This window comes from Arvicanthis niloticus, chromosome 6, assembly GCF_011762505.2.
Source record: "Arvicanthis niloticus isolate mArvNil1 chromosome 6, mArvNil1.pat.X, whole genome shotgun sequence".
NCBI classification, from domain to species: domain Eukaryota; kingdom Metazoa; phylum Chordata; class Mammalia; order Rodentia; family Muridae; genus Arvicanthis; species Arvicanthis niloticus.
Window position 1 is genome coordinate 49,173,163 of NC_047663.1, and position 71,890 is coordinate 49,245,052.

General features: G+C 45.7%; 1 protein-coding gene across 2 annotated transcripts; it reads left to right on the forward strand.

The window, feature by feature from the left end:
• The first annotated feature begins 32,193 nt into the window (after positions 1-32,193).
• Positions 32,194-55,274, forward strand: Slc13a5 (solute carrier family 13 member 5). Of its 2 annotated transcripts, XM_076936390.1 has the most exons (13): positions 32,194-32,396; positions 32,756-32,876; positions 37,360-37,488; positions 37,758-37,894; positions 39,160-39,347; positions 40,418-40,586; positions 42,054-42,176; positions 45,923-46,141; positions 46,970-47,070; positions 47,176-47,294; positions 49,355-49,516; positions 52,023-52,160; positions 53,665-55,272. In XM_076936390.1, exons 1-13 carry the CDS (start codon positions 32,302-32,304, stop codon positions 53,794-53,796), a joined length of 1,833 nt encoding a protein of 610 aa, XP_076792505.1. In that variant the 5' UTR covers positions 32,194-32,301; the 3' UTR covers positions 53,797-55,272. The 2 variants fall into 2 exon arrangements, with proteins under 2 accessions (XP_076792505.1, XP_034361958.1); XM_034506067.2 differs by lacking the exon at positions 32,194-32,396 and having other exon boundaries at positions 32,647-32,876; positions 53,665-55,274.
• Positions 55,275-71,890: the final 16,616 nt, after the last annotated feature.

The following is a 71,890-nucleotide window of genomic DNA, read 5'->3' on the forward strand; positions in this document are numbered from 1 at the left end:
AAAACAAACAAAACAAACAAACAAACAGTAATGTAAACCTCAGGTGACAGGCACCAGGAAGAGGTCTTACTATCCTATCCTCAGCTGGTAAAACAGAGGCACCAAGGGGCTGAATAACCTGCTCAAGTTCCCAGGCAATGTGGCCCAAGGTGTGACTCTTCTGCCACCGTGCTGGAGGAGCTGCACTCAGATCCAGACAAAATAACTCGGGGCTTGAGTCACCGCAGCCTTCTGGACACTGTCTCCTGGCTGACTGGGTTACACTGGGGCTCTCAGGTGACTTTAAGGTCCAGGTGCTCCTAGAAATTGCATGCAAAATTGCTGTTGTGTCAGTATATGTTTGTCCCAAGGAGGTGACACAGCCCCAGAAAGTTGCCCAACAAGACTAGGTGACCTCATGTCTTCTTATCTTTGCGGTTCAAAGAAAAGAAAAATTCTGTTAAAGGCAGCCCATGTCCAAAACGATCACAGTGCATGACGGAAGTCAGTGGACATAGAACAGTGATGGAAGTCAGTGGACATAGAACAATCTGCTGGTTTCCTCTGCTCATTTTCTTATTTTTCTCCACAGAAAGAAGCAGTGTGTCATTAGATGAATGAAGATGACCAAAGGGTTTTGGAGTATAGGTAGTGGTGTGGCACTTGCCTATTATGCATAAGGCAACCAGAGTGGAGTGGGTTGGTCACACACACACACACACACACACACACACACACACTATCACAAAGTATATCCTGGTGACAACTAATACATTCACAAATACAGCTGTACACTGAATAATGATGTTTCTGTCAACAGTGGAACTGTCCATAAAACAGTAGCCACATAAAAAATCGTAATACTTTCCATTGACAATCCTGAAAGAAGAATTGGTTTGTTCTGAGCCAATTTGAATGACTGAGCCCCAGAAGTATAAACAAACATCTTGTTCCCCAATAACATGGTCCTTCAAGGATACATGTCACCATTTCAATGTGAAATTTCCTGTCTGAATACTTGTCCCCTAACTGACTATGCTATTTTAGGAGCCTGTGAAACTTTTAGGGAGTGGGGCCTCCTGGAGGAAACAAGTTAATGAGGGGTGTGCCTTGGGGGTTTATAGGCTAGCCCTGCTTCAGGTCTGATCACTTTCTGCTCTCTGTGCCAACTAACATCAGCTGTTGCATGCCCACTGCCATGCCTCCCCACCATGACAGAGTAGTGTCCCTTTGTATGACTTACTTTCTTTTTTGTGGCAAAATACCCTCAACTTAGAGAAAAGGATGACTTGGGCTCACAATTTGAGGGTACAGTCCATCATGGTGGGGCATGGTGGTTGGAGCATGAGGCCTTGGTGATGCTGAGTCGGAGTCAGGAGGAAGACAAGTGTTGGTGCTCAGCTTTCTTTATCAGCTCAGCACATCCTTTAGGATGCTGCCGCCTCCACTCTGGTTGCTCTTTCGGCCTCAGTCAAACCTCTCTGGAAACAAATCCTGAAGTTTGTCTCCTTAGTGACTCAAAATCCAATCACAACAACAAGCTAACTATCCTCCCCTTCAAACTGGGGGCCAAAAGGAGGCCTTCCTTCCTTACGTTACAGGTGTATGTTTTACAGGTATATGTTGCACCAAGAAAAAGTGTCTAGTTCTATGTGGTCCTATTCAGAACAGATTACACAAACCTGTCATAGTCCCAAAGAAAGCCGGCGTAGTCACCAAACAGGTGAGCTACATAAAAGTGGGCAAACCTTATACAGATCCAGATGTTGCTTAAATCAGGCAAGATGTCCCCAAAAGGCCTGGGGTACTATCTTATCCCCAGCCTTAAGGTTTAATGTAGTCCAGAGGTCTGTCAACCCGCCGTACATTATAAGATTTTGCTCAGTAACCATAAAAAGTGTAACAGAAGTTAATGATAAATGGCCACCAAAGGGGCCAGAAACAGAACAGCCCAGCCTGGCATAGGCTTCATGACTCATAGCGTTTCATGTGTCAAGGTCACAGTGTGACCGTGCTCCTGTGCTGAAAGATGTTACAAAGAGACACTGTGACCCTCACTTCAGCCATGAGACTGTCATCTTCCCCCCCCCCCCTCCAACTTACAAAATCAGTGTATTTAACAGGCATACAGGAGTCTTGAACTTGAAGCTGACCACCAAAAAAAGATGGGAAAGGTTGAACATATACCTATTAAAGGAAGGGACCTAGGGACAAAGACTCTAGGTAGTGTTTCCATCCCAGGAAATATTCAGACTACTTCTTTTTTAAAAATGGAGGCATCTTTAAGGGTCCATTTTTCTTGGCTCAGACTTGAATCCATGTCCTCTTCCTCCTGGGGGGAAAAAAAAACCCAATTAGCCAATATTGTACTTAAATTTACATCTGTTTTAACCTTTTTTTTTCTCATGGTTTTGTATAGATTATAAGATGACCTCAGACATGGAGAAGGGTTAGATTAATAAGTTCTCATTGGCCAAACTATAAATAAATCCAGATTCTTCTATTGATTTTTTTTCAGTCAGGGTCTCTTATAGCTCAGGCTAACATCAACATGATCTCAGTTTGAGGGTGGCCTTGAACTCCTGATCCTTTTACCCCTACCTCCTGAGTGTGGAGATTAACAAGTGTACATCATCATGTGTGGCTCCTAACAAGGAAACTGTGTATCAGTTGTTGAGGTTTGATCTGTGTAATGCTAAATTCTCTACCTCAAGGTCTAGGCCTATGAGTGAATTCTCAAATTTACCAACTTTTTTTTTTTTTTTATACAAACCTTGTTCCTTAATTTAAAACTATTGGTTAAATAAGATGGCTACAGCCAATTATTGGAGGGATTAGAGGCAGGAGGGGTTTTGAGTTACCTGTTGAGTAGGGTGGAAAGGAGAGAAGGAAGAGGAGAAAGAAGAAAGCACCACGAGAGGTATAGTGGGCTTGGCCTAAGGCTGCTTGTATTCTAATGCTAAGTGTTGGCCTCCAAGATTTGGAGGCAGCATATAGCCTTTTGGACCCCATCCCCAAGTTAATTTTTTTGTTTTGTTTTGTTTTGTTTTTGTTTTTTGAGACAGGGTTTCTCTGTGTAGCCCTGACTGTCCTGGAACTCACTCTGTAGACCAGGCTGGCCTCGAACTCAGAAATCCACCTGCCTCTGCCTCCCAAGTGCTGGGATTAAAGGCGTGTACCACCACTGCCCAGCCCAAGTTAATTTTGATTGGTGAATAAAGATGCCAGCAAACAATAGTTGAAAAGAAGAGAGATTAGTTGGGGTTTAGGTTTTCCAGGATAGAGACCAAAAGGAAGGAGCAGGAAGGAGGAGAACTACTATGGAAGAAAAAGAATGTGCAGGAGGAAGAAGGAGAGTCACCAAATGAAAAGGCCAAGAGAACATGGCCCCGACGATTGCTCAATTGGGTCAAGAGCAGTCAAGATAGAACATAGAAACTAGTAAGTAGTAACTCGGAGTTATCGGGTAGGAAAGTGGATTTTCACAACATGGAGGTTTAGGCAGTTACCCAGCTAGTGTGCTGCTTAAGGCATATTAAAATATAAGGCTGTGACAGTCTTTCATTTGGGAACATAAATGGTCTAAGGCAGGAAGGAACCCTGCAATGGGATTTATTAAAATATTCATACTACAGAGAAGACCGGTATCATGAGCATGTGGCCAGGAGAAACAACAGGTATTTGAGGTACACCATTGGGATGGTAGCCAGGCTAGCAGTTAGAAAAGTAGATTAGGGGTTCCCCCCCACTAGTAATTGTCAAAGCCAAATAAAATAACCATAGTCTGAGCCTTATTTATTTTTAAGGTAGTTGGCAATAAACTTAAACGGGTTGTTCTACATTTTGGTGCTCAACATGAGACTTGGTGTCCCACCTAGACGCTGGAACAGGGGAAGGTGAGCATGGGCCAGTGGGGCTCAAGCTCAAGAGGCTCACTGTGCCAGTAAGAAACGTTGGAAATCCAGCGACTGTGTTTAGGGCAGCACATAGTTGTACCTTGTACTGGGAAGAAGCCTCCCGGAAGCTCTCGGTAGCATGGATTCCACGCTCTGGGGCCATGGAGCCTTTCTGAGTGTGACACCTTCCTGGGTGGTACAGTTAGTTGGTCCCAAGCAGTGTCTGGTTTTAGTTCTGTGACAGCTTCAAAGCTGCATTGTTGGTGGAGGGCTTTGCCTCCCTGCCTGCTAACTTGTCTCAGGTAGTTTTGGTTCTATGCCCAACGTAAGGTGCATCAAAATGTAGTACAACCAATTTAAGCTTATCCCTCACTAGTTTAAAGATAAATGCGAACATATAGCATTATCTTGTAACAAGACTACAAAAGGGCAGTCTGCTTCAAATAAAAAACTAAAATGATTTTCCCAGCTTTGATAAAGGAATTGGAGGGAGATGAAGAAAATCCATAGGGTTACCAAGAATTTGAATGGCAACCTATAAAGGCACAGGATTTTAAAAGGTTTAAGGAAGCAATAACAAGCCATGGCTTACATTCACCATATGTCAAACAGATACTTAATAACTGGGGCACATGGAATCATATAATTCCAAAAGATTGAAGAGATTTGATGATAGCCATCCTAGAGCCTGGTTCTCAGTTACAAGGGCTGACATGGTGGAAAGATGAGGCTTCGATTATGGAGACATAAGGTTTGGAATAGAGGCATTGCAATTGTCAAAGATCAGCTTCTAGGTGAAGGCCTGTATTCTGAATTAGGAGTATAGATTGTCCTTGAGGATGCTGCCCTAGAACAATGTCGCACAATAGCCTTCAATACCTGGGACAAGGTTGACCAACAGGGACAAATTGAATCATTACAAAGATAACTCAGGGTTCAAATGAACCTTTCATAGATTTTTTTTTTTTTTTTTTTACAAAGACTACCCACAGTTCTAAAGAGAGCAATATCAAATCCAAATGGTAGAGAAATTTTAATAGAATCTGTAGCTTTGAAAATGCTAACGAATGTAAAAGAACATTGAGAGCATTCAGAGCAAGGTCTGCACCTCTTTATGAATGGATTAAAACTACTATGGACTTAGAAGCAAATGCCCACAATCTAGTTGTGGTTGGACAAACAATTACAGGAGATAAAGAAAAACAAGATACCCATTGCTGTGGCTACAGAAGATCAAGTTATTCTCTAAGTGGTGGTAACCAAACATTTCCCAAGGAAAAACCCTATGATAGTAATAATTCTGGGAGGAATTTTTCTGTGAAATGTAGAAGATGTGGGAGAAATGGGTATATGGTTCATGAATGTAGGTCATTCAAAGATATACGGGACAATTTTTTAATTTCAGAAAACTAAGGGACTTCATTCACTCAAGGCCCAACAAAAACATGAGCCATTCATTTCCTGTCTGCTAAGGAAAGATATTTCTGAAAAATGATTAAAAATGTCAAAGTCTAGTAGGACAAATAAAACAAGAGATTCTAAGGATACTGGAAAAACAGATATTGTGGCAGACTACTATAAATGCTAAGAGACAAAAGTTAAAATTACAGTTGGATGGACTTGAGATTGAAGGATTAGTGGATACTGGGGCAGATGTAACCTTAACATCCCAAGATCCCTGAAATCCAGCTTGGCAGCTTCAGAGAGTATCTACAAAGCTCCTAGGGATTGGGACATTGTCTCAGGTACAACAAAGCCTTAAGTGGATTAAATGTGTAGGACCACAAGGTCAAATAAGAAAGTTAAGGCCATATGAGACATATAAAACCTATGGGGAAGAGATCTGTTGTTGAAATTTTTAACCCCAGCCCACAGTTCCTACCTTGTTTTTGATTATTTAGTTCCACAATAAAAGATACACACAACCTTTATATTTATAGAAAGCCTTAAACAGCATAAAAGCTGGGCAGATTTTTTTTATGTTATTAGAATTTATTTTTTTTATTGATAACCCCGAGTTATTACTGTTTTATCTGGGCTGTTCTTAACTCCAATTAGCCAGCCCTCAGGGCCATGTTTTCATGACTCATCACCCATGGCGTCTTTCTCCTCCTCCCCCTTCACCTTGTGGTTCTCTTCTAATCCTTAGCCTGGGATTCCTAAACCCCACCCATGTCTCTTTTGTCCAGCTATTGACTGTTGGCATCTTTATTTACCAATCAGAAATAACTTGGGGCAGGGTCACATAGTCATTTGCAGTCTACGTGTAGACTCCAGGTCTTGGGAGCCCGCACTTAGTGTTACAATAGACAGCAAGACCAAACCTCAGCAGAGATCTATTGCAACAGTGGGAAATACAGATCAGCATTATTCCAACTTTAGAGACAGGCCATAAGGAAGGAGGTATTTCTGATTAAAAAAAAAAAAAAAAAAAAACAAACCAACAACCAAAAAGATGTTATTGGGGGACAGTTGCAGACTGTCCAGGATATCCATAGACACTATATAGCAGAGACTAATTCTTCAACCTTGGTTGAGGGAGCCACTACTGATAAAACACCAACAGCCTTACCACTAAAGTAGTTGACTGACCAACTTGTTTGGATTGAGCAGTGGCCTATGACAAAGGAAAAGTTATAGGCACTAGAAGAGCTGGTCCAAGACCAGCTGGAGGCTCACCACATAGAAGAGTCCATCAGTTCTTGGAACTCTCTATTTATCATTAAAAAAAAATCTGGCAAATGGAAGATGTTGACAGATCTGAGAGCAATCAATAAAGTCATTCAGCCAATGGGTTCTTTTTAGCCTGGAATCCCATTGCTATCCTTGTTACCCAAGGAATGGCCCATCATAGGCATTGATCTAAAGGATTGCTTTTTCACAATCCCTTTACAAGAACAAGATAGAGATTTGCCTTCATGGTGCCCACAATTAACCACAATGCCACACCCTCTATTGAAACAACTCTGAAACTGACTGGGACGTGTGTGTGTGTGTGTGTGTGTGTGTGTGTGTGTGTGTGTGTGTGTGTGTGTGTATGTATGCCTGTATGTATTCCCCAGAACTTCAGCTTGCATGGCAATATACAAAATTCTCATACTTATTACATACCATCCTTTCATATGGCATGAATGGAGATTTATATTGCAGTGTGAATATATGATCAAACTAACTTCTGAAGAAAGACAGTTGTCTTTTACCTGCTCAAACAAAGAGCAGGAAATCATCCTTAATTAATCTGTGCACCCTGCACATTCTATACAAATGTCTTTATAGAACTATATATTTCTTGTAAGGTTTGTATATTGCAGAATGGAAGGCCAGGAGGCAGCCCTTGGGGATGCTGAGATGCTGAGACTTGCTGTTCCAGCTCCCTGCCTGATCCTACCTCAACTGCATGGAAGCTGTTTCCTCTAAAGACCTATTTCTGGGACAATTTCAGGGCAGCTAGCCCACTTGGTCCAGACTTTCAGACTGTTCAAGTTGAGACTTCATCTAAGCGTGCTTTTTCTCAGCATATAGAGATTGGACAACAAATATTATAGCTAGCTTTTTAAAGACTAGCCATTTTTCTAATTTTCTTGGGCCTCCCAAAGGATATTTTGCTCCAGTTCAGCAGAAAGCAATTATAAGAAGACCATCATCCCAGCCCCTTAAGTTGGGATAGATAGTTTTGGCCATTTTACGAGTTACAGATATGTTGTCATTTTAAGGGATGCTTACAGATTAAGTATGGTCTTAGGGAGGAAACTAAATAAAAAGGTTAGATTCAGGTATTTCTTTTCTCTTTCCTTTCCTTTTCCCTATTTATCTTCCTTAGGTAAGGGAAACAGAGGTGAAAAGCAAAAGGGGGATATAGAAATTATAAGAAAGAAACTAGACAAATAGGGGTAGATTATTGAAACTACTCTTAAACAAATAAATTATAGCCATAATCTTACATGGGTAGAGGTCTTTATATTTTGATGTAAAATTGAGGTTATATTTTGTTAATCAATACAGAATTTTGTGTATTGATAAAGGTTTAAGGTTTTCATTGGTATAAATCTTTGTATATTGATACAAAATTTAAGATTAATTTTGTTACAACGTTATGTATGTATGTTTGAACTCTTGTGTAGGTATTATGCCTATGCAACTCATTTAAAAACACAAGATTTCGTTCCAGCCCTTTTAATAGCTGCTATTACAAACTGTTTAGGATAATTAAGTAGTTCAAGTTAACAGTCAATCAAACTTATGGTCATATTAGATACTGATCTGGATTACCACAGAAATATACATCCTGGGTTGTACAGAAAATAGGTAGCTAGAAACAGGCAACATTTGCTTGTTCAGATATGTTATGAACAGATAGATGGTCTTCAAAAACCTCCATATGGAGTTGCTTCAATTGTGGCAAGCTAGCCACTGGGCACAGAAAATGCCCGTGTTTCAAGTACAGACAAATTTGTCCAGAAAGGACAGATGGACACAGAGGAGTCAATTGTCAAGTTCTGCCAGGGCAGGTAAGTCCTTCATAATTTCTGCTTCACAAAAGGTCTGTCCGATAATCTGGACCAAAAGGCTGAAGATACGTGCTCCAACATAGCGAGTATTGGAGACTGTCCACTCAATTAGATGTCTCTGTCATTACCATAATTGTCAGAAGCTCTGTCTCTGTGCTTCCTGCATACTTAGGTAATATTTATTTCTTCTCAGGTCTCTGATGGGGTTGAAGACTAGATAATCATAGTCTTACTATAAGCTTAAATTGTTTAGGATTTAAGAAGATATTCTAAGTCTAAGAAGATGTTTTTAGGATGGTAATAAAAAGTAGGATAGGAATTTATTTAAATACAGAACTCTGAACTTACCAGGATAGGATAGATAATAGAATACTTTCTCCTGCCAGGCAGTGGTGGCACACACCTTTAATCCCAGCACTTGGGAGGCAGAGGCAGGTAGATTTCTGATTTCGAGGCCAGCCTAGTCTACAGAGTGAGTTCCAGGACAGCCAGGACTAAACAGAGAAACCCTGTCTCGAAAAACACCCCCCAAAAAAAAGAAAAAAAAAGAATACTTTTATACTTTCTCCTGAGTTGCTAAATATGAACAGACTGGACTTTTTAAATGTAACTTTGTAACTTTTACCTAATAATTTTCATAACTGTTTCATAATTGTTTGTACTATATGTTGTTTATTATTATAAAAGAAAAAGTTCTTTTATTTAGACCAAAAAGGGGAATTGTTGAGATTTGGTCTATTGCTATGTAGTGTAAGGCTAAATTCTGTACCCAGTGGTCTAGGCCTACAAGTGAGTTCTCACGTTTACTAGCTTTTGTTGTGCAAACCTTGATCCTTAACTTGAAACTACTGGTTAAGTAAAAATGGCTACAGCCCATTACTGGAGGGATTAGAGGTAGACAGGTTTTTGAGTTACCTGGTTGAGTCTGGTGGAAAGAGGAGAGAGCAGAAAGTGCCATGAGGGGACAGCTACCATGAGCATGTGGCCAGGATAAACAGCAAGTATTTGGGGTACAACACTGGGGTGGTAGCCAGGCCAGCAGTTAAAAAAGTAGATTAGGGGTTACCCCCAGTAATTGTCAAAGCCGAATAAAATAACCACAGTCTGAGCCTCATTTATTTTTAAGCTAGTCCAAGATAAGCTTTAATTGGTTGTACTACAATCAGTTGCTTGTTTCACTGTTGCAACAAAATATCTGACAAAAGGAACTTGAGGGAGGATTGGTTTAGTTGGCTCAGGAGTCCACAGACCATCATGGCGGGACAGTATGGAAACAGGTGCAGAAGGTGTCTGCTCAGCAGTTCACACATTGTGTCCACAGTCAGGAAGCAGAGATCAGAGGGTGACAAATTAAAGACTTGTGCATAATTGGCTTTCATTTAAAAAAAAAAATTGGTACAGTCTACCCCACCCTCCACCCCAGATGTACCTACCATCTCGCATGCCAACTTAATCTAGACATGCCCAGAGATTTGTTTCAATGCTGCTTCTAAATCCTGCCAGGTTAATCCAGCAGAATTTATGGAGCTGAGTGTGTCTGGTAACAAGAATGCTCCAGTTGGTGACATTTAAACCTACTGGAAGCTCATGAATATGCAGGGGATCTCTCCGGAGATGCTTCCCCTCACACCACAAAGAGGTTACTTGGGAGCAGCCACTCACTTCTGTTTTCTACTGTGTCTCTTGATTGTATGAAGAGTCCATTGAGTTATTGACCTCCATCTGATACTGTTAAACACACTCTGATAGTTACAAAATCCCATAAAGACCCCTTCCTCAAGATACTTTCCTGTCCTTAGGGGCAGATGACTGCAATTGTCACTCCATTTGAAACATAGTTGACTGAGCTGTGTTGCTGTAAAGAGGAGAGCCAGGGTCAGCATGAAGGTATCCTAGAAGCCCCTGCAATGCTTCTGGACCAAGTTGTTTGGGTGGGAGAGGAGCTGGCCTCAGGAGCCAGGCATGGAAGCACTGGGATGAAGCAAACCTCCAGTCTGAAGGAATGTTCCAGTGGGTGAACTCTGTAGAGCATCAGACAAACGTACATTGAGTTGGTTCAGGGCAGTGCCTGGGAAGAGACATGGGGGTGGCCAGCAGGGCTGGGATGCCATATGGATATAAGAAAAAGATCTGGGAGTTATCCATCACCAGCATGCCCCTTCTCTCACTCCCCACCCCTTATTCTCCAGTGTCTGCCCCACAACTGTCAGCTCAAGGAACCTATTCTAATGTGTATTCCTGATCTTCATCCTCAGGTTTCTAAACTGAAGTGTTTTTTGTTTTGCTTTTTGGTATGTGTGTTATGGGGCGGGAGGCTACACCTGTGTTAAGAGATTTTCTGAGACCCAATGACTGACAAGGTATTTGTGAGTGTAGAAAGAATGCTGCCTGCCTATCCAGAGCCCAATTACCTTGGGCTATTATTAGTCCCTTCAATAGCTACTTATTACCCACCCCTCTGCCTGACCTCATATCCTTTTGACTAGCAGGTCAATATATTCTTAGCAAACTAGATTCCACCCATTCAAAAGCCAAAAATGTCATCTGGCAGCATATGAGGCCTATAGCAGAGGTGCCCCCACTTTGTTGTAACTCACCCACCTGTGGCCCCATTTGGTACCCGTGGTCCCACTTGGTGTATTTGGTTAATAACTTGATTTATGACCTACTTTGTTCCGAAATGAACAAGTGCTCATGTGATTGTTTCCACACTGGAACATATTGTTCCAGGCTACCCGAATCTGTGCTCCTGGGTTATGGGCACTTAGGTTTGGCTCTGAGAGCCTGTGTTTTGCATTGACTACTTCTTAGAATCTTCCCAGGAGACAGAAAGAGCTGCCCTAACAGAGGGCTTCACATTGCTATCCAGAGGCGTGATGAGCAGACCCTGAGAATTACTGTGGAGTCTAAACATGGGGCAGGAGTATTTCTCTGAGAAAGAAACAGGATTGGACAGCCCACCCTGGGCCCTCGTCTCCAGGCAGACTCCACAACTCAGGTACCAAGGGAGAGAGACGGTGCATGGGAGTAATAGTGACCAGTTCTAGGATTTTAGGGAAGGACCGCATCAGTGGCTCTGTGTCCCAGGCACTAGACAGGACATCTCACAGTCATTGCCCCCATTTTAATCTGTGCAGCAGCTGTAGTGTGAATATCATCACTCCTCATTGCAGTAATAGAGAAGGAGACCCAGGGAGGTTAAGTTTCTCAAGATCATGGACCTAAAGCAGCAGGTAGCAGAATTGGGATTGAAACTGGGTTGATCTGACTTGGGTGACCCTGTTTGACAATGGTGTGTGGGCAGGGGCTAGGGAGTGATCTTGGCAGGAGAGAGGATATTCTAAAGAGAGACATTTGTGTTCCTTTGTGTGGCCGGTGGACCATGTCACCAGACAGAAGAACTGGTAAGAGTGAAGCAGGTTCAAAACCCCAGTAAATCTAGTAATTGAGAATGGTAGGCATTAGAATCAGCCCCTAGAGCACGTGACCATGACACCCCACTAAGAGGACCATGACAGCCAGTTATATAGCATGAAAACCTAGGGTTCTCCATGCTGATGAGTAGCTAGACAGGCCCCTAGTGTTCAGCCAATGAATTTCCCTTCCTGGGCATCCCTTCCTTCAAATGTATGTAATCCCTGGTTTACCCTGAGTAAGACACATGCATTCACATCTGCCATGAATAAAGCAGTTTGGACAAGCAAGGACTGTCTTCTTCATCAAGGGTCACCAGGGTCGGGGAGTCTTCCTTGTAAAGAGCTGTTTCTAAATCTCCTGTAGTCGGCTTCTCTTCTGAAGCCAAGTGGGATTCTGTTTTGTCCTGGGCTCAGCATGGGCCTTGGACACCCCCCCACCCCCCCACCATGTGTGTGTGTGTGTGTGTGTGTTGCTAATTTTTTTTTCTTTCTTTCTTTTTTTTTTTTTTTTTTTTTGGCTTTTTGAGACATGGTTTCTCTGTGTAGTCCTGGCTGTCCTGGAACTCACTCTGTAGACCAGGCTGGCCTTGAACTCAGAAATTCGCCTGCCTCTGCCTCCCAAGTGCTGGGATTAAAGGCATGTGCTACCACTGCCCGGCACTTTTTTTTTTTTTTTTTAAATTATTATTCTTTAATCTTTTTTTTTTTTTTTTACAGTCCAGTTGTTATCCCCCTCCCGGTCCACCCTCTGAGTGTTCCTCATTCCATACCTTCCTCCCTCACCCCACCCCCATCTCCAAGAGAATGTCCCCATCCTCCAACCCCCACCTCCACCCCACTGGATTACTCCACTCCCTGGGGCCTCAAGTCTCTTGAGGGCTAGGTGAATCTTCTCTCACTAAGGCCAAACCAGGCAGTCCTCTACTGTGCATGAGTCCGGGACCTCATATCCACTGGTATATGCTGCCTGGATGGTGGTTCAGTGTCTGAGAGATCTGGGGATCCAGGTTAGTTGAGATTGCTGGTCTTCCTATGGGTTTGTTCTCTTCCTCAGCTTCTTCTAGCTTTTCTCTAATTCAATCACAAGGGTCCCCCAGACCTCTGTTCTTAACCCCTCATGGTTGCCATCGTAGTCTGGGTACACCAGAGTTTGAGAACCACAGCATCCACCCCAGTCACCGCTGTTTCTCACCCAGGAAAACACTGGCTAGGACACCTCTTTTTTATTTTTAAAGATTTATTTTACTCATATGAGTACATTGTAGCTGTCTTCAGACATATCAGAAGAGGGCATCGGATCCCATTACAGATGGTTGTGAGCCACCATATGTTTGCTTGGAATTGAACTCAGGACCTCTGGAAGAGCAGTCAGTGCTCTTAACCACTGAGCCATCTCACCAGCCTGGGACCCCCTTTCTTAGGCTGCATTCTGCCTTCCCTGAGCAGCATTCTGGGAGGCATCCTGCATTCCAGTGGGGAGGCAGAAATGCAGACCGACACTCCTTCCTTTGGCTATCAGACTATTCACAGTGGACCGCAAAGAATTACAAATTCCCCAGTAACCCCAGGCTGGGAAAGAAAGGGAAAGACAGAGATGCTGGTGCCAGCAAGAGGAAGAACTTGTCTTCCAGGAAGAGATGACACATAGTTCTGATAATTCACTGGACAACCGTGCAGGAGAGACTGGGCAGAGACAAAGATGGTCGAAGAGACACGACCACACCTTGATTGTCTGTTTCGATATGTGCTCTTTACTGGTACTCATCTGCTTAGCTGGAATACTGGGACAGTGGCTGAGCGTAGCTTGTTGGGACTGTCAGAGCCTAGGATTTCACCCTAGAATTTATTTTACCAGGAAAATTAGATCAGAATTCAGAAAGGCCAAGACTGGTATCTTGAGCCCCTTCCTCAGTTGGACAAGTTCCTTAGTTCTGTGACTTTTGCTGCCCACTCTTGTCATTTTTCAGATGTCTATGACTTCCAAGAGCAGTAAAAAAAAAAAAAAAAAAAAAAAAAAAAAAAAAAAAAAACACCCGAGGAACTCCTCTGAACTGTGACCTGCCAGAATGCCTCCAGAGAGGCTGGGATGGGAGAGACAGAGGATAAGAGGGACATCCATGAGGACCTGGGTCTCAAGAGTGAGTTCTCAGCTGTACCTCGTATGGGATCCACTTCTTCTTCTTTTTTTTTTTTTTTTTTTTTTTTCTTTCTACTTTTGGTCCAGCTATCTCATTTTGTCCCCAATCAACTACCAGTGTAGGTGACTTGAAAGTAAATTTGTTCCAATTTGAGATCTGAATGTCTCCCAAAGGGCCTATGTTTGAAGGCTTTGTTCCTAGCTCAGGGCACTGAGAGAAAGTAGAACCTTTAGGCTATAAGGATTAATAGAGGAAGTTGGGTCATTTGGAGTGTGCCCTTAAACGGGGAATTGGAACCCTGGCTCCTCGTCTCCCTCTTTGCAACCTGGTATCATGAAATGAACAGTCCTCCTCAGCCATGTGCTACCACAGCCTAAGCAAAGGTACCAAATGACTATTTCAGGGGACTGAAACCCCTGAAAACCTGACCAGAACGAACCTTTGCTGCTTAAATGTTGTTAACCTCAGGTGTTTTATCACAACAGGAAGCTGACTAACACCAAGCCCTTCTGGTCCATCACCTGCATCTCTGAAAGGACCCATGTGTCTCAGGCTTGGAAGGGAGGGACTTACTGTGGTTTGCAATAGTGGCAGTCACATGCTGGCTGACCTGAATGGATGTGGATGGTTGTGTGTTTGAGATAATTAAATAGTATGCTAGGAATCTCCTCCACCCATACAACAGCCTAGAACATAAGGTTTCTCAAAGCAGCAACAAAAGCCATTTTCTTTTGATTTGTTTTAAAAGAAAACTTATAATTATGAAAGTATGCATGACTACATGTTCTTTTTTAAGAACAGGGAATGTTACAGATAAAACAAAATTTCTTTCTGCCCACCATGCCTGCTTCTGAACCATTACTATTTTTAGCTAGCATGTGGATGCAGGCATAATATGGTCAGCACAAAACCCTGTACCCATTTCTACTCGCTGCAACTTGAAGCCTGGCTGGGGGCTTGTCTGACTACATTGTTCTGCCATCCATCTCTGGCCAGTCACCAACCCTCTCCAATCCAGTCCCATAAAAACGCTGTAGAATCACTCTGTTGTGGATTTATAATTCCTTTCTAGGACACTGTGGCTACCCACTCAACAGCTTGGCAGTCATCTGGAGTTCCCCACAGTTGTTTTGAGTTAGGGCTGTGGGTCGGGGAAGCGAGTGGGGCTTGTGAAGGTTTGCACAGGGAACCAACCCCTGAGATGTGATTTGGACAGGCCGTTATGTGGTATCTTTCCCTGGGATCCAGAACTCTGAGTTGGTATGAGGGAATAATAATATATACTTTGACACATTGATTTGACAATAAAGAGAGAGATCTTGTGTGTGTGAAAGCTGAGATCATAAAGGGCAGGAGAGCACATTTAAAGAATATTACTGTGGCTGGCCTTGAGGAAAGTCTTGTTAAGGCCTAATCCTTTCAAGGACTTGCTAGGCTAAGGAAAATCGTGCAACGATAGAGGAGCTCCACTTCCCAGACAAAAATTACACGTTGGAATTGCACACACTCCTGTCGGCTGTGTGGAAGGGTCATGTGGTCAGAACGGGCCCGTGTTCTGGGAGACATGATCATAGAGGTTGCCGTCTCCCTGAGCACAGCGTGTTTGAGTGGGAGTTTGTTTTTCAAACCACATGCAATTGCATCAAATGACTAGTCTCTCAGTAGAATCCAAGCCTGGGGATATCTGTGATGGTGTTTGGAGCAGGCTTCAGAACCTGGCTGGTTCTTGAAGTCAGAGAATGTTCTGGCAGCTCTTGCATTAGCCCCATGGGGCAGAGCTAGACACAGAAAGTCCAGGCATCCAGTGCTTTTCCATCCACTTCTGTGGAAAGTTGACTTTTGTACATTCCCAGTCCTTTTCCTAGTTAAAACACATTGTCACTCATCTCTACCAATTTCAGGCGATGTGCAATCCCAACCCAATGTCAAGGACATTTCAAGGTCATGGGGAAGACCCTTCTACCTCTCCATATAAGGTTGTTATTTTGTTCTGATTATGTACTCATCTATCTGTTCATTTTTTGTCCAGGGCCTTGCACACACTGGTCACTGATGGAGTGCTCTAACACTGAGCTGCATCCTCAGCCCAGGTGATGGATGTTTCAGAGCTCCTTTACTGAGGCCATCTTGGCTGCTGTCAGATCTGTACTCTAATCCTGGCAGTGCTATTAACTAGGAGCTTGAGATGCTTCAGCCTTTCCAGGCTCCTGTGTTTCCTTATTTATTGACTGTTACGAGGGCCCTGGGGCACTTTAGGGGTCTAGGTGTATAATGTCTCATCTTGTCAGTCTGTGCCTGTTCTTGAGGAAGCACCCATAGCCCCATGTGTTTAGGAATGACTTAAATTAGTTAACTTAAGTCTTTGAATCTTTGAGACTAAAAGAAACCAGGTTCCAATAAAGGCAACACATGCCCAGAATTAATAAAAAGGCTTAACGGAATCAAGAGAATAGAGGATGGTTGTGGCTTCTTTGTGTTTGCTCTTTTAACAGGAAGAAGCAGATTGTGGTTAGCTAGGTGAATAAAAATGACAAAAGGGGGTTAGGGTATAGGTCATTGGTATGGTACCTACCTAGCATACACTAAGCTCTGAGTCAATTCCTAGCCTTGCATCTAACTGGAAAAAAAAACATGACACAATATGGTCAAGATGGTGACACATGTCTTTAATCCCAAGCACTCAGGAAGCAGAGGAAGAGGAAGAAGAGGAAGAAGTATGTCTGTGAGTTCAAGGCCAACCTGCTCTATATAGTAAGACCCTGTTTCCAAAAAAAAAAAAAAAAAAAGGGGGGGGGGGGGTGGGAGCAAAAATCCTGTAGACGACATTTCCAAACACAGATATACATGGCATAGTGACGTTTAGTCAGCTGTGGATTGGTTGTACATAATAAGATAGTGGTCCTATAAGATCACAACAGAGCTAAAATTGGAGTGAAAACATGGTTATTCAAGATAATTTCTCAGAACTAAAAGAACGACACATTGAATAAGCCTGCAGACCTCAGCATGAATGGAACAAAATCCAAAGTCCAACATTAAGGTACTAATTATTCCAAACCAACTTTTTTTTAATGGCCTCAAAGCTTCCTGGGAATAAAATCAGGACTTAGCAGCAGTCAGAACAACACCAGAACAATAGAAGAATGAGCTCTCTGAAAAATGCAAGTGGACATATTATGTTTGGATCTCAAATGTCACTCAAAGGCTTGTGTATGAGGGTGTGGTCCTCATCTGACATCACCACTGAGACGTGATGTAGGAGCTGGGGTCTAACGGGAGGAAGAGAGGCTGCTTGTGGGGGAGCATGCTCTTGAAAGGCTATTGAGACCCTGGCTCTTCCTTTCTCTGTTTTTGCGTCTTGGCTAGTCTATGCTGAGCAACTTTGCCCTGCCACATGCTCCCTGTCGTCATGAGCTAACATCCAGAAGCCACAGAGCTAACTGACCATGAATTGAAGTCTCTGAAAGTGTGAGCCAGTTTCCCTTTAAGTTGAATGTCATGGGTACTGAGTCTCCATCTAGCAGCCTATAGCTACCCAAACTGAGTCAGGGCATTCACACCTCACAAGCTAGCCTGGGAAACCACTGCTGCTTACATCACAATTAGATGAGCAAATAAACCAGGAAGGATTATGGCAGGGTCAGGAAATAGGAAACCCCACAGAGGGGAGGCAAAGTAGGTCTAGAGGACAGGTGGTTCAAGGACTTATTTACTTTTGGTTCCAAAAAGACAGTGATAGATTATCTTACGTTAGACCACACGGGAACCATAGTAAGAGGCTGTTTGAGATTCAGGGAAGAGTAGAAATAAGCAATAAGCACTTTAGAAAGCTCGGTGAGTAGAATGCAGATACTATCCCTAAGGAAAAATGTAAAAGGCTGGCTAAGTACTCAACATTACAGTGCTTGACTCAACAGGTCATTGTTCTAATGATGTGGGCACTGAGTTAACCAAAATGCTGATAAGATATATTCAGTCGGGGCAGGGGAAGGAAGGAGAAATGCAGGACCAAACATTCGTCTTTTATGAGAGGAAGTCGGCAAATAGTTTCTAAACTTGAGAAGTTACAAAAATCGTTTATTTTGTTTTGAAACATGTAAGCTCCGGGCAGTGGTGGCGCACGCTTTTAATCCCAGCACTTGGGAGGCAGAGGCAGGCGGATTTCTGAGTTCGAGGCCAGCCTGGTCTACAGACTGAGTTCCAGGACAGCCAGGGCTACACAGAGAAACCCTGTCTCGAAAAACAAACCAAACCAAACCAAAACAAACCAAAACAAAACAAAGCCAGAAACATGTAGGCAAATAAATATTGTAAATCCCTGTTGCAAGTGTTTGCCTCTGGAGAAGAATAGGAAGAGGTGGGGCGGGGCAGAGTCATCTGCTGTTATAATAACCTGCTTTGTGGCATTGAAGAATCTCTGGGTCCTTCCTGGGGTCATCTCAACTGTCACCCATCCAAGTACTAAGTCTAATCCTGCTTAGTTTCCAAGATCAGACAAGATCAAGCACGGTCAGGGTAGTATGACTGTAGACCACTGTAGCTCAAGTGGCATGGAGAGAACAGGCTGCCTGAGTTACTGCCCTGACCAGCCAGATGAGACCACGATCTGCCATTCCTGGGACATTGCATGGAAGGATGCTGACAGGAACAGCAAGTGAGGTAATGCAGGCCACACTGGCCTATTTACCTCAGCAGTAGCTAGATCGATGGAGAGAAAAAAAAAAATCACAGAATTCTCAGATGTGTAATCCTAAACTCTTCCATGCTGCCTCCCTCCCCTCTCCCACTCTTGACTCCAGAGTGGTCTCCACCATCCTCAGGGAGATGGTGTACTGTATCTGTCACTTTCCAAATGATTCCAATATCACCCTTTTGTAATAATGATAAGGAAAGTCACTTTAGTCTACTAGGAAATCCTGCCTCCTGCTTGCATAATTCTCTTTCTGTTGCAATTTCTTCTTGTTTATTTTTTTCTTGTACAGTCATGTTTAGGCTGCTGTCATTTTGGGTTAAATTAAGCAAAACTAGCATGTTTACTGACATCTTGAAAATGGCAGCTAGGTTTTGATACCTTCTCCTTTATTCTTATGTTTTTAATTTACCTAAGCAGAGACCTGACTTTTGTTGGTTCCTTTCTATTTTAAATAAAACATGCTGTTTCCATAAATGTTAGTTTTGACCAATTCTCATTTATTTCATATAAATGAAAATATCCTTATGAAAAATATAAAGAATATCTATCCACCTATAGCTTTAGTAACAAAATATTAGAAATAAAAGCCATATATATATATATTCAGCATCCCTGTCTCCCCATATATAATTATTCTCTTGAGTTTGGAGTTTATTATTCCTTCTTATGGTTTAAAATATTTATTATGTATGTGCGAACCCATTAACTATATGATACTGTTTTGCAAATGGTTCAACCTTTTGCAAATGAAATAAAAATATATGCATCTCTCTGTAGTTGGCTTCTTCCTTTGGCTTTAAGTTTTTGAAAATCTGTCCCCATTTGGACGGAGAGCTCTGTTTTATTCATTTTAATTTCTTTCAGACATCCATTTAGGGGCTGGAGAGAAGTGCATGTCAGTGTATTTCTCTGAGGAGAGGAATGATAAGGACTTCTTTGGTATATTCATCAGTGATGTGTAATGTTCTGTGACATGTGCAGAGCTCACTGATGGAAAGGCATCCTCCGTGCACCTAGACACTTTCATTTTGTGAGGGATAAAGCAATGTTTTACATTTTAATTACTGTGCTTAAGAGATCTATAAAGCAGAAATGCTTCTAACCTGTAAACCCCACTTGCCCAAGGAAAGGTAACTTCCTGGAGTTTTGGGGCTGTTGTTCATGTAAGTTAACAAGCCACTTGTTTTCACTTCTGTAAACAAGGTTGATTGCTCCAACTGCACAGGATGTGCTTGATCGCTTGTAGACCGTATGTACAAAGGCAGGAAGTACATCAGGGTGTGTGCTTGCCCCCAGTTGGATGAAGGTGTGAAGTACATAGCCTTGTGGGTTTTGCCTTGGACTAATATAATTTTCAGCCATTCTCTGGGAATCCTGGTATGGACCAGGCCAGTGTCCATTGTCCTGTCCAGTACTTAATAAAGCTTGCTTCAAATTTGACTCAAAAATTGTGGTAATGGTCTTATTCTTGCCTGGTAGGATTAATAATTTCTGTCTGTTAAGCTGTACATTTAGAAAAGAGAAAAAAGTCTCTTTTTAAGGGGCAGTATCCATTTTACTCTTGAAAAGGATTAATGAGATTCAAGGCATAAAATAGAGTTTTAAAAGTTTCACATAGAAAGAGAATAACTAATGTCCCACTTACTGCAATGTTTGAGAGTCACGTTCTACTTGGCAAGAAGGGAACTTGATGATAGAGCAAAGAGGAGAATTTGAAACCTCACTCAGCCCAGAGGAATGTGGCTTTAGAATTACTCATCAAGGCCACCAGTACTATTTAGTGACACAAAGCTTTGTACTCCACATTGATTTGCAAAAGAAATAAAAGCCTTCCTTTTGACCAGGATGTTATCATATAATGGTGATAAAAAGAAACTTGTTTTGCTCTCTCTTGTTTGCTTGTTTGTTTGTTTGTTGAAATAGGCTTACCTCAAACTTGCTGTGGAACTGAGGATGACCTTGAACTCCTAGGATCTTGCCACTGTCTCTCAAATGCTAGGATTACAGGTACAGCATCCTGCCCAGCCTATTTTATTTTTTATGTAGTCAGGCTGGCCCTAAACTTTAGATCCAGGTTCCCCAGTGCTGGGATTGTCAGGCTTGTGCCTCTGTGCCATTCCACACACTCATCCCACCCTCCACCCACCCCACCCCCACTGCTGGCTCCTTCCCCCTCCCCCTCTCAAGTCTCTTTTAGAGAAAACAAAAGGCTGGAGGAAAGATGGTTCTGGAAATAACTAAATTTATAGTAAGTGGGACAGACTTTGGATATATTTTAAAAGTTTTTTTTTTTTTAATTTATTTATGTGTGTGGATGTTTTGTCTGTACACATGTCTGTGTAGCATATGGGTAGAGTGCCCAAGGAAACCAGAAGAAGGGATCAGATCTGGGACTGAAGTCACAGATATGTGAACAATCACTCGAGTGCTGGAACTACACCTGATCAGAAGAAGAACAGACAGTGCTCTTAACCACTGAGCCCCATTAGATGTTATTTTGTCTGAAATATTTTTCTTTTGTTTTACCTCGAGCTTCATTTATACATTTACACGTTTTTTAGTGTAAAGTAGGTGCAATCGTCTTTAAAAATTTTACACACACTTATTATTGTTTGAAATAAAGTTAAAAGTGGTAAAGGGTCATCTGATACATACTTCTATCTCTAACCAATTAAACACAACAAAACATTTTTAGACACTATTGAAACAACCTTCTCTGTCCTCATGGCCCCACCAGGTTAAAACAAGGTTGAGTTTAGCGTTTCTCTTTGTATTCTTTATATTTTACTTTTGTTTATCTTCCAAAGCAAAATTATAGTAATTCGTTGCATGACTTGAGCTTTTAAGTGGCACCAGACTGAAAGCTCTCGCCAAGTATTTACAAGCTTTGTCTGAAGACATTTATGCACCGGATTCCTTTATTTGTAACTGTTATACACTAACTCAAAATACTCCATTTATTCTGTTACCAGTCCTTGCATATTTCAAAATTATTTGCCCTTGCAAAACACTATTGCTAATTTTCTTTATTTTTCTGATTGAGACAGGGTCTCTCAGTGTAGCCCTGGCTGTCCTGGATCTTGCTATGTATGGCTTTGAACTTACAGGGACCTGCCTGCCTCTGCCTCCTGAGTCCTGGAATTAAAGACATGTACAGTCATGCCCAATTTTCTTTTAAATAAGCCAATTTTCTCTTCAGCGCTAGGTACTGGACCCAGGGCCTCAAGTATATTAGGCAAGGAATCCACCACTAGGTTACAGTCTCAAGCCCATAAACATTCTCCCTTTTTTGAGACAGTGCCTTGTTAGGCAGCTCAGCTGTCTTCAGACTCTTAGTCCTCCCACCAATCTTCCAAGTGTTCGAGTTTCAGGCCTGGGGCACATCTGTGCCTGTCTTACAGGCCTGGGGCACACCTGTGCAAGTCTTACAGGCCTGGGGCATATCTGTGTAAGTCTTACAGGCCTGGGGCACACCTGTGCAAGTCTTACAGGCCTGTGGCTTATCTGTGCCTGACATAGACATGGAACACACCTGTCCCTATCTTATAGGCATGGGGCACACCTGTGCAAGTCTTACATTACAGGCCTGGGGCACACCTATGCAAGTCTTACAGGCTTGGGGCCCTCCTGACTTCTACCAACTTTCTTTTGTATGTTTCCTGTGTGGGGGTTTGAGAGATGTCTTGCAGGAGAGTGGTCTTTGGACTTTTCCATATATGGCCAAAGATAATTTTGGAAAAAAAAAAAGTCTCTCTGGTGGTTTTTGTTTTTTGTTTTGTTTTGTTTTTTGTCAACAGCATTTAAAATGTTTTTCCCCTAAATTTTCTAGTTCAAGTATTAGTTTATGCACATGAAATTGAGATTTATAGATTGAAATTAGAAATTTTCTATAATTTAGATTAATGTTGCAGTGACCATCTTGTCCTACTACTGTGAATATTTAAATGTGAAGCTGGGGACGAATGAAGCCATTCATTCATGGCATGAAAGCACAGTTAGCAGCCACCTTCTGGTTGGCTGTTGCACAGATGGTGTCAAGATATGGACAGCGTATATTCCAAAGCCAGAAGAGTCTTAGAAGTTTTTACCAGAAAGAAACGTTTGAGGAGATAAATGTTTCATTGTGATGAAACATCCCAGTAGTGTGTGGTGATGCTTGGTTTCAATGTCAGCTTGCCACAATTTAGAATCAGCCTAGTAGGGAGGCTCACCAGAACGCTCCTGATTGCCTTGATTGATGCTGGAAGCTCCAGCGCAAGTGTGGTAGAGGGTCAGGAGGGGAGGGGGCGTGACAGGGGGTGTGACAGGGGTGTGACAGGGGGCGTGACAGGGGCGTGATCATTTGCTCTGCCCAGTCTGTGTTCGCTCTTGCTTCTGAGCTGTTTTTACTGTAGCTGCTGCTGACTTCTTCACTGATATCAGAATCAGCACGTCAAGGCTTTCTTCATGGACTAAGGACCAGGGATCTAGGAATCAAGACCCTTCCAAGGTTTCAGCACTATATTGGGACTACAGAATCACTCAGCCTGGTGAACCAAGCAAGTACCAGGTTGTCAGCCACTTCAATGTGGGACAGCCACCGTAGAATATTCCAACTGCTGAGGTACCCAGCCTCAAGGACTGAGCATCTACCAGGTTCTACACCTCTAGGATATGACACAGCTGTTATTCTAACATAGACCTATTTAATAAATTCTTCATAGTCTATATCCTATCGGCTCAAACAGAATCCTGACTAATATAGATATGCTTTTTTCTTTTTTCTTTTTCTTTTGGTTTTTATCCAACTGTTAAAAGAAACTTAAGAGAACCAGAGAGATGGCTCAGTTTAACAACCTGAGTTCAATCCCCAGGATGCATGTGGTGAAAGGAGAGAACAGACTCCTGCAAGTTGTCCTCTGACCACCACACATGTTTTATACATGAACTTGAATACTCGCATGTGCGCACGTGTGCGCCCGCGCATGGGTGCACACACACACACACACACACACACACTCGCACAAAGTAAATAATTCAATTTCAAAAAAAATTTTTGAGACAGGGACTCACTATGTAGCTTCAGCTGGCCTGGAACTTTCTATGTAGACCAGACTGACCTCAAACTTAGGGAGATCTGTTTGCCTTTGCCTCCCAAGTGCTGGGATGAACGGTGTGTATGGCCATATCCAGCCTGCAATCTAAAAATTTTTAATTAAAAAAGTGAACATAAATTAGACATTTTTTTTAAAAAAAATGTATCCACAGGACTCTAAACAGTGTGTTAATTTAATCTTTTTCTCATTACTTTGTATTTCCATTCTACTTAACTCATAAAACTGTTAGTGGCTGGGAGGACATTGCAAAGCTGAGAATGGGGCTTGAATTTGATACCTAAAACTCCAAGAAACAAACAGTAGCCCCGTTAACATAGTTTATTAAAATCTTCTATTACCACCCCACTCATATCTTCCCATAGCAAAATTATGTGTATAATTAGACTATTGTTTTCAAGGTTCTTGTGACAGTAACTATCTAAGTTTGAACATTTTCTTGCTTCGCATTGTCATAATGTAAAGATCATAAGCATGTATTTGACCAAAGTGACCCAGATGTAGCAGCACATATTTGGACAAATCATTATTATATAAAAATGTAACCTTTGCTTATGCAGGAAGCCCAGCTGGGCTGGGGGCATCTCCACTAGGTCCCTGGGTGGTGTTTCCTGTCACTAATTGAAAGCAGGTCTCTGAACTTGTCCCAGCCCTATGTTATGGTGTGAATGTACCCTCGGAGAAATAGTTCCATGTAAATGAAAACACAGGAATGGAAGATGACTTTTTAAAGTAGCATCTCTCAAATCTATGAGCTTTCCCCAAGTTATACAACCCAAATTGTGTAATATTAGCCAAGGACACATGTTTGTTTGTTTATTTATTTATTTATTTATTTATTTCTTGTCACATCACTTGGCAACTCAATTGAGATATATATTCTCTCTCTCTCTCTCTCTCTCTCTCTCTCTCTCTCTCTCTCTCTCTCTCTCTCCTGGCAAATGCTTAGAAATCTCCTGACTTGGGAAAGTATTTGTTGTTCTGCCTATGTAGCTATCCACTCTGCTTTGGGATGTACAATCTTAGCATGCTTTGGCTGGTTTGACAAAATACTATAAAATGGATATCCTAAGAAAAAGACAGCAATGAGCAGAGTTTTGGCAACAGTTTATCAACAAGGTCAACCAATGCATTAATCTTACTATAGAAAGTGTTTTAGGTAGATTTTTAAAGGTATGTCAGCTTTTAGTAGAACTTATTTTTTGGTTCCCCATTAAGGTGAAATAAAACTTTTTAAAATGTATGCAGCCTTATTTAAACATCATAACATAAAGACCATAGGCGTGTAGTTGATCAAAGTGACACAGACATGGCTGTATATATTTGGACAAATTAATATTATATAAAAAGTAACCTTGTTTACAGTGTATGCATGCATTGAAACTTTACATGATACTCTAGAAATGACTTTTTAATGTTTTCATGTATAAGTTAAAATTAATTTAAAAATAAAGTCAAAATTGACATTGATAAAATATTACCAGCTCAACTAAGGGCCATCCTTAGATTTGATGTTTTTTAGATATGCAATTGGACGACAGAGAGAGAGAGAGAGAGAGAGAGAGAGAGAGAGAGAGAGAGAGAGAGGTGTTTCAGAATTCCATCACACATATAGATTTGGGTGTTGGTCACCACAATCAGGCCACGATCCTGATTGGTTACACAGAGTCACCCTCTAGTTGTCTTTCAAAAAAAACACCACTAGTAATATTCTCCTTCAAACCTCACCCCTGGCAAACACTGGTCTGTTTTGCTTCTCTTTAATTTTGTCACTCGTGGCACATTCTATAAATGGAAGGACACCATATGTGACCCTCTGAGATGGCCTTTTCATTCAGCTCAGAGCTCTTCAGTGGTGTTTCAGTCCATGCACATGTGTCCCCTTCATGCATGGGAGTCCCCTGTGTGGATACGCTTGTTTACCCACCCACTCCCCTGACAGGGCCGCGGGCTGCTTCTACTTTGGGATGGCTATAAATAAGCTGCCAAGAACATTTCTCCAGAGGTTTGTGTGGGAATGCAGGTTTGCTTCTCCTGAGAATAAGTACCCAAGAGAAGAAGGGCTGGGTTTATGGTAAAAGTATGTTTAATCTCCTAAGGAACCTACCAACTTGATTTTCAGCACACCTGTAATGTTTTACCTTCCCAGCAGCCAGGTCTGAAAGAGAGAGAGAGCGCACACGCATGAGCCAGAGATTGGCTGAGTGTTCCCTGTGCAGTGCAGAAACTGTTTCATTTCATGCAGTCCCTCTGGTCAACACTTGCTGTAGTTCCCTGAGCTGTTGGGGTCCTCCTTGGAAAGTCTTTGCCCATGTCTGTATCTTACAATGCCTGCCTTCTGTTTTCCTCTGCTGAATCCTGCTGGGCTCCAGGCAGTCATGTCTGGGTTTGTGAGAGAATGGAGAAAGGACAGCCACATGGACACACAGAAAAGCTGGAACCAGGTAGACTGGGTTCTCTGATGGAGAAGCCCCAGCACTCTGGAAGTTCAGTACATTTATTGTATAAATTTGAAGAGAGAGGCGAGGTCATTGGCTCTAGCTGGGTGAGGTGGCAGGGCTATTACATACATAAAAACATGGAAGCAGCATCCATTGTCTCTGTCTGGATCGAGGAGACAGGTTTAGCTGATCTGGGTAGGAATAGCCACTGAGGGGGAAGATTTCAGGTCATAAACACCTGGGGGCAGAAAGCTGCGGTGGACATTTTCTGCACCATCAGCACTCACACTTGGACCCCACAGGAAGGCTTTGCCATTTCTCTGAGCCTCACCCTGGGGGGGGGGTGTGGGTGCTTTACTAATTTCCCATGGGTCTAAGCCTATAGTCCTTTGACAGGGCTGTCCTGGGCCAGCAGCACACTCAGGGCTTCACTCACTCAGGGACTTCTCGTTCTTACCACATCTGTCTAATACAGTGGTTCTCAACCTTCCCAATGCTGTGATGACCCCAGCCATAAAATGATTTTCATAGCTACTTCATAACTGTAATTTTGCTTCTGTTATGAGTCGTAAATAATTTTTTTGGAGATGGAGGTTTACTGGAGGGGTCATGACCCACAGGTTGAGACATACTGCTCTAGTAGTTTCAAAGTTCCATGTCTTCAGGACTTGGTCCATTTTTATCTTCTTATTATACAGAGATGGGTTGGGTCTAGTTTCATTCTCCTACAGGTTAATACTTTTCCCAACACCACTTGTGGAAGAGTCTGCCTTTTCTCTAAGGGATGTTTTTGGTAACTTGGTCAAGAATAAAGTAACTGCAGTTGCTAGAACATCCCATTGATCCATACACACATCTGTTTTTATGTCACTGCCTTGCCAGTTTTGTTTCTATGCCTCTGTGGTACAGTTTGAACTCATGTATGAAGAGCCTTCCAGCAGAGATGTTAATTTGTAAGGTTTCTCAGAGTAGACTTTGATTGCCACATGGAAACATTAGGCTTTCTTAACTCTGTTAAGACTCTCAATGCCCCCCCCCCCCCATGTAAAATCAATGCGTACAGTTTTAGAGGTAGTTTCACACTTTGATGCTTCTGGTCAGCAGATGGTTTTATAAGCCATTGATTTTGTTAGTGAAATGGAGTTCTCTGTTTGATTTACTTTGTATTTGGTATTTTGTAGAGCTGAAAGCTTTTGCTGGGTGTGTTTCTAGTCTGGAGATCACCTTTGGAGAAGTGCATCTGCTGTCTTACTGTGTCTGAGAGCATTCTTGTCCCTGGTTTTTTTTTTTTTTTTTTTTTTTTTTTTTTTTTTTTTTGAGACAGGGTTTTTCTGTGTAGCCCTGGCTGTCCTGGAACTCACTCTGTAGACCAGGCTGGCCTCAAACTCAGAAATCCACCTGCCTCTGTCTCCCAAGTGCTGGGATTAAAGGCGTGTGCCACCACTGCCCGGCTTCTCGTCCCTGTTTTATTCATATCCCTGTTTGCAAGAAATCCACCCTTTGACTGGTCCATTTTCAAAAACTTAATGTTGATGTTGTTTGGAACACAGAACAAAAACTACACTTTGAAGCTGAGGCTAAAATGACTGAAACACTTCATTCTGAAGCTCCTGTACTAACAGTACACTTTTGATATCTTAGTCTTAAGATTAAAATGGTATGAAGTGATTCAGTAGCGGACAAAAATGATCACACTGTATAACTGTTATCAACCAAAGAACCCCAAACAATCTTATGTTCATCATGAGTATTATTTTCAGCTAACAATTTGTGAGTTCAATAAATGCATCTTAATGTTTGAATTCATATTTTGAAAGCTATTATTTTGTGAGTTCAATAAATGCATTTTAATATTTGAATTCATATTTTGAGAGCTTTTTTTTTAAAGTTGAGAGTGAGTGGCTGGAGAGGTGGCTCAGCAGTTAAGGGTGCCTGCTACTCTGCAGAGAACCCCAGCTCAGTTCCCAGCCACTTTGAATGCCTCACAATCATTTGTTATTCAAGTTCCAGGGGGGACCTGTCACTTCCGGCCTCCTTGGGCACATGTGCTCATACTCACACATACCAGCACACACATACATGTAGTTAAAATAAATGTAAAATCTTTAAAAAGACTACAGAGCTTACCCCGAGGCAAGGTTACTGAAGCGGTCATACCACCACCATCAAGATTATGGAGATGCAATGTCATTTATGCCTTTTATAAGTTGTCATGAAAGCTCATTTTTTGAAACAAAAAAATTTTCTGCTCTTGTTCAGATGCGATGGGATGAGTGGCCAGATTTATCTGTGGAGCAGGACACAGATGGAACATCCCTTTGGTAAATGGAGGTGTACTCATGGGTGAAGTCCATGATCAGTTTCTAGAAATACTTAGGACTCACAAAGAAAAACTCAGAAGTTACCTTATTAGAAGTCATGGTCAAGTTTTCTTATGTGTGTTTACTATATTTTGTGAAGAAACAAAGTATTGCTACAAAGCTAGTAAATCCATCAGCTAAGGAGGCACAGGCTATCCCTGCACATCAGCTACGGAGGCACAGGCTATCCCTGCACATCAGCTAAGGAGGCACAGGCTATCCCTGCACATCAGCTAAAGAGGCACAGGCTATCCCTGCACATCAGCTAAGGAGGCACAGGCTATCCCTGCACATCAGCTAAGGAGGCACAGGCTATCCCTGCACATCAGCTAAGGAGGCACAGGCTATCCCTGCACATCAGCTAAGGAGGCATAGGCTATCCCTGCACATCAGCTACGGAGGCACAGGCTATCCCTGCACATCAGCTAAGGAGGCACAGGCTATCCCTGCACATCAGCTAAGGAGGCACAGGCTATCCCTGCACATCAGCTAAGGAGGCACAGGCTATCCCTGCACATCAGCTAAGGAGGCATAGGCTATCCCTGCACATCAGCTACGGAGGCACAGGCTATCCCTGCACATCAGCTAAGGAGGCACAGGCTATCCCTGCACATCAGCTAAGGAGGCACAGGCTATCCCTGCACATCAGCTAAGGAGGCATAGGCTATCCCTGCACATCAGCTATGGAGGCACAGGCTATCCCTGCAATCTTCTTTCTGTTACCATTTCCATGGAAGTATGAGTTTTACATTTATACTCTTGCTTTCTATTGTCTATTCATTTCTAATAGTAAATGAATGTACCAGTTATCATTTTGCCATTCTTGAAATCCAATAGAAATCCCTCAGTTTTTATCTACTACTGATGAAACACTTCATTCTAAAGCTCGTGTGCAAACAGTGGGCTTTTAATACAGTTTTAAGATTGAAATTGTATCAAGTGATTCAGATAGATTTCTACAAAATCTACCGTTTTCTAAAATTATCTTTACTCTTGACTATTTTCTATTTTGCTTGAATATTTGGATTAAAAAAATCTCTTGCAAGGTGGGGTATGGGGTGCTGGAGAGATGGCTCAGTAAAGTGCTTACTGCTCTGTTGAGAGCCGACTCCTAGCAGAACTCGGCTATCATCCTTGCAGCCATCTTGAGCCATATACCCCGACAAGAGACTTGTTTTTTCAACAGCCTGCAACAGCTGAGCACACTCTGATAAACATCTTGTTTTTCTCACATATCTTGTTGTTTAGTGCCCCCAGCTTCAAGTCACACGTCGTAAACAGTCTTTAGCTGTGTTCCCCTGCTTGTCCATGACTGGTAAAGTGTATATATACCCATGATTTCCTTTCAATAAATGGGACTTGAACAGACTCTCTGTCTGCCCCTCCATCCCCACTCTCTCTTGCTAGACCCTGTTGACTGACCCGAGCAGACCGGGACATTGCTCAAACATAAGTCCCCGAGTTTGGTCACAGCACCCATGTAAAAGCTCGGTGTGGTAGTCTCCTCGTCCACGAACCTGGTATATACTCTTCATTGATTTGTACTTTGTTGTCATGACACTAGTTTCGGATATCCCCGAATTGCCCTGGATAAACTGCTTTTTGAAGTTTATTTTTGACTGACTTTTCGGTTAGCATTCAGGGTAACGGGTTTCAATATGGCATCTTCATGCGTGTGTAGCATTTGTTTCTGTTTGTCCTTCCCCATTGCCCTCTCTGCGCCTCCTCCCATGGGTTTCCTTCCTCCCCCAGGCAGTCCTCCAGTCTACTTTTATGTCATGTCATGGATCCTGCTGCTCTCTTTCCACCTCTGGTTGTGTTCCTTCCCCAGTGTCTTCCTGGTCTTTGGGCCCCTTACATGTAAATATACACATACATATATAATTTAAATCTGAAGTCCGTGTTTGAGAGAACGCTCTGTCATGGTTTTAACTAGCTCTCCCTGCTGTCTGGCAAATTCTTTGCCTTGAAGTCTCCACTCAAATGCTGCCTCCTCTATGAAGCCTTCAGCACACTTGAAGGATCTTTTGCCCAAGGGCACCCACAGTGTGTCTCACATGACTGCAAGTGCAAATGCCATTGGTTGCTGACTGTAAGCCATGGAGCTACATTAAACACTCAGAACATTGACTCAGGGTCTTCAAACGGCTATTGGAAATCAAAGTTGGTATAATTGTCTCTATGTAAGAGAAGATGAATCGAAAATGGAAACCTCAGACACAGTGCCAAGGCCACACAGGGATGGAGTATGGATTCAGGCATTTAGCCGCAGAACACACATAATATCCTTTAAAGCACTCGAGTTACAGCAGAATGGTTGACTTGTGTCATATATCCCAGAGAGAAAGCTTTGAGTGACTGTCCTGAATAAGGCCCAGTAAAGGGCATTGAGTGGGCACAGGCTGACAAATAAGACCAAGATTAAATAAAAACTCCAAGGTGCTGGAGTCCTGGCTCAGCGGTTAACAGAAGCACCTGCTGTTCTTGCAGAGGACCTGGATTCAGTTCCCAGAACTCATGTGATGGTTTCCAATTGTCTATAACTCTGGTTCCAGGGGCTCTGACATCCTCTTCTGACTCTGGGGTTATCAGGCATGCAGATGGTACACACACACGCACACGCACACGCACAGGCACGCATGCATGCACAATACTCATGCATGTAAAGTCTTGAAATGAACAAACAAACCAAAGTAAGAACTCTAGTTTTAATTGCTCTGGGCGAAGGGATGGGCCCAGGGCCACATAGATGCAAACAAACAAAAGCAAAAATAGAGAAGTCCTAAAGAAGGCAGTTGCAGACTTGAGGGAAAGGTGACAGACAGGTCACAGGAACAGAGTCAAGATCTTGTTACAAATGCATGTTCTGTTTTAGGGCCTAGACATCCACGGGCTGAGAAGGTGGGAGATTCAATAGTTTATTCCTGGTGGTGGTGGCAGGGCTAGGTGTGGAGAAATAAGAGGAGAGGTTAGTCTCATATAATTCATAGCAATTGCATATAACCCATTCTTTACTTCGCCTCTAGACTGCTTGCAACACCTAACACAGTGTAAATGCTGTGCTAATAGTTGGTCTCTGTATACAGTTCACAGTATTCCGATGGTTTCCATGTTTAGCACAGAGGCAGCCCAAACATGCTAACCGTGTCAGCAACTAGGTAGCATCTTGATCGGTGGTGAAAGCTGACTGTACAGAAATCTGGACTCAGCCATGTGTCAAGTAATGTCTAAGAAGTAGTCTGTGGTGCACGGATAAGACACCCCAAAGGAGAATGAGAGGCAGGCAGAAGAAAGAAGTCACCGAGGTGCTAATAATGTCTTTGCACCCTCTTGTCTTGGTGTCCCAAACAGGTACTAAACACCGCTCTGTTAAGGGGAGAATTAATGAATGAACGAATGCCTCTCTCACCGTTGGCAGGATTATGCCCCCTGATAGGGCCCTGTCTCATTCCATAAAATGACCCTAGCTAGGTGGTCCGCACGTGGGCGGCGGCAGCTAGTGGCTCCTGGAGCGAAGACGGCCGGCTGCGCAAGCGCATCCGCTGGAGGGTGAAAGGTGAAAGTCGTTCGGGCTGCGAGGACAGTGACCACCTTCCTTAGCGGTCCCTGTAGAGCGCCTAGGGTGCGCTGGTTGGGAGAGGGCACGAGGAGGGAAATGGGTTCTATGTCTAGAGTCGGGCTAACGCTAGGGGGAGGACAGCGGATCTTGGAGGTGAGAGGATCGCGGTGGAGCAGGGCTTGGCCATCGCCTCTAAGAGACACCCCTCCGGGATAGGAATGAGAAGGAGAGCGCTTTGGAGAGAGAAGCCTGAGAATCCTACAGGCTGGTGGAGTTTTTCATCTGGGACACTCCGGAGCCCAGGAGAGAGCAGGTGAGAGTACACAATGTGTCCTCTCGCTTAAGCTGGCAGAGTGACCGGCACACCCTGCAGGGTACTGACGACCAGAACAGCGCCAATGGGCTGGGCGAGTGGTGAGGTGCCAGGGTCCAGTCCTCTCCATAGGTTGGTGCCAAGCACTGGAATCTGCAGACACCTCCCTCTACCGCGGGGTGGCAGAGTCCTGGGACAGATGCGCCCCGCAGACCCCGAGGGGTGGCTCCGCCCCAGGACAGTAGGGAGGTCCCGCCGTGGGGGGCGGAGTTGTAGCCGCCCCTAATCCGGTGGGACCGCCCGGCCCCCTTTTAAGCTCGTGAAGCTTCTAGCTGCCTTGCAATCTTTTCTCCCTCCAGTCTGTCTCCCTTTCACGCGATGGCTTCGGCGAAGACTTATGTGACCAAGTTCAAGTCTATCGTGATTTTGTTCTTCACCCCGATCCTGCTGCTGCCACTCATCATTCTGGTACCTGACAAGGTCAGTTGCGTGTCTGGGCAGCCTGGCGGACCCAGGTGCCCAGTGCAATAACGGGCACGGAACCCGGGAATGCTGAGCTGGAACGCAGGGATTCCTTCGTGGGGACAAGCTCCCCCGGGGGCGCGTGCTCAGACGCTCCAGATACCAGATAGGAGGTGCCCTGCAAAGAATCCGAGGGATGCAGAGACCCTAAGGTGAACACGTCCTAGAGTGCACTGAGTTCAGGGCGCAAGAGCTGTCCGGGCAAACATGGAAACCTGGACGTTAGGACAGATTTGAACCACACAAACCCCTCGACAGGCTTAGCCTTTGACTCAAAATCTCCTCCCAGAGTGCACAACCAATGCTAGTCCAGCTCAAAGATAATGCTCAAGCCAGCAGGGACTCTGAGGGTTGGGCTTTCCCTCTGTGCCTCTTCTCTAGGGAAGAGATATTCCCTAGCTGTAGATGCCTTCAGCCAGGGAACTACAGGAACAGAGTGTCACCTGTGTGGATCCTGCCTTTGCCATAATCTGGCCTTGATTTTTGAAGCTCAGTTTCCCCATCTATGATCTATATTTCTTTCTAGCTCTGAAACGAAGGAAGACACTCTTGAGTCCAAATCCTGCTGCAGCCTGAAAGGCAGGTTGGGTACTGCCCACCGCCTGCTGTGGCAGTGGCAGGAGACAGGACATGTTCCCAGAGCTCACGCCTTGGGTGGCATGGCACTGGGTTGCAGGGAAGCTGCGTCCCGTTCCCTGGCCTCCTGGTGCTCCTGGGAGGAAGGAGAGAATGAATGGCCTTGGCTTGCAGAGCAGAGGAGGGCGGGAGCCCTGGCCCGGCTCTGTTAAGCTGTGTGCAGCCAGTTTGGCGAGGCCAGAGCTCTTTGAAGCCTTTTGTGGCTGCTGGCTGCTCCTTCTTTCACTCCCTCTTTTAGTCCTTTCACTCTCAGCCCAGACAGGAAACCTTGCTCGGATCCTGCTTCCCCTCCACAGGCAGGTTTGAGAAACAGTGGCACTCACTACTCTTCAGGGAAGGTTTTGAGAGGAAAGGGGTGTCCTCGGGTGGACTTCTATTCACTTCACATTGTGCCTTTCAGCAAGACCCTTTGCTCTCCGGGCCCGGGTGCTTTGATGGACACAATGGGGTGACTGGATTCTGGGAGTAAAAGGGGATCATTCTGGCTCCTAGGACAGGGGAGGGAAACATACTGAGCAGAGGCCCACATAGCCAAGGAGAGTAGATCAGCTGTGGCGGCTCTTCAGTTGCCATTCTTAGCGAGCATCCAGAGATTTGGGACCATTCCTGCCTGTGGGAGGCATCCAGGTTAGGAAGCTGTGATTTTAGCTCTGCTGGTGGGGAGTGATGTTCTCTGGAATAATTATAGTTGCTTGATTGACCTTTCTGGTAGAGGACAGTATAACCAGGATCCCACTTTATCCCTGGCACATGCATGTGTGCATGCACTCTGTACACACACACACACACACACACACACACACACACACACACACACAGAGAGAGAGAGAGAGAGAGAGAGAGAGAGAGAGAGAGAGAGAGAGAGAGAGAATATAAATATCGTGAGCTGGGTTCCCAACTGGGGTGTATAAATATACATATATTTATATGTATATACATATACATATAAATATACATGCGCCCTGGGAATGAAAATTTAGGGACTGGGAGGCCATAGTGAAGGCTCTTCCAAAAAGCAGTCTTTTTTTTTTTTCCTTCTCTCCAAGTGGATTAGAGGCTGGGGGCCTAGGTCATTGGCTTCCTATTCCCCCCTCTGTCCCTCTTTTTGCTCACCACCAAAGAGCACCCTGCTCCCACTCACCATGCCACCTTCATTGGACAAGAAAACCCAGAGATACAGAACACTCCAGGACAGAGAGAGTCAGCTGGTCCCGAGGGGCAGCCACCTGTCCCCACCAGATGATGGCCCCCAGCACACACTGGTCTCTGTGGTCCATGGCCCCTCCTCAGGCTTTGTTCTTCTCTTCCTCCTTGCTTGCTTCCTGGCCTCCCCTCTGATCCACTTTTCTATCCTTTTTCTGAGCCCTCCTCTGCTTCTAAAACTCATTTTAATAAAATGTGACAACTTTAATCACATACCTTGTTAATCTTGTAAAGAATTCTTATTTTTCACAAGTCTAAAGTATCAAGTAAAATAAGGTACCATCACTGCCTTATTATTAATGTTTTAATGGACAGTTCTTCAAATATCAGCCACACACACACACACACACACACACACACACACACACACACGGTGGGGGGGAGTACAGAGGGACAGGGGAGAGTTCTGCTTGCTCCATTTCCATTATGAACTATAGAAGGGCATTTTACTCAACACTGGTCTATATTTCCAGTTGTGGCTCTATCAGATTGTATCATATAATGATGTCATAGCCACATCACTCTGCCTTAGTTGACAATAAAGATGCCACCTAATGACATATGGCTTAGAACATGCCCCTTGCAGACCAGTGTGTGAGTGCCCTTAGATGAACCCTCAGCCCTGGCTGATTACACTGTGTTTGGGGTGTGCCTTTTGATCACCTCTGTATGCTGAGGGTAGGCCTTTAAACCACAGTGCCTACTTCATCTCAGCTTCCAGTTGCTTTCCCAGACACTGTCTCAGTTCCAGGGAGGTGCAGTAAATTTACTTAGACTTCATCATCTTCTTCTAGGTTGCGGCTTCCTCCCTAGACATTCATGTATTATTTGTGTGTTTATGTGTGTGTATGTGTGTGTGTGTGTGTGTGTGTGTGTGTGTCTGTGCATGTGCACGAGCGTGTGTGAGCTTGCATGTTTAGAGGTTAGAGATCAACATCAGGCATTGTTTCCTCAGCTGCCATCCAGCTGTTTGTTGAGACAGGATCTCTCAGTGGCCTGAATCTGGCCACACAGGCTGGGCTGGCCTGTCTCTACATTCTTATTGCTGGTACAAGTGTGTGTCACAGAACCCGGTGTCTTCCTTTGTTCTAGAGATCAAGTGCAGGTCCCCATGCTTACAGGGTAAGACTTTCCTGACTGAGTTCTTTCTCCAGCCCCCTCCCCAGACTTTCCCAACATCCCATTCCGACTCTGCACTCTCCATAGATATGATGGGGGTTTGTATTAGGGAGGGTCCAGCATGTTAATTACATCAGGGCTGAGACATCTCCTGGGCTTCCTGGTAGTGGGTGGGCATGAGGAGTCAGTTAGCCTAGTGGTCCATCCTCTTCCAGGGCCTGGGACATCTACTGTCTGAGTTCTGTGAATAAAGGTTATTGAGGAGATTCTAGGTGTCACACATTCTGTATGGCCCCTCTGAAGTCATCAGTTTACAGATGAAGATGGGAAAAGAGGAACAAGGCTTGGGAGCGGGAGAGACTCATTAATGACAATGCTTAGAATAGCTATAACATGGCAGTAGACACAGGCTAACTTTTAGCATTATTACTTAAAATTTCTCTACAGCATACCTCTTTATTATCTGTGCTCCAAAGGAATCTCTACCAACCATCCCCAGAGCTCACCTCAATGGCTTTCAACCAGTATTCATCCTATAGGAGATAAAGAGAAGGCTCACCTTTGCTCTCTGGCCATAGACTAATAAATGAGGGGGTGGAGGAACTACAGGTTTCTTATTCACAGGAAATGGGTCCTTCCCCACGAGCCATAGTGACTCCAGCGCTCAAAGGGGTGGGGAGCCTTGGGACTGTAGACATGTTTTAGGGGAATACAAAATGGTTTTAGGGTAATCTAGTGAGGTTAAAGAAACAAACAGTGGCCAGGGAGTCTCCCAGAATAGACAATGAAACGGTGTCTCCAATGGAGGGCAGTGACATTTGACAATTGTATCTAAGGTATGTTGACAATCTTTGCATTTTTGGTTGTCATGTGATCAGTAGCTTTGTTATTGTTTCAATGATCTTACTTTGTAGGCCAAGCTGTCTCCCAGCTCAGCTCCCTATATAGGCCAAGCTGACCCTCCTACCTCAGCCTCTAGATGCTGGAGTTACAGGCATGTGCTACCAAGCCTAGTTTAGACTTCGGTCTTTTAGGAAGATAACTCTTGGTTGTGACTAGTGAGAACGCCACTGGCGTCTATTGGGTGGAGGACAAGGATGATGCTGACCATCCCACTGTTTAGAGACCAGTCCCCACAACAAGGATCTGTCTCCACCCTAGATGTCAGTGCACAGGATTGGAAAACACTTCTTTAGTCAACAGGGAGGTGTCCTGGGATGTTTATGGAGGTGCAATCTTTCTTTGAGAACATTTGTGTATTTATTGTGGTGCTAGGACCACACAGAAGGAAAGAGGGAGGCAGGGAAAGGTTGGACTTAGGAGGCTCTTCAGACTTAGGAGGCTCTTCTTGGCTGTCCTGAGCCTTGGAAAGCCACACTGTCCAGGAGCAGGACATAGCCTTCCCCATCACAGAGGCATCTGCCTTGCTATGAAGTCAGTATGCAGAAGTAGAGCCTGCGGAGCCTCAGAACTGTCTCTTCAGTTTGCCAGGTGTGGCTATGTTATAATCCTCATGGCTGTCTACTGGTGCACGGATGTCATCCCAATGGCTGTCACCTCCCTCCTACCTGTCTTACTCTTCCCACTTTTGAAGATTCTGGACTCCAAGCAGGTGAGTGAGCCGAGCAGGGGCTGGTGCCTTCCTGGTCCTCCCATGTACTTCCTCCTTCTCTGAGTCCCTCTGAGCTTCCGAGGCCTAGAGATAGCTATAGAAGTCCAGATGTGAATCCCTCAAGGACAAGTATGAAGACATCACTCCAAGCTGCCCTTGTAATCAGTATTTGGCTTGCTTAGCTACCTAGAGGACTCGGATAGCAGCTTTGGAGCCATGCCATATGTGATTGAGGACTTCTCTGATGGGGCATCCCTGTAACCCTCCAGGTATGTGTCCAATATATGAAGGACACCAACATGCTGTTCCTGGGCAGTCTCATTGTGGCCGTAGCTGTGGAGCGCTGGGAACTTCATAAGAGAATTGCCCTGAGAATGCTGCTCTTTGTGGGGACCAAGCCTTCACGGTAAGCACACCTTCTTTCTTTGGCTACACGGCTTACCAGGAGCCTCTGGAACAAGAGAGTGGAGGGTGACAGATCAGGACATTTGAGCGGGGTGTGGAAGGATGACCTCTGGGAAGGATAGAATGGTTCTGCTTAGGTATTTGGGATTTAGGAGAGGAGAGACTCTATGTAGGACAGTGATGATTTTTTAGATCTAAGTGGAAAGCTAAATTACCTACATTGGGGCTGCCCTGCCATACCCTGGGTCTTGCTAAGCCAAACTTCCCTGCTAAATGGGAGTTTCCTAGATCTACAATTGAGCTTGAGGACTCGTGCTGACCCAGCAGCCAGCAGTACAGACATCAGCAATGTTTGCACGAAGAGTGGGTAGCAGGCAATCTATACAGTTACCACTTTTCATGTCTCTCACCAAATCCCTAAAAGGAACAACTTAAAGGAAAAAGGATTTGTTTCAGCTTCTAGCTTCAGATGGTGGCCAGTCTGTGGTTGATTGGTCTTACGTACCTGAGCAGAATATGATGGTGGCAGAAGTATGTGGTAGCAGAAATTCACCTACACCAGACAGGAAGTAAGAGAGGAGCCAAGAGCCAGGGGTGCGAGATGCACCCCTAAGAACTCGCCCCGATGACATACTTCCTTCAACTGGCCCCACATCTTTTATTGCTTGAGAACTTCACATATGCATATAATATGTTTTGTTTTTGTTTTTGTTTTTTTTTATCAAACCCACCTCATCTCCCCAATTCTTCTGCCATCCACCATGTGGCCTTTGTAGCTGTGACACAAATGCTATGGGAGTAACTAACCTCTTTCAGATTGGACTTAAGAACTTCTCCAAAAGATGGAACTCATGTCTGGTACCATTAATGGCCCCCAGTCTCGTGGCTGGCTAGGTCACAGGCTCCACTTCCTTTGTTTTACCATCTCCCGATAATGTCATCATATTATAAATCCATTGATTAATCTATCCGTAACAGAAGAGTCCTTATGATCTCATGATCTACCCTTCACAGCCACACTCAGAGCTGTGCTTTCTGACTAGGTGTATCTTAACAAGTTGACAACAAAAATTAACTGTCACAAAAAGGAAGGGGGAAAGGGAAGAGGAGACGAGAGAGAAACAAGAGCCGATTAAACTGCCACACCATGTTAGAATACCTGGTCTTGAGTAGACGAGGGGTGGCTCTAGCCCCTAGCTATGGCCCTGGGATGTGGCCAGTAGGGCATGAGGGACTCTGGCTTTCCTCTCTGCCCCTCCTCTGCAGGCTGATGCTGGGCTTTATGTTCGTCACGGCCTTCCTGTCCATGTGGATCAGCAATACCGCCACCACGGCCATGATGATACCCATTGTGGAGGCCATGCTGGACCAAATGGTGGCCACCAATGCAGCTGTGGATGCCAGCCAGGGGACACTGGAGCTGCTGGACAAGAGAAAGACCAGCGAGTTGCCAGGTGCACCCCGGCTTGGATTTTGCAGCCATGGCCGTCTCTACTGTTGCCAGATGCTATGGCTCCCTCCTCCCTCTCAGACTCCTCGCACCACTCCTTAAACATGCATAGAAGAAAAAAAATAGGGAAATGGTTTTGTTAGTATTACTTACTATTAGTTATTACATAAAAGAAAGATCCTTTACTCAAGCTTAGAACATTAGCCAGAGATTATAACTGGTCTCATGATGGAATGAAGGCTTTGAGCATTCATTTGATAATTCATTTAGCCATCTTTGAGTACTTGCTGGATGCTTCTCACCCTTGGTTCCAAGATAGAAAGCGTTGAGTTATTAATTTGATAATTTATTCAGGCATCTTTGAGCACCTTCTGGATGCTTCTCATCCTTGCTACACTTATTTTCTTCGGGACTGCCTTCTTGGCTTTCCTTAAGCTGGTTACCCTTGCTCCATTCCTACAGGTCTTGGGGTCTGCTTCCTACTAGGCTCAGGACTTAGAAGATGCAGGATAGGGTCTGCTTCCCCCTCTGCTTATTCTCTGTTCTTCCCTAAGAGTCTGCATGAGAGGACCTTGGGACCTGTACCTGGTTTCTAGGTTCTGGGTGAGGTCTGGGCAGGTGGACCAGGCACACTCTGACCACTGACTTGTGGAGCCCAGGGGGATGACCTAAGTAGGTACCCTTACCCAAAGCACCTGCTTCAAGATAAGCCTTAGGGAGGTTGGACAGCACAGCAGCTCAGGGAAGGAGGACCTCTCTAGGAGGAGAGCCATCTGAGGTAGACGGAGTTATCCTTGGATACAAGGGAACCTGAGAAACAGTGAGTAGCCAGGAAATGGGTACATATGCCTTAAGTTTCTGGGCTTGGCAAGTATATTAAAGATCCCCAGGGCAGCCATGGGAAGGGGTTGTGGGAAGGTAAGGACATGACTGTGATTTGGGGCTGCAGCTGAGGAATACCTGTGCGCCTGGCAAGGTGTATGCCCGACCTCACATTGGCAGCATTATAAAGAGCTTTGAGTGGCTGGATGGCCCTCAGGACTGACATAGCTAATAGCCCCGTGTCCACCACAGGAAGCCAGGTGGTATTTGAAGACCTCAGTGTGCAGAATCAGGAAGATGAAGAAACAAAGAATATGTACAAGGCCATGAACCTATGTGTGTGCTATGCAGCCAGCATTGGGGGTACAGCCACCTTGACCGGGACGGGACCCAACGTGGTGCTCCTGGGCCAGATGCAGGAGTGAGTCATGACTGTGCCTTTAGGAGACATCACCATGGGTTTCTGGGGCTAGGAGGTCCTTACTCGGCTCTCTTTTCCTCCTGTCTTGGCCTGGAGCCATCAGTCTAGCAGGGTGGGAGGATAGACCCATATAATCTCTATGTCCCAGCATCCCTGCAGCTACTAAGAGTCTTCCCCAGGAACGGAGACCTGATGTACTAGAGCTCACAAACAAGGTGGCTTTCTGACATGGGGCAAGTCTAACTTCTTTCAGTGGCTCAGGATTTCTAGCTCAGGCAGGGAGTGTGGACTGAGCTAACATCATAAGAAATGGCAGCGCAAACACTGGCAAATGACAGTGGGTTGAATTCACAGAAAACAGACATTTCTAAAAGAGCCCTTACCAGCTCACTGACATTGGCTGACAATGGCCATGATCCATGATTTTTCAGGGTCTACAGATGGCACAGACAGGTGGGGTTGGGCCACTAATTGTCGTGCAGTCTCCGTCACATAGTCTCACTAATTGGAGGTCTCCAGTGCACTATAAGTGTAGCCTAGAAGCACCTGCCCAGCTTTGACTGAAAGGGGACACAGGCTGTGAAGATCCCGTGCCTGAGCTCTGCCTTGTGCTGGATGTGCTTGGAAGAGCATGGAGGAGAGAAAAGTCGAGGCCCCACCACAGGCTTTTCATGGTGCCAGATACAGGGAGTTTCAGGCAGCCTAGTAAATACATGTGTTAATTGAAGCAAGTGCAAATTATCATGGTAAGGAACAAAAAGGAGGAGGTGCCTCTTTTGTGTAGACAAGAGCTTTGGACAGGTGTGGGGAGGCAGCTGGCACTGGGGCTGGGAGTTGTAAAGGACAGAGTGGCAGACAGAGCAACATCCAGCTCATCAGGCTAGAGCCCTGAGGTTCAAAAACATAGTCCTCAACATGTTTTCTGTGATCACAACCCTAGAGCTTTCTCTTTAAGTTCTGCTGCAAAAAAGGACTTGCCTAGGCTGAGTTGGGGAAGTCCTGGGAGGTATTTGACATCTTTGCACTAGACAGGGCTAAAAAACAGCATAGGGAGGAGAGCAAGGCTCAGAGACCATCTTCCAGTCCCACTCTGGGAAATGTCCACAGGAAAGTCCCCCCACAGAAACACACAAAGTGAGTTTTCACAGGTATCCATGCACCTCCTTAGGCTGTCAGCCGGACCGTATGCATGTGTGGCAAAGGCGTACTTTTATAGAGCCCTGGGCCAGACTTAGACATTTAGCAGGGTCTCTATTCACAGAAACGAAATGACCTTGGTCATTCATCCTTCAGTCTTATCTCTTGCAAGGCCATGTTCTGGGGTCCCCAACAATATTGAACTGTGGTGTCTGGACCCCAGGTTTATGTGGCCAGCAGTCAGACCTGTCTGTCAGAGTTCACCAGTCTGGCCTGCACCCCACAGCTCAGCATGGCCATGCAGCTACAGACCAATGTTTCTTCTTTCAGATTGTTTCCTGAGAGTAAAGACGTCATGAACTTTGCATCTTGGTTTGGATTTGCCTTCCCCAACATGCTGATGATGCTAGTGGTGGCCTGGCTGTGGCTCCTGTGTTTTTACATGAGACCCAAGTAAGTGTGGGCTGCTCTTAGGCTGGCATATGATGGTCTCAGACCCCCTGCACCAAGCCCTCTCAGCCCTGGGCCAGTCTACAGAGTTCTTGCACCGGGCTCGGTTTCTCCAGCCTGACCTGCTGGCTTATACTCCCAGTCTTATCGTGGCTGGAGGCTTGCTGTATCTTTGTGTGTATTGTTCCAGCCCAGATCAGTAAGGTAGAGACTTCCTACCTTCCACCTGCTCACCTCTCCAGCACCGAAGGCTTGCTCAAGGGCTGCCCTTTCCCAGCTTTCTCTGCCCTCTGGTTCATCACAGAATAACGCACTTTCCTGAGCCGCCACTGGGTATATGCTTTGGCACCTATCCTTGTGTCCCAATGACACCCCTTGGCTGTGAACCAGGCCACCCTGACTCCTAATGTCTCCTGTCTCAGACAGAAAGAGCAAGTGTGCCATCTATGTGGTTCAAGGCAACTGAAGAGTAGCCTGTCCCCAAATGCCAAGCTAACATGACTGGACACATTACCACTTGGTCATGTGGGTCCAGTAGGCCAGGTCACAGTGATCCTCTAGATTCTGTCTCAAGTTAGTCTCAAGCTCAGACCGTCACCGAGCTCCTGTGGTGTTCACTGCAACATGCCAGGCCTGGAGAGTTTACCTTCCAGTTCCCAGCACACTGTCAAGTTCACCCAGAGTCACCTTTGAGGCAGCCAAACTTTGGACAGAAACTATGACGTGGGGCCAACAAATAGTTTTGGTTTGTTTGTTTGTTCATTTGGGGTTTTTTTTTTTGTTTGTTTGTTTGTTTTGTTTGGGTTTTGGTTTTTTTAAAGTCAGGGCTCCTCTGTGTAGCCTTGGCTGTCCTGGAACTTAATCTGTAGATCAGGCTGGCCCCAAACGCAGAGATCCACCTGCTTCTGCCTCCCAAGTGCTGGTACTAAAGGCATACACCACTACCACCATCACCACCTGGCTAAGGTGTTGTTTTAAAAGACACAAATTTAGCAGTGGCACGAAGGTGACTGTGCCACACTGGGAGGGAAGGCTGTTGGTAGGAACCACCAGTGAGCTTGACCCCAGGCAAGAGACTTGGTAGAGAGGGCAAAGCGCCTAGGCACCTGTGACTTCATGGGGAGATGAGGCATTTTTTAAAAAAAAACTCATTTTCTTCTGAGAGAGGAATTATTTTTATGAAACTATACTATAAAATTGCTACACCTATTCAAAGCAATAACAACAGCACTTACCAGCATCAGGCAGGGCTCCCCACCAGCCACCCCACCCCCACTGTGTCCAGACATGCCCAAGCCCCCACTCCTAGTGCCCCACCCCCATCCCCTCCGCTGCAAAAGGAAGCTTTCTCTTCACTCAGCTTCTGGAATATGCACCAGGACTGAAGTCCTGCTGTTTACTCATACTCACCCAGTGGGCCGACCCACAGATGGTCCCTTGAACCCTCTGCAGGTTGACATCTGTGTTGCCTCATGAGGCAGTAGACATTACAGTGATTATCAGGTGTGCTGGTACAAGCCTGTATTCCCAGCCCTTCAGGAGCCCAAGGTAGGAGACTAGAAGAATCGAGAGTTCCAGGCTAGCCTGCACCTTGTCTCAAAAAATAAAAGCACAGGGCCAGCAATGGTACAGAGGGTCAGCAGGTAAAGGGACTTGCTGCCAAACCTGATGATCTGAGTTCGATTCCCCAATACCCACATGGTGAGATAGAGCTGATCCTACAAATTGTCCTCTGTCCTCCACACTTGCACTATAGCGTGTGTATGTTCATAAACACACACACACACATACACACACACACACAAACACATGTACGTTGCAAGAAAAACAAACAAACAAAACTCCAAGAGCATGGCACTGTGATGCAGACACCAAGTGCAGCGTGGCTCACAGGTAGCCTAGTTTCCATTCCAGATCCGCAAGGTAGAGAATGATTCCAGCAGAAATAGGAGCACATCCCAGAACATACAGAACCTGGTGATCTCCCCATGCATATCTGGCCTCTTGGACCAGGTAGGGTAAAACCAAGAATCATGTTTTCTAGCCACAGGAGGAACCTCTACTGTTCCTTGTGTCCTGATCTTTCTTAAGATTCTCACTTGTAGCAATACCAAAGTCATGACAGAAAACCTGTTTTGCTTGAGCTTGTAGGCAGTTACAAACTTTCACCCAGGACCACTAAGAATCACGTGGCACAGCTGTCTTATACTCAAGCATCCTGACTAGGCTCAGCTGAAAACAGGACAAGTGTTCTTTCTGAGAGTTCTTCCTGTCTGGTGCCATGGTGAGGTATTTGTGGACCCAGAGAGCTCTCTCTGTCTCTGTGGCTCTGTAACATATCCAGTTCACTGTGATGCACCATAATGAAGGCCATTCCTTGTCAGGACACTGTGGTCCCTAATGGAACTCCAGGCCATCCACAGGATCCACTCACCTGTCTCATGGGCCACCAGATAAAACGAACCCAGAGGAGTCGCTCAGTAAAATTGAGCAAGGGTCAGGGGGATTGGTGTTACTACCATGGTGGCCAGCATCAGGAGACTGATTATCACACTTTACCCCAGAGTCTATGCTATCAGGAACAGTAGCACCACCTAGGCCCAAGCTTCTCACTGCCTGTTCCATGCCAGGCAGCTAGAAATACCAAGGCCATCCCCTATCCTGGAAATCAGGAGTCACCAGAACAGGTCTGAAGTCTCTAAGATGGCAGGTACTGGCAGGTCTGTGCTTAGAAGAGCATAGACTCTGGATCCAGAGTCTGATGGCAAAGAGGTCCCACTCATGACAGCAGAGCCATCCTTACACTGAGTGTCTTATGAGGAAGGGCTTCCTTAGTTTAGCACGGAGGTCTCGGCTGACTGTAGACATAAGATCCTCACTGCTTCCCTGATCCTGAAGTACACCAAGTTCTGATGTCCTGGTGACCTTGGGAGGCAGCCATGTCGCTGGCACCGAAATTGCCACACTGCCCTCAAAGGTGGCTCACATTCAGCACAGCTGTGGGAACCAACCCTTTTCATCAGCATAGCCCTCCTGTAACTTTTATGATGGGCCCCAAAGGGGTTCTGGAGGGGAGCTCTCCGTGGACAGTGACCTTGCTCCACTGCTTTGAGGCCAGCAGAGTGGGACATATGTGTGACACATTCTCTGCATTGATGCCTGCATTTTATTCATTAGTAGCTCCAGTTACCCAGTCACCTTTCCCCATAAATGCCCCTCCTTCCTACCACTTTGAGCCAACACCACCTGAGGGAAGACCATGTAAGCCATCCTGGTATGCCTATCTTCCAGTGGCACACCCTGAGGGGACCAACCCGAAGTAGAGCCTAGGCTGGCTTCTTTCCTGTCCCAGCCATGGATGCCACCTACTCTACATCTACTGAGCCCGTAATCTTATACCTTTGGGCCCTGGGAATTCAGCCCCTGACCGGCCAATTCTGTCGGGGATCTCTGCTTTCTCCTTCTACCCTCCTGAACCATGAGTGATGGGAGTGAGATGCTAGCACTTTGGAAGGCAGCTCCAGGCTGTGATGGGAAAGTATGGGGATAATGGGTGGATCGTATGAGTTCAGATCACGAATGCTCTAGAACTTCCCATAGCCTTCTCCCTGGGGACCCTGGGGCACAGTCAGTCTTCCTTCGCTCATGGCTACGTCAACTCTGCTGATGAATGCAATCAGTGTGTTCTACCCTCCCGACCCCCGGTCATTCCATCTGCCTTGGCCTTCTCTTATCGTTACATGGTCTAGTTTAAAAAAAACTTGCATCTGCTGTGAGAGGAAGAAGAGGGACACTGAGAAGATTGCCTCCAAGGTGCTGAATGAGGAGTACAGGAAGCTGGGGCCCTTGAGCTACCCTGAATGCAATGTGCTCTTTTGTTTCACCCTGCTCATCATCCTGTGGTTCTCCCGAGACCCCGGCTTCATGCCTGGCTGGCTGTCCCTCGCCTGGAGCGAGGGAAAAACCAAGTAAGTTGATGCAGAGGAAAGCCTTAGTTTAGGGTCATGCTGTCTAATTGTCACTGTTGTCAGCAACAGGCAGCGGGGGGAAGGTACAGCTTGGGCCCTGTGTTCTGGAGCTAGGCTTTAGAGGAACATCTCATTCTGTTGGCTTTGGGGTGCATTTGTTTTCTATCGGTCTTCAGGGTGAAACTACGGGTGCATTTGTTTTTGTGGCTCCCTCACGTCCCCTAGAGGGCTGAACCAAGAATGTTTATTGGGCAGAGAGTAGACTCCATAGAGCCCTGGTTTCTGCCTTCTTCCTTTCTTAAGAATCCATCCGAGATGCATCCCCATTACTTAGAAACCTGGTGGGGCTGGGGAGCATGTATGTGGATTCTCTCCTGCCTCTGTTAGGTGGACATACAAGAAATGTTGAGGAATGACTATCCTAGTAAAGGCAGAAGATGTGGGTGAGGAGGTAGCTATCTGCACCTGGCTACTCCATCTTGGTTACTTAGCTTAGCACCAGAATCCTTGAGGTCGGCTGAATCCAGAAGTCTAAATCTCACAGTTGAACCATGATGTTCACCCATGAAGCAGTATAGGCAGATGGGGGCAGTACTGAGATTGGGGGGGGGGGTGGTGAGGGTGGGAGAGTTCACCTAAAGTTGGACACCAAAAATTTCAGGGTATTAGTTACAGCCAAGACTCAGCCTATCAACCTTTGGGGCCTCTGGTTTTCTTACCTGACAGAGCCCGTTTCTTCCTGAAGGAGCATTTAGACATGAAACTGTGGGTTGGGGGCCAATTTGCTGTATGACTCTCACTGAGTTCCTATGTATGCAACCCTATCAGGCATATCACGGATGCCACAGTGGCCATCTTTGTGGCCATTTTGCTTTTCGTCGTACCTTCACAAAAGCCCAAGTTCAACTTCAGCAGCCAGACTGAGGAAGGTAAGGTCTCTCTCACGGCTTTATTGGCTTGTCTTTCTTGATTATGTCTCTTACTTTCTAAGGTGTGTACACACACACGTACATGTGTGTGCTTTTTCTCCACAGAAAGGAAAACTCCATTCTATCCCCCAGCACTGCTGGATTGGAAAGTCACCCAAGAGAAGGTGCCCTGGGGCATCGTGCTGCTCCTGGGAGGAGGATTTGCTATGGCAAAAGGATGTGAGGTACTAGTTCAGCTCTAGGTAGCCCTGGAATTCCACTCCCCCACTCCCATTCCATCCCTGGGTGTGTGCCTCCACCACAGAGCTGTACATACTTTAAGAAGGAGACTCGGTGTTGTCATCATGACTAATGTCCTGCAGGGGTAAGCATGGCTGTGGACGCTGCAGCCTTGATGAACCCTAGGCATTCATCATGGAGGACTCTTGAGTTCTTACAAATATTCTCACCATGTCCTTTGGATCCTCTACTTGCTGAACTTTTTGTTGACATGGTTTCAGGATTTCAAACCTTTTCTCTAGCTAAGAACTTAGCAGCACAGGAGAAGATCAGCTTTTGAGAGAAAATGCAATTCAACTATCTCCCCTCAGCCAAAGAGGCTGAATTAGTTTGGGGCAGCTGTCTATCATCATCTATCTCCCTCAGCCCATCCCTCTAACTCCCTCTAGCTCTTCTTTCTCATTCTTTTCCACCCTCCCCCTCTCTTCCTTTCTTCCCTTCCATGCCTCCCATCCCACTCATTCACCCTCTCATCCTTCTTTCTTTTCTCCTTTCTATTTTCTTCTTAATTCTTCCTTTCATCCTATGTATCTATTCTACCCATGTCTGCATCCACCTAACACATCCAGCCATCTTTCCACCCATCCAGGAATGTGATGTAACAGATAGACTTGGTCTGCATTGTGTTTACAGTTTCCCAAGCATCTTGGACACTGTGAATACATACATGCTAATCTTTACTGCTAGGGATCAAGCTCACATAGAACACTATACCACTGAACCATATCCCTAACCTAATGTATAGATCATAGATTTACATAATTTAATACGCATTTCAGATGAACAAATTCACCAGTCACCCCTCTCTCTATCATTTATCTACCCACCAATTCCTTTCCCCATGTAGCATTTTCTTTTACTCATCAAACATTCTAGTATGTTCCTAATGATAGGCCAGGCATAGAAGTTGCAGAAGACACCAAGACATAGTATTTATTTTTGAAGACTTCACAGTCTAGAGACCAGGGTGTGTCTATAAGAGCCTTTTGGGAGGAAGTGAGATAAGATCAAAGAGGTACCTAGTTGAGGCAATGCAGTTGTAGAAGCCAGCAGAAGCCAGCACGCTAAGGTCTGCTTTAAGTATAGCATGTATGGCCTTGAATCTGAAGGCAAAGGGAAGCAGCCAGGAGTTACTTGGTCAGATGCATACTTGAAAACAGTCATCCTATTGTCTTGAGTGGTGGTCTGAGGCCATTGGGGGAGAGAAAAACCGATGGGCTCTCTGCAGTCTTCATCTGACTGCCCATTCTCTCCTGGACACTTGCTGCCATTTTGATCTCTAATACCTCTTTCTCCTGCCCTCCTTCTCCCATGATCCCTGCTTAACTCTGCTGTTTCTTCTTCAGTTCTCCCACAAATATACTCCTTTCCCAGGCTCTGCCCTTGGCCTCTTGTCTGTCCACCTTCTGCTCTTTTCCTCGTATCTCAGAGCTCCAAGACTAAATCCTCAATTTCTGGCCCAGATCATTCCTCCACCCCTTACAAATGTGGAAGACTAAGGGGGGAGAAGGTGGAAGAGCCATCTAGGGTGACTTGTGACTGACTAGGTGCCAGAAATGAACAGGTCAGAAACCCTTCAGGATGACTTCCAGCATCGGTGAAGGGTTCATCAGCTAGAGATCCCAGAGGAAGAAGCAGATTTGGGACTGAAGAAGAGGAACCTAGATTGGGACATGTTGAACCTGATGTGCTTCCAGGACATTTGGACAAACACTACCAGATGACTTCTGATGTTTGAATCTAGTTAATAGGTCAGCTGAGCCACAAGCAAAGTTGTAGGAGCCAAAAGATTGATGAGGAAGAGGAGGAAGAAGAGAAGGAGGAAGAGGAGGAAATGGGAAAGGGTCAGGAAGGGAGGGGGAGGGGAAGGAGAAAAATATGGGGATAAATTAGATTATGACCTATGTACAAGAAAGACAATTAGAAATAGAGTGGACTGAGCTCCCTGGACCCTGGAGGAACTGTAAGCCAGGAGCCCTGAAATGATGGTCTCTGTGCTTCCTAGTCTTCAGGGCTCTCCGAGTGGATGGCAAGACAGATGGAGCCCTTGAGCTCAGTGAAACCTGCTGTCATTACCTTGGCCTTGTCCTGTCTTGTTGCAGTAACCACAGAGTGCACAAGTAATGTGGCCACTACCACCCTGTTCCTGCCAATCTTTGCCTCCATGGTAAGTAACTCTTCTGGGGAAGGGAGTAACATTTTGTGGGAAGTTGTGAACCCATGGCCATTTCCTGAGTCTCTAGAGAAGCTGTAAAATTCAGATCCAGAGCCTCACCAGACTTGAAGACCAGGATGTGGCTCTGGCTCTGATGTGGACTTGTGTACACTTGATGACCCTGGACCTGAGGCCCTCCCTCGCTGCTTGGTCCACTCTTCTTTGTATTTCCCCACTGCTTCCCAAAGCATGAGATGTGGACCAGGTGCTTAAACTTTATTGCATCAGTGGGCCAGATGGTTTGGGGGAGGAAGAGGAGGAGGAGGAGGAGGAGGAGGCAGTATGGTTGCAGGTTCAAGGCTATATGATCTACAGGTGAGTTCAAGTTAGTGACACCCTGTCTCAAAAACAAAAATAAAAAAGGCTAAGCTCTCGTCTGATATGTCCAAGGCCCTGGGTTCAATCACCAGTACCACACACACCACTACACACTCACACAAAGCAACAACCACACAACTATTATATTAATCTAATTATCTGGGTTATTTTTCAAGATGGTGGGAGGAAGCCATGTGTCACTGATTGAGACTACAGAATGAAGCCCGGGGGATAAGGGGACTTGAGAATGGGAGGACTGGACAGGTCTTTCCAGCAGGGTAGGGAAAGAGCATGCCTGAAGACTTCCCAGGGAGGAGAGGGGTCACTGGGATCTGAGATGGAAAATAAAGGCAGTGAAGGAAAGGCTGTCAAATGTTAATTCCAGTGCTCTGCGGGCAAGCCCAACTGTGAGCTGGGAACTGAGAAGGAAGCAAAGCCTGTAGGGCAATCAGCTATCATCTGTTCTTATATTCCTCTGTCACACATCAAAGGTAGTACTGACCTCAGGGGGTTCACAAAGTTCCAGAAGATCTGAGCCCCCTCCTAGAAGTGTGAGGAGAATCCTAAGACAAACATGGGCTACAGAGAACCTGAACGAGGAAGCCACCGAAGTCTACCCTGGAAGGAAACAGGAAAAAGCTATGATTAGTCTGAGCTCAGAGACAAACTCAGAAAAGATCTAAGCCTAGTGCTGAAGTTGGTAAATTTCCATCCAAGCAGCATGGGGCATCCAGTTTTTTTTTTTTTTTTTTAAAGCAAATCTGAGAGTTTTTTCTATTCCCAGGGAAGATAGAAGTGTTTAAAATAGAAAGGTAGCTGTCTCCTTCCCTAAGTTTTTCAGGGTTTAGGAAGTAGACAAGGAAAATGTAGAGGAGGAGAAGGAAGAGGAAGAAGAGAAAGAGGAGGAAGAAGAGAAAGAGTAGGAAGAAGGAGAAGAAGAGGAGGAAGAGGAGGAGGGGGAGAGGAAGAAGACAGGTGGAGGAGGACAGGGAGGAGAGGGAGCGAGGATGGGGAGCAGGGTCTTTTGGTGATGAGCACACAATGGGGATGCTCCTCTCCTGAGCAAAGTCTGCCTTTGTCATCTCCTGTGCCCCCTGTGAGCACAAATAAACCCAGCTGGGCAAATACAAGCTTTAATCTAAGGAGGTAGCTGGCTCCTTTGAAAATAAGCTCTGCTATGGGACTGGAAAGACAGATTAGCGATTAAGAGCACTAGCTGCTTTTCCAGAGGACCGAGGTTCGATTCCCAGCACCCACATGGAGGCTCACAATCATCTGTAACTCCAGTCCCAGGGACCTAACACCTTCTTCTGGCCTCCTCAGGCACCGCACACACATGATGCACAGACATACACTCAGGTAAACACTCAAAAAAAAAAAAAAAAATGGAGGCTCTTCTCGAGCCAAAATCTCTGAGTAAAATTGCCTAGAACTACCATTAAGGCCCTCCATGCTCCCGCCTGGACACCCACATGAAGAAAGTGAACCGTGAGTGGTGCTGTATGAATACGGCATCCCGTGGTTGCTGGCCGTTGTGTCAGTTTCCCAAATTTTGATGTCAAATTGTTACAGTGAGATCTCTGCAGACATGTTCACACATGGAAGCCATGCATGATAAAGAGTCTCTTTGACAGCTATTTAGATTATGTTATTCATGTATTCACTAAATACAAAATGAACACCGATGAACACCGACTCTGTGCTATTTGATGTAGCAGGATTTTAATACGTACAATGAAGAAGGTGGACACAACACAAAAGGGAAGCATTTGCACGTAAGGAGTGTCCCCAGTTGTGTAGGCTGCCTCTGTCCGTGACAAAGCAGGCAGATGGCTCACAATACATTTTAAGATTTGGTGCAATCTACAAGTCTACTCTGGCTTCTGGCTCACAGTAAGTGCCTCCCCAGAAAACATATGGACTAAATTGAAGCCAAAAAGGCCTCCAGGGGAGGTAACCTCTGAGCTCAGCCTTCTGTGGTCAGTAGTTATCATGTAGAAAAGTGCAGTTCAAAGGGACTAGCCAGACACAGACGTGAAGGTTGGACTGTAACCCAGGTCTTAGGGAATGATGCTGAAGTATGGCTTGGGAGCTTCTGTGTGGTATGTACTAAGAGTCTCAATGTTGTGTGTGTCTCCAGGCTCGTTCCATCGGCATCCATCCACTGTACGTCATGATTCCCTGTACCATGAGCGCATCACTTGCCTTCATGTTGCCTGTGGCCACCCCACCAAATGCCATTGTGTTTGCCTACGGACACCTCAAAGTTGCTGACATGGTAACAGCCCCTTTTATTTTTGCCTATTAGATGATGATGCTATTGGTACAAGGGATGTCCCATATATCAATGATGTGTGAGTTTCAAAAGAATATCATATGGGGCTGGGGCAGTGGCTCAGTTGGTAAAGAGCTTCCTGTAGAAACATGATGCCCTAAGTTAGTGTTCCCTGCACTCACACTAAAAGCCAGACATGACTATGGTGGAAACAGAAGTATCTCGGGCTCCTTGGCCAGCCAGTATAGCTGAATCAGTGGGCTTCAGGTTCAAGGGGAGACTGTCTCAGAAAGCTTAAGCAAAGAACTGGAGAATGGCTCCAGTGGTTAAGAGCACTCACTGTTCTTACAGGGGACCTGGGTTCCATTCCCCAACACCCACACTGTGGCTTACATCCATCCATAACTCTTTGGGGACCAGGCACACACATTGTACACATACACACATGCAGACAAAACACTCAGACATATAAAATAAATCTAAGAAATACTTAAAGACAGAGAATTATAGAAGAAGACATTCAACACCAGCTGCTGGGTCACAGACATGCGAGCAAGAGTGAGCACACCTGCATACACACAAGGAGAGGATGACAGAGGACGTCATGGGATCTGAGAGCACCACAGGACACCTAAGCTTATAGCTGTCATTCTCGTCTACGGTGCATCTCTTCTTGGTTATTGAAATGTTCTCATATGTCACATGGTGCCTGTCCCCGTGAAGATGCTAGAAACCCTATCTGGAGAAACCTTAATAGGTTCCAGAGAAGTCCTGGCTGAACACTTGGAAGGGATGGAGTGGGATCTTCACATGGCAGCCAAATCATAACTAGCAAGAACTCCAAGGACATCCAGGAGGAGCACAGTAGTCAGAGAGGCTTTAGGGTATCTGAAAATGGGACACAGAATGGGGAGTCCATTTTCTTGGGAGTCAGTGATGCCTTGGAAGCAAACACAATCACAGGCATAGCTTTTCAAAACAGGTCTGACTTTCTCACTTCTGATGGGGGAAGGACAACCCTGTGGCTCTGGGTTGGGGATGAGCTGAGTAGGTAAGAGGGGGACACCAGACTGGTCCTCACCTTAACCAATTATTAATGATCTCAGAGCCTCTACCAGGGCACTCTGGAGGCTCCTCCTGCATATTTTCATTATGTACCTGGATCCCAGAAACCATATCTTGCAGATTTGGTTCTGAGCCCCAGCAAAAAGTCCACGCTGGGTTGTTGGAGTAATGGTTCGTGAGCATCAGGAAGGCATACAAAGTGGGTGGCAGAAAGAGCTAGGGGAGGGCCACGAGAAGTGGTGGATGTCTTACACCAGCTATCAGAAGTCACTTTCCAACATCATAATGGGTGTAGGGGACCCACCTGTGCTAGCTTCTTCCCAGGAATTCCTTCAGCAACAGTGACACTTGATTTGCTTTGTCCGGAGATGAGAGGAGCCCAGAGTGCAGGAACACAAAGCCAAGACCTGAGTTGCTGACTGATCCTGTTTTTATTCCTTAGATGAAAACAGGATTCATGATGAACATCCTTGGAATTGCATCTGTGTTTCTGTCAGTCAACACCTGGGGACGGGCTGTGTTTAACTTGGATAATTTCCCTGACTGGGCAAATTCATCAAGTATTAACACTTAGAAAGAGCCACAAGAGCAAAGCATGCCCCCCCAACCCTTTTGAGGACTATGAACCTTCTGGCACACCTTGCACAGAGCACTGGGTGCTCATACCCCAGTGTGATCCAATGATGTCAACACCCCAAGAAGATCTAGCCAACTAGCCACCTCTTCCTCCAGGCTCAGATTCAGAGATGGCAATGGGTGATGGGAAGATAGGCTCAGGAGGGAAAGGACCCCCTTTGAGAGGTCGTGAGGTCCATCTTTCCTAGGACTCTCCACCTCTCCTGGGGCAGGCAGGAAACAGAGGGACCAGGGCTCCAATCCTGTACCATGTGGCTTTAAAAGACAACTGGCTTTGTGCTGGGCACCAGTTCTCACATGCCTGTTTCCACGGTCTCCATATGGGGATCGGATCACCAGGCTGAGAGCCCAGGCTTCGTGCCTCTACTGGATGTCCCCAGATCATCATCTCTGTCACCATGAAGGAACTTCCCATCCAGGACAGAACTCTGATCTTGAACACTTCCCACTGCCAGAGTGAGAGAGGGTGTCACGGCCCCTGAAGACTTGGACTCTACATGGTGCCATCACCAACCACTGAGCAACCTGAGGTGCTGACATTGTGGCACTTCTGCTCACCCTTGGCTGACCTGTCCCCTACTTGCCTCATTTCATATCAATTAACAATTTGAACCCCCTTCCCAGCTCCCGAGTGAGCCTCCTTCAACTACTAGATCTGCCCCCCACCCTGGCTGAGGCTCTCCAGAAAAACCCCTGGTTTTCCAGGGAGCTCAGTTTGATTATTCTGGGAATGCTCATCCTGCCAGCCTGGTGTGGCCGGGATCACATTTCAAGGATGGACAATGGTGTCTCTTTGGGGGATGATGTCAGAGTAGGATCCCTAAATCTTCCCTTGGCTAGATCCAGAGCAGATTCAGCAGCTCATTCCCAAGGGCTGGGCCACTGCACAGTTTGTCTGTCCTGTTGGACTCTTGAGCTCCTCTGGAAAGGCCTTTCCCTTGCTGGCTATGCATTGTGGCCAGGCCTGGTGGCAACAGAGCATGGATGAGCAGTGTTTGTTGGTGTCTGAGCAGACAGACCCTGCCAGAGTAAACTGACCAAGCAGAGTGTCTATAGGAACCTGTAGGACCACTCACATGAAAGGGAGACAGGAGAGGAAGCTCTCCCTTGTCCTTCGGTGATGCTCTCTTTGCTTAATTTGCTCTGAAAAGAAGCATGGCTGGGTAGATAAGGTCCATGGATGTCATTTTTCTCTGGGCAGAAGACAGTATGGGGACCCAAGGAGTCCCCATCAAAGACCAAGTCTGTATCTGCCTCCTTGGGAGGGATGACTCCTGACCACACTGTTGAAGGCTTGCTCTCGTCAAATACTCTGTCTGCTATGGAAAGTTCCAGTGTGCTTACTGGTCTGTGATTTCGTGCCTTGTGAAGGAGACAGAGGAAGGCAGATGAATAAACAGTTGCTCTCTGTCCACCTCCTGAATGCCCGGCCTTCCTGGACCCAGGGAATTTACTAGTTATCATATTCCATATTTGTGGCTACCCTGTGAGATGGCCAGCATTAGGATCCTCACTCATCTTTGAAGAAAAACAAGGCTCAGAGTATCCAGGGGGGTGAATTCTAGGTCTAGCTAGTGGCAGTTTTGGATCCCATAAAAACAGAACTCTCCTTTTCTCCTTCTTCTACCCATGAAGGGCCTGGGCTTATTGGGTTTATAGGGAGAGGTAGGTGGCTGAGAGCCAGCCTACCCTAAGGTCCTGCTTACCCAGCAAAGATCTCTAAACATGAGACCTTCCTTGCTGGTCCCTCTGAGATGAAGTCAGTACAGTGCTGAAGCAGACAGAACTTGTCCTTTTCCTCAGACTCTTCCCGAGGAAAATGTGATCGAATAGTGAACTCACGTCTCCCATATCACACTGACAGCCTCTCCTTACCTAACACACTGGTCTCACAGCCCTACTATGACTGACAACCCCTGTCTGCTCTTGGGTTCTAGAGCCAGCACTGTGGCTGAGCCAGAGCAGGTCACCATGAGTATGACCAATAACTCAAGGACTGGTCTTTATAAAATAGGCACATGCTTGATGCAGTGAGCCATGTCGGGGCAGTAGAACACCTCAAGTGGGCTCTGAAAGATAAGTAGGATGGCCAGTGGGGGAGGAAAGGGTCTGGTAGGGTGGGTGGAGGACTCTACTACTAGACACTACCCAGCTGAGGGCTGAATAGAAGCTTCTGGAGAGGAGGAGGATATATAGTGGAAGAGACTTAAGGCTGAGTGACGTCTCCTGCAGCTGGGTAGAGGTGCACCAACACACATGGCTTGTGTTCATGTGGAGTGCTTTAGGTTGTAAATGACTGAAGACCAAGTGAACAGTGCATTGCCATAGGGCCCTTCGATGTTTACTTAATGGGAGTGTGGAGGTAAGACCATCCAGTAGCTCACTTAAGCCACCAAAGGCTTGAGCTCCACTGTCCGTTCTGTCACCCTCAGGGAATTGTGCTTTTGCTTTCCCACTGCAGCCGCAGGTCACATCCACATCTATGTTCCTTCCAGGAATGAAGAGAGGGTGCAGGAGTTGGGGGGTTCTGGTGGTGCCAAAGTACACCTTTCTCTTTTGTGAGGGAAATTACAACCTCTCTCAGAAGCCATGTGGGGACTCCCCTTGATGTCTCACTGGGTAGAACCAGGGTACATGTGCTTCCTTTGACCAGATACTGACAGAGGAGGTGGGTTTCATTTGCAATACCATATATCAGGAGCTGGCCCGGGTTTCCAGATCGAGAGATTTCTGTTCACTAAATAAATGAAAAAATCTAAATCCTAGCAGAAAGGGCAAGGCAGGGGGAGCTTCCGGGTAAGCAACAGTGTCTGGTATCATCTCTCCAGGCCACTTGGTGGCTCCGTCTCCACAGAAGATTGCAATGGAGCAAATGGCTTGGTTATCAAGGAGTTTCAGCACCACCTCCGTTTTCTAAGGGCCAGGCTTCCTCTGAGGGGCCCACTGGACCTCTGAAGCTGTAGTGTGCACCATAAACGCAGCTGGGGCCCCACATATGACATGGAACAAGTCAGTCTTCACTCTGGGCCTCAGTTTCCACTGGGTAAGGGTAAGGGCCTTTCCTAGAATTGGAGATGCCCAACTTAGGTGACCATCCCTCTCCTTCTGCCAGCTATAACTCCTCCTCAAACTGCCCCTCTGACCCAGTGCATCAGCTGAGAGTGAGTCTGTGACTTACAATTTCCATCTGAGGCTTAGCTAGTCGCACAAGGCCATCTTTGGGCAACACCTTTATTTGCCTTCAACATCTTACATCCAGGCCCCTCTTCTTACCACGTGAACCAGACATTTGGGTCACAATTAGCTGAACACAAAATTCTGATCATTATTGTCTTCTAAATATATTTGCCACGGACTTAGGAGTCCATGAAGATCTCTCATTCCAAAGGCCTTGGCCCAAGGGGCTCCTCACCCTCTGATTGCTAAATTATGAATCTCCAAGGGCAGGCAATGGGTGTCCTTTTATGTTCCCTCTCAACTCACAGTCTCTTTGGGGAATCTGCCTGGAACAGGTGAAGTCACATCTCCCCAAACCCCCTGCTTGCGATAGACACCCACTGGCTCCAGACTCTAAGCAGGACATCAACTCATTAACAGAGTAACCCCTGAAATGGATAGATATTCCTGGTAAGACCACGGCTATATTCTTACTTATAGAAATAAAAGCTGACTACTGAATTGTCTGGTGAGAAACTATATCTAGCTCTCCCACCCTAAAGCAGAGTCCATTTTTTTTCCCAGCAACCTCTTTCTAGCCCCACAGCATCTTAAAAGCCTTGTGTCTCGGCCTACCAGGGGGAGGTTTTAGCTTCTTCACACTCAAAGCCTTTTACATGAATCTCCTCACATCACAGTGGGGAGCTTTTCTATTTTTGCGACTGGAGGTCTCTCATCAGCCTGAAATCTTTGCAGCAAGATTTTCAGTTAAGTTCCACTGGAAATTATGGAGCCAGGTAGGACTCAGGAGCTTGAAAGAGTCATGATCTGCCTGTCCAAACGCCACTTCTAACATGGAACCTCAGGCTGCCCACACCTCCCTGATCTCAAAGGTAGAGGTTGGAATTCAACCTCGGAACACCCTGTTACCAATCAAGGCCTTAAATCAGGCTTTATAGAAACAACAAATCAGTATGAGCAAACAATAAGAAATCCCAACAGGTCACAGAACGATCTTAATGTTTCTCCCACGTCAGACCTTGAGTCCCCCCCGCATTTCCTCTCCAAAGGTCACTGCTGACTCTGGCTCACATAGCCTTGTAGAAGCATTGCATATACACAAGATGATGTTAAAAGAAAAAAACTTGCCCTCTTATGGCAGATAGAAGCCTATGGCATGTATATTCTGTAGTGTTTCCTTCCTTTCACTACACATGAAATCATCTATTTGGGGGTTATTCTATTTCAAGAGATACTAAGCTTGGATAAACATTTTTTTTTTCATTCAATAGTTAATTTTATATTTGAATTAAGATAAAAATCAAAGGGGCCGTAGAGATGGCTCAGTGGTTAGCAGCACTGGCTGTTCTTCTAGAGAACCCGGACTCAGTTCCCAGCAGTCACATAGTAGCTTACAACTGTCACTACAGTCCCAAGGAATCCAATATCCTCTTCTGGCCCTTAAGAGCACCACACATGTCTGTGTGACACAGACATGTATGTAGGCAAACACTTACATACATGAAATAATATATATTTTTAAAAGATAAAGTCAAATTTTGTAGATGACACGATCTGAAGCATGTGCAGTCAAAGGCATCTACCTTGTAAGCCACACCCTGATTCCATCACCCTCCCCTCAAAAGATTTTCCCATCTCTTTCAGCAATCTGTGCCTTCTATGAGGAGGCAGGTCCTGGTTTGTCTTCTTGGACTGGTTTTTGCCCACTGAACGTCACAGAAATGGCACATATAGTTCATACTCTTGGGTCTGATTTCTGTTGCTTAACAAAATACTTTGGAAATTTATTGATATATATATATACATATACATATACATATACATATACATATACATATATATATATATATATATCTTCATTTCTCTTCTATTGTTGCCATGTAGTATTCCATTGTGAATTTGCTATAATCTGTCTATTCTATTGGTGGACATTTGGGTGTTTCCAGTTTGGGGCTATTATGAATAAACCTATTATAAAAGTCTCTGGATACTTTTTTTTGTGGACATATGCTTTCATTTTTTTTGGAGGGCCTGGGAGTGAGTCTCCATCTTTTAAATAGTTGCTCATGTCTCACTGTAACTTGTGCAGTGCAGAGTAAACAAATCCCTTGTTGGTGGAGATGTAGGGTGCTTTTCATGGCATGGCTGGTGCTATCCAAGAGAAATCTGTGTGTAATCTGTGCACTGAATTTGTGCACATAGGTAAGGAGAGTATGTTCCTAGAATGACATGCTGGCTTGAAGAATGTGTGTTTGATTCTGAGAGGCCAACATGAAGCAATTTGCTTTCTAAGAGGCTCTCTCCATGTGTGTCTGTCTGGGCCTGCTCTCACACACACCTGGGCAACTGTGTATGGAATCATATTCAACCCTTGTTCCTTTATCTCTAAAGAATGCTATTTCATGGCATTTATTCATTCACCGTTCATTCATTCATGTGATGCCTGGGCCTGATGAATGTTAAGCTCTATCACTCAGACATAACAGCTGTGCATTTCTTTGTTATATTTCTTTAAGTTGTGAATAATGTTGGGCATTTCCTTGTGTCTATAGACTTTAGTCTCTTTCTGTAAGGTTTTTGTTTCTTGCTCTTTTTTTTTAAAGAAAGGGTTTTAAAAGAGTTTTTCTAGAGCCAAGAGTTTGGTGGTGCACACCTTTAATCCCAGCACTTGTGGAGCAGAGGCAGAAGGATCTCTGTGAGTTTGAGGCCAGCCTGGTCGACATATCAAGCTCCAGGACAGCCAGGGCTACTTAAAGAGACCCTGTCTCAAAAATACAAGAAAAAGAGATGCATAGGGGAGAGACTGATTCTCATTTGTCAGAACTCTTTCTGTGTAGAAGAAAGTTAGCCATGTCATGAGATTTTGTATAAGACTCTCTGAGACTATTTACTCTGGTTCATTCCTTCTTCTTGTTTTTGTCTAAAGCTAGTCTCACATATTTTTCCATAAGAATTTCTGAATCAGCTTCTCTGGTTCCAAAACAACTCTGGTTCTCTGGCCAGTATCTACCTCTCTGGCTCTGTCTCCTCTCCCTCTGCCCCTTCTCACCTCAGGGAGCCTTGACCTCAGCTCTATGTACAGGGCTTCTGTTGCTGGAAGCTAGTGGATTTTATTCACTGCACGCCAAATAGCAATTCCTCTTCCAGCTGTGACAATGAAAATGTCTCCAAACATTGTCAGATGTCCCCAGGAGGGCGGAATCCCCTGTGACTGAAAGCACTGGACTCCCTGACATCTAGTTGCATTGGCTTCTGGTTGTTCCTTCTCTGCCTCAAATCTTTTCTTAGAAGAACTTCTTAAACTGCTTCCCATTTCACCCCTCCCTGCCTACCTGGCGCTCTCTCTGCTGCCCCTGGCTTTTCTCCATACACTTCCTCCTCCTAACTTGTTCTGTAATTTACCTATTTCCTTCTATATTTTGTCTCTCTCCCTCCCATCTCTAAGAATGCAAAACCTGTGAGTGTATGCTCTCCTGTAGATCGTCCTAAGCCTAGAACATGGTATGCCTGACACATGGTAGCTGCACAATAAATTCTGGCTGACCGGATGTCCCAGGATAGACTTGTACATCATCAGGTGGAAAGTGACACCTGTACAATGTTGTCTTCTGTGAAAAGATGACATTTCCTCCTATATTCCCATTTTGTTTTAGTGTCTCGTGTATGTAATAGTTTGTTTTAAAACATTTTTTAAAAATCATCTGCAGGTGCCAAGGGTGAAGGTTAGGGGTCCTTTCTGGGTAGCTTGATGGCTCAGGTCAGTCCTCCGACTCAGGTTAGAAGTCAGATGTGGTGGTCTGCATTAGAAATCCCATTGACACTCACTGACAGTTCAAGGGTCAGCTGACCCTGAGTGTGCGGCAGACCAGCAGAAACAAGAGAGACTCCCTAAATGATGGGTGGTCCCTCATCCCCTCCAAGATTTCACCAGGTAGTCCAGGAGAGTCTCGGAAGAGAGACCTTGCTCTGGCAAACTGAGAGGAAGGCTTAGCAGTAGAGTCCCGTTATCCTCGGACCCTTTCAGATGGGCCCATATTGTCTAGCATGAAGTAGAATGTCCAGGATCCTGGAAAGACAGCCAGCTCCAGCCTCTGCACTTGGACACAACTTTTCCAAAGCTCTGAGAGTTCTTTCTTGGCTACTGCTCTCCAGGGTGGTCCTTGCTGGGTCTGTGATGAGGATGAGACCCATCCCAACAGATGCAAGGTAACATTGACAGTAACCAAGGCACCCTCCAAAGGCCTGGATCTGTAACCTACTGCCACAAGCACTGAACACCCAATGCTGTTACCAATGTCCTCACAAAACCAGGATTGTGAGATGAGCCCCTATACTATACTCAGCCTACTAGACTCAGGACAGTTGTACAGGGCAGCAGCCTCTGCCCTGGACACAATGGTGTTTCTCTGAGAAGGGAGCTGGGTTTCCGAGGCTTGGCAGTCCAGGCCTGCAGTCTGCAGGGCAGATGAGACCAGGCTCCAGCCAACTGCTGGGCTGTGGCAGTGTCTGGCGGTTGGCCACTTCACAATGAGGGCTACAAGGCTTCTCAATTTACTGTCCCTGTGGTGGGAAACCACAGATATGGTCTGTTGGAGGCTGAGTGTTGTGACAGAAAACCCAGTGCCCAGCTTGGGCTTGTGCTGGCCTCTTCCAAGCATGTCAGTGAAATTTCCTCAGATACCTTCCTCCCACTTGATACTCTGCTAAGAGCAAGAACCCTGCCAAGGGCACGTTGGCTTCTGTGCACCAGTGAGGAAGCCATGATTGACAAGGCTGTGGATGGAGAGCAGGGGCAGGTGACAAAGGGCCTTCTGACCCTTAGATGGCTTGTCAAGTGTTTTTTTCTGAGCCACTGGCTCCTTTGCCGAGGGGCTCATCTGATGGCTCACAAAGTCAGTGTGACACCACCTGGAACTTGGATTGGGGTACACAAAATGATTTTGAGGACAAGCAGGAAGCATCAGGACAGATCTATAGTTCTCTAAGCTGTGTCTTTTTGGCTGCTAGGTTTCACAGAGGGGCTCACCCTGAGCCTCCCGGCTTTACAGTGAGACTAGCTGGATCTTTCAGCAGGTGACACTCCTTAAGCCATGGAAGAGTTGGGCTCAGGACTGGGGGATAGTGAGTCTTGCAAATGTTGGCAATGATGGTGAAGAGAGGACAAGAACCCTGGGTCCAACAGTCCTTCCTCTCATATTCTAACCCCAAACCACCCTGCTGCTGTTTGAACTGTAGAGTGGGGTCCTCTGGCTTGGCAGGACCTAGCTCCTTCATGTATCCAATAGTCAACCTGCCTAGCATTGAGCCAAGCAAGGGTTAGTTACCCTCACAGACTGATGGCCTTGCCTGTCATACCTTCTGTCCAAGAGCCCTAAGTCTGGCTGTGATTTGGTCCTCACTGACTCCTGGGTCAGGGAAGGAGAAAAGGAGGGAGGGAAGGAGTCTGGGCCCGGGACTGAGACAGGCCCCTGGGCTGTCTGGAATCATACACCCTGCAATCGAGGGAAACCCTGCAGGGCAAACAGGAGGGGAGAGAGGGCAGGTAGAGCCATGATTATTGGGTGGGGTGCAGAAGGGGCCTGTGGGAGGGCAGGGCCCACCTGGAGGAGGCTGTGACCTAAAAATGGAGCATAAATGTTATGTAAATAAAATACCTATGGGCTGTGCTTCTTTTCTAAAGTTAGGATTTATTTTAGTGCTCCCACTCTTAGCTAGCAAACAGTCCTCTCATGCCAGCTTCTGGTGGTTTCTGCCCAGCTGGCTGGTTCAGGTTGGGTGCCCTTGATCTCTGAGTCTACAGGTGTGTGTGTGTGTGTGTGTGTGTGTGTGTGTGTAACTGTAAAGACCAATGCAATTCTACTTTTTACTGCCCTTGCTCTGTGCCAGATCTGTGCTGAGGCAGGAGGTCACAGAAAATAATGGCATTCTCTCCCTGCCCTAGAGGATAAGCTTGAAGGTTGAGATTAGCTTCATTCATGAGAACTACAAAGAGGGCCTTATAGAGTGGACTCTATAGGCTTAGAAGTTTCAAAACCTACTTTAATAAGGGTTCTTAAACACTTCAACCTCCCTTCTAGCCCACCTACCAGAGGTAAGGGGAAAGAAAGGTTAATAGGAAATGGAGAATGTGGACCTGTTTAGAAGTAGTTCTTTGGAGGCAATTCTAATCTTCATTGTCAGGATATCAGCAGTCCAGTACTAAACATCAAACATGAATCGATAGCAGTGGCTGGATCCAGAAGAAAACTCGAGGCTCCACTGAATCTGCTCGAGTCCAAGCAGTGGCAAGAAGCAGCCAGAATACCACTAGAAATTCTCTGGCACATTTCTCTCTAGGAAGTCATGACAAAAGAAGATCAGGGAAGACCAGCAAAGAGTTGCAAGGTGAACAAATGCAACAGCATCCTCTCACTCTCTGTGGAGTTCTCTGTGGGGTTATATTAATATTCTTTCTAAATTAAACATCATGCTCCCTCTCAAGTGTTCTCTCAGCAAAACATCACATTCACAAGACAGATTCTAGGAAAATACCATGTGTCTGTTCTCAGCAAGACATCCTCTCATGTGTCTACTCCAGAAAAGCATCCTCTCATATGTCTGCTTCAGCAAAACATCCTCTCATAAGGCAACTTCCAGAAAAACATAACATGACACAATTGAGTCTCCGAAGAAAACAGAAATTCCCACCTCAGGACTCTAAGCAAATGGTTTTTCAGACTCTCTTTTTTTCTTACAAGAGACAGTTGGGAGAAGCACCTGCCTGTGGGCCATGTAGCAGTTAATAACAGAGAGACAAGACACAGGACATGTCTTGAGAAGTCTAACAGAAGATAGTCATGCCTACCTTCAGGGCAAAAATAAGAGTATATGCAAGATGTATCAAGGCAGGAAGAGAGAGCCACTAGTCTATGTAGAGTCATGAGAACAAGGGTCTAGGGAATCTGGCTTGATCAGTGCTTGGGAGTAGTGCTCCAGCACAAATCATACTGACACAAAGGTCTTAACTAGGCTTCCTCAGGCCCAAGTACTTAGCAAGGACATGGGAGTAACCAAGGGGCTGCTGGATCAGGCTTGAGGTTTCAGGACAGTTGTGTGTGGCCCGTGGTGTTCTGAGAGTTGGGTTTTGGATCTCTCTCCTTAACTTATGAGATTTTGTGGCGTATTTTACATCTTTGAGCTTCATGTCCTCATGTCTAAAATGGAAGTTGTGTTGACCTTGATACAGCTACCTGGTAGAATGATGTAAGCAGATGAGAAGGCTGTGCACAGTGCCTTAGAGCCACGTTCTGCATCTTTGGATGGATGGTGCCATTCAATCTTCCCCAAAGGGCTGCCAGGAGGCTGAACTCAGCCTGGGAGGACTATTCTGACTCCCACTGGTGATACAGGTTCATATCCAAGAGGGCACAATCCCACCTTGGCTCTGTTGAGGTATTATCATGGAGCTAAGAGGTGGTACTCTCTGGTGGGTCTACTGGGAGGGGAGTCTTAATTGGCCCAGGCATGGTTGGTGACAGGGGCTATCCAGGTACCTTGATTTTCTTCCCCCTTCTTCCTCCTGTGCTTCCCCTTTCCCCTTCCTTCTTTCCTCTCTTCTTTTCTGAACTTGGACCCTTTGAGTAACATGAACCTGCCTATAGCAACCATGCCAAACAGCCAAGCAGTGGCCCATCCATCACTGCAAGTCCAGATCAGGAAGTTGAGCAGCATTCTGGAATTTTCCAGAGGACAGAGGCTCTAAGATGGGCCTGCCCCAGGCCTGTTCCCAGGCTTACCTTGATGCTCCAGGGAACAGACTTGAGGCCCAGAGCTGGGCTTGGGCAATACCACAGCATCCCAGCTGTTTCCCACCTTCAGTAGCCTTCTGAGAAACTGTTGCTGACTTGGCCTTTCGAGCAGGCTGCCTGGGAGGGGCTCCAACAAGACGGGCCTTGTGAAAGGCCTGTTACCTGCCAGTGCAGGGCATCCAAAATAGCCTCTCAAAGGGCAGCAAACCCTCTAATTCCATGTGTCCCAACATCAGGTCGGTGTGGGGATAACTGTGATCTGGCTGGTCTCAGGCTGTAATTATGGAGTCAGAATAAAAAATTACAGGCATTGTGTGGGCTTGTTTTAAATATAACGTAATCCATACCGTCCTCTCTCTTATTTTCTAGATTTGAGGTGAAGTCTTTGGCAGCTGGCGTAGGTTTTGCCTGACGTGTAGCAGATAAAAATGGCCCTTTCCCAGTGAAGAGGGCTCTGTGGGAGGCCTCCCCAGACCCTTAATGTTCCTCACTGCCCTCTGCCCACAACCACACATGCATAGGCGTCCACGGTAGTCCTTTCTGTTGATCACATTCTCCATATGTGATCTCTCTCCCCAGCTGGCCTCTGCATCTCTTGTCTTCTTTGAGCCAGCCTACAGAAGCATCTTTGTGAAACTTGGCCTTTACACTTAAAAATCTATTAATGGTGTCCCTCTGGGTATAGACAGGCTCAGATCCAAGTTCCTCCTTGACTTCCCACAGAGAAAGCACAGAAGTGGAAGGTAAGGTGAGGGCTCTAGATTTCTGTGGTATGGGAATAGACATTGGTTGATTCTTGTGCATGTATGATGTGGACCTGAACTCCAGTGTTTCATTCACCTCTCTACCTAGATGGCATGCCAGCATCTCTCACAGCAGACCAGAAGCTTCAAAGTCAGCGGAGATGCCCTCTCCCAGAGTGATCTTCAATATGTCCCTTAGGAATTCCCTATCCAAGCCTTCTCTGAGTAAGCATGAAAAGAAGACAATAGGGGCTGGAGAGATGGCTCAAGCGTTAAGATGACATACTTCTCTTGCCTAGGACCTACCTTCCCAGCACCTGCATCAGGTGGTTCACAACCACCTGTAAATTCAGCTTTAGAGGACTCAAAGGCTTCCTCCTGCCTCCACTGTTACTACATAGTCACCAGCCCCCTCACACAAATGGCCAAAATAAACACACACACACACACACACACACACACACACACACACACACACGTACGCATGCATGCACGCACGCACGCACCCACCCACCCACCCACGCACGCACCCGCACTCACGCACACGCGCACACACAAACAAAATCTTTTTCTAAAAGAGGGCAGTTGATTTATTGGCTTCCAAATAATAGACATTTCCTGCCATTTCTGCTGTTGAGCTATGCAGTCTTATAGTGTGTGTGTGTGTATATATATATATGTATGTATGTCACGAGTGGGACACTGAACTAAGAGAAAAGTCAAACTGTGGATGAAAACGTGGCTAATGATAATGTTGGCCATACTGTGCTCTCATACTTAATAATGTAATTATTAATGTAAGTAATTGAGGGGTGTCCCTCCAAAAGTCTGTTATGCAGACATTGAAAGTATTCATGAAGGACATTTCCCTATTTCCTTATGAATTCAGGTGCTCATAACCTAAAGCATGAAGGCGGACAGGAAATTACCCATGTTAGACAGTATCATGAAGAGAATGGACAGACGTGAAGGAGAACCAGAAAAGCAGTTACCTTGGACGAGTGGACAAAGGGTTGCTATTTTCTGTATAGTTTTTGATATTTTTGCAAACGTTGTAGAAATGGGAATACACTTCCTGGGTAACTTTTTTTTTAAGCTGCTAGAAGTTAAAGTGAGGGAGTCGCAGTTTACCATTGAGTTCTGTGTCTGTGATTCTAGTGCTCTGGACGACTCACAGTCTAGGAGGTTTGCAGAGGCTTGAACTCTCCAAACTCATCTGCCTCTGTGCACTAGCTGCCAATGCCAGGTGTGCCATGGCCAGGTGTGCTGCCATGGCCAGGTGTGGTGCCATGGCCAGGTGTGGTGCCATGGCCAGGTGTGATGCCAGGGGCAGGTGTGCTTCCAGGGCCAGATGTGCTGCCATGGCCAGGTGTGGTGCCATGACCAGGGGTGGTGCCAGCGACAGGGGTGGTATCATGGGACAGCCATTTGCTCTCCATGTGTGTTCACCATGTGCATCTGAGCACACTTCCATCAGCATCAGCTGTCTTGATGCCTACCTTAAATTCTTCTGGTGGCATTGAAAGGTGGGGAATGGCAAGAGCCCAGCCCTGGCCAAACTGTTCCATAGGGTACTACTAACGGCCTTCTGTCTGCCTGAGGGTAAGTGGGTTTCCTGCTTGAAGGCTGAGTTCTTTCTATAACTTTAGGTGAGGGGCTGGTGGGAGTGGCAGAGCCACTGTCGTCTCTATGGCACCCTGTTGCCCACACATATGAATTGTGAGGGACCTACTCATCTGCTCTTTTTAACCACAAATTTCCAACTGCCCAGACATGAAACCCCATTTGACCAGTTGCTTTGAGGTGTGGCACTTGGGACACCTCATTGGAGAGGGTCACTAAAGGACAGTCTGGTCACTCCTAGATACTTCTTAGACCTTAGTGCCACTGACTTTAGAAGTTCAACTCAGGTGAAGGTACCTGGACAAAAGAAAAAGGTTCTTGTTGAGGCCCAGGTAGAAAGATGGGCACCATTGGACTTTAGAGGGGCAGTTACTTAGGGAAAAGCCTTGTTCCCAAAGGCTAGATTGCAGTTAAGCATGACTTACCTGGACCTTGATGAAGGGGCCACATCCCTGACTGGTTAGAATTGAGAAAAGGAGCTGAGAGGTGGAGACGGGAAGGCTTAAGAAAGAGTCTAAAGACAGAGGCAGACAGTGGTGTGGAAATACAGACCAGAACTGTAGCTGGGAGACTGTGGGGAGCCCATCACAGAGATACTTACATTAGCACCTACAAGCATGTTTGCTCTCACTATAATCAGGCAAATTAGAGGAACCTTGATGTACCGTTTTACACCCACTAAATTAGCAAACATTAGCAAAGTTATAACAGTGCATGCTACTTATATGGTAAAACCAGGCTAAACATACTGCCAGCTCAAGTGTGAATTAGCACAGCCCTTTAGGGGAGAAATTGGGTGATAGGGTTCCAGGGCTATTGAGTTGCTCATACCTATTTTTCATGCTAATTCCACTCCTGGGAATGTGTTGCAAGGAAATAACCCAACAGGACGATAAATGCTTTGTACATAAGGATGAGTAGCCAGGGCTATCCCCTGCACCCAGTGTACTAGAGTACAGTGCTGTAAATCATTTTGCTTTGAGACAGGGTTTCACTATGTAGCCCAGGTTGTTCTTGAGCTTGGACTCTCCCCGCCTCAGCCTCCCCAGGTCCAGGGCTGAGCTGTCACTCCTGCACAACTATCTTTTTGAAATATGTACTATACTAACTAATTGATCACATTATCAGATTTCTTGTGTGCAAATAAGGACATCTGTACATTAAAATTGATAATTACATAAAACAGCTGCCCGGAAACTCCAAGTGGCCCCGCCCTGCTGAGGTCCTATATTCTTGTTGCCCATCTGGTCCACCAGTGGTCCCACCCTTGCCATTCTCAGCCTGCCCCCGCCACTCCCTGTCTGGAGCTTCCCTAGGTGATCTTGAAGCCTAATCCACAGACCTCAGGATGGAGTGGGTGGGGTACTGTGTCAGCAGAGCCTGCCCACCTGGCTTGGCTCCTGTGGTGGCCCTAGGGATTTGAAGAGGGTCTCTGTGAGTCACATCTGGAAAGCCCAAACCAGAAAACATAAAGGACAGGGGTGGGGTGGGAGCGTGGGGCTTCATTTAAGAAAAGGGATAGGTGGTTTCCAGGTTCTGAGGCATCTTGCTGTTTTGCAAGCACAGCGGGTCTGTTGAAGCTGGCTGGTGTCTGCATTCCTCGCTGGGGCATCATGGGGGGGTGGGGGTGGGCAAAGGCAGTTTACAGATTGAAGATCAGAGAAGAGGGATCCTGGGGTCATGTCTCTTGGCCTGCTCTGACTCAACGTTAGGCCCAATCTGACTGCTCCTGAGTCATCAGCTTTGGGTCTTCTCCTCATCCTTGGTACCCACCATGGAAGCTGGCAGTCGGGGAGAATTCAATAAACTGGGCAAATGAGCAGGCACAGGGACAAGGCCATGCCCTATGTGAATGAGCGAGTCGGCACACAATGGGTTCTTTGTTCAATGCCTTCCAAATGGACACTAATCAGGCTCAGGGGATGCTGTACCCCGTGTGTGTTTTCTGCCAGGGGATGTCCCACCACACACAGGCCAGGAATAGTCAGTGTCTATGTCTAGGTCCACACAAGCCAACCTTGTTCATTTGGTCCAGGGTTGTCCTACTGAACACAAAGAGGCTTTATGGCAGCCCCTGCTTCTGCTGCTTACAATGTCATGGAAGGGACAGGAGCTAACAAGGAAGAAACTATGGAGCATGCACAGAGGAGCTGTCAATAGAGATGGCAGTGGTGGGGAGGGAAAATACCAAGAGGTAGACTTTGGGGCAGAGGGCTGGGTCAGGCTCCCTGGAGAGATGGAACTGGAACGGGGCCTGGACGACAGGCTATCTGTCTCACGTAAGGGCCACAGGAAGCCCATGGCAAGTGTAAGTCTATCTAAGCCTTACTTGGCTTTTTGCCCTTGAACCCACCAGTGGCCTTGGCTCAATGCCAGTCAATCTGGCTCTGGTTGGAGTACAGTCCAACACCAGTCTCTGTGTCCAAACTCCTAGGACTCTGAATTCATCTTGCCCATTTGTTCATTCATTCATTCACTCACACATTCATCTGTTCATTTCGCAGACACTCTAGCATAGCTGCTGGGTACTGGGTACCTCTACAGGTTTGAGGATACACAGTAAACAAGTTTAAGTCATTGCCTTCTAGTAGGCAATGTAAGACAGTCAAGCTCTGTGAGGGCTGTAGCTGCTTGTTGTAGTAACTGTTGTGGAGAGACACAGGAGTTACAGTGGTGACTGGAGATAGTAAGTACATTTTAGGAACTATTTTGTTTGGTTGGTTTTTTTTTTTTTTTTTTTTTTCTGAGACCAAATGTATCTTTTTGTAGTTGCTCATCCTTTGATTTTGGTACTATACTTGAAGTCCTTCTTGAAGCAGAACAAAGCACCAATCTGATCTTCCTGTTTTTGGATTGACTGTGCTCTTCTGATGACCTCCCAGGCTTCTCCTGAGGGTACTGTGGAGGACTAGGTGTCTGTTCCATGTGCAGCAATAGCTGCTGTTCAAGAACATCAAGCCAGAGTAGCCCGTCCACGTCTGGATTCTGACATTGTTTCTTCCTGGCCAGGAATGCTGGGTAATGCATCTCAACATCTTGACCCCTAGTCTCCTTGACCTACCCTATCCAAACCTGAGAAAAAAACTGGGTACTTTCAACAGTACCTGGGGCAGATTGAGTGCCAGTGCCCAGTAGCCAAACCTCTAGGTGTGTCAGAATGTCTCCCCAGCCCCGAGAACTAGAGCGGTCAAGAGTCCTCTGGTCCACATGAGCATGTGACACTTTGGCTTTACAAGATGAACACAGCTGTGGCCCAAGTTTCCATCACAGAACCTCATCTGACAAGAAGATACAGGAAGCATCTCAAAGGGCTCTACAAAAATCTAGCATTAAGACCCGATTCTCCAGGAGTGGTGACGGGCTGTACTGCTATGGCCTCGAGTGTCACAGTGTCTCATTCAGAAGCAGCCACTTCTGAAGGCCAGCAGGCTTCCAGCCTGCGTGGCACTCTCTCCTGGTTTCAGCTGTTCTCAAGTGCAACCTTTGCAGCCGTGTGGGGATTGACTGCCCTCTGCTGTCCATTTTTTGTATGGCACCAAGTAAGCTGACTAAGCCAGAACTCAAGACAGGGAGACACTCGTGATTTCCTTTACAGCACCATTTGTCACAGTGACTCTCAGTAGAAATGTTCTCTACCCTGTGGCTTTACACAGACGCGTCACAAGACAGTTTAAACTTTCACTGAGAACTCTGTGATGTATTTTTTTCTATTTTACCTCATGAACAAGAAAATGATAGCTATGACCCACTAATCTGACATTACACTTTTATGTCTTATTAGAATCTGAACATATAAATTCAGTCTGCCAATGAGTCCTGAGTGAGCTTCCTAACCTTGGTGTGTACTAGGCCACTCCAGGCCTTTAGCCACACCCAAGGCCAGCTACTCAAGCAAATGGATTATCATTCCTTTCAATCAGTGAGCTTAAACCTTTGAGATGCCTACTCTGGGCTACATAATATATTGGTAAAATCACAACACTGAGAATACATGTTTCTCTCCCCAGGGAAAACTAAAAATAAAACATTATCAAAGTGATACAAGGAAATGTGTTTCTACTCTTTCTAAGTTCACATTGTATTTCATGCCTCAGCTGGAGAACTAGAGCTTTTTATTCAGACACAGTAGCGGAGGTGAGCCACCTGTAGGTGGCTTCGTTTATCTGCAGAAGCGCCCAAATGTCTCAAAAGGGAGACAGGTATGAGCAGCTCTCACAAAATGCTATGCTGGGTCACTCTTGGGATTTGGTTGAGAGGCCCAAGTCTAGAATCTCCCCAGGGCACATAGTGGAGACCCGGTGTAGACACACTGAAAGGTTCCATGCACTGTCTTTTTCAAGGTTCTCATGTGATGGGTGATACAAACTGGAACTGATCCACACTGGCACTTACTACTTTTGATTTTATTTTGTATTTTGAAGCCAATGAACTTTTTTTTTTTCAGGTCTTGACTATTTCTGTAGGTTCTTGGCAAATTCTGGGTCCCCAGGATTCCAACCTATCTTAACTAATGGATAAACCAGCCTTGGGGTTAGGAAGCTCAGAACCTAGAAGCATCCATATTTAGGAGCTTTAAGTCTCTTTTAAAGGACAATGTGAACAGGCCACACTGAGTTTCCACTGTCAACTCTGCTGATGAATGGGAACAGTGCCCTGCAGATAACCCAAGCTGCTATGTACCTGGCAAGGGATTTTAGCTGTT

Coding starts and splice junctions, on each gene's coding strand:
- Slc13a5 (XM_076936390.1), top strand. CDS start 32,302: ATGAGAAGGAGAGCGCTTTGGAGAGAGAAGCCTGAGAATCCTACAGGC. Junction 47,071..47,175: donor CAGCAGCCAGACTGAGGAAG/GTAAGGTCTCTC, acceptor TTTTCTCCACAG/AAAGGAAAACTCCATTCTAT. Junction 52,161..53,664: donor ACCTCAAAGTTGCTGACATG/GTAACAGCCCCT, acceptor TTTATTCCTTAG/ATGAAAACAGGATTCATGAT.